This window comes from Brachycentrus maculatus, unplaced genomic scaffold (assembly GCF_059751285.1).
Source record: "Brachycentrus maculatus isolate JH-2025_06_01 unplaced genomic scaffold, ASM5975128v1 h1tg000316l, whole genome shotgun sequence".
In the NCBI taxonomy this organism is placed as follows: Eukaryota; Metazoa; Arthropoda; class Insecta; order Trichoptera; family Brachycentridae; genus Brachycentrus; species Brachycentrus maculatus.
In genome coordinates this window covers 438114-502717 of record NW_028281065.1, presented here as the reverse complement: position 1 = coordinate 502717, position 64604 = coordinate 438114, and the positions used below count along the sequence as shown (strand labels likewise).

Genomic DNA, 64604 nt, shown 5'->3' with positions numbered 1-64604 from the left:
ACAGCTTTATTTTTATTTTCGCGTATGTTTGATTTTCCTGATGTCTATATTAAAATCCTATTTTAATACAACTAATAACTGAAGAATATATTTTGCATTTTTAAATGCAGAGCTGGTACTAATGATATTTAGCGTTTTATTAAAAAAAAACTTGTATAATACCGCTTTTGAGTTGTAAACACAACTTGTTTCGAGAACTACAGATGTTAATAACTTGTACAACAAATTTATGTTTTATTTTTCCTTGTTGGTGTGAATATCTTTATTTTTCAAAACTAGTCGTGTTCACATTAAAAAAAAAAAGTTATAATATACTCGTTTAAGTGTTTTATTTTTATTTTTATACTTAAATCATCATGTTATTCCACAAAGTTAGAGACAAATCAATAAATAATAGTATTTCATTATTGTATGTAAGAAAATGATACTTAATCTATTATTCACTTTATTTCTCTTTTGTTTCTGTTAATCAGCAGATATCTACAAATTAAAATAAAGTTATAAGTAATAAATAAAAAATAAACTAAAATAAAACATCTTTATAGGTCCTTTAATTTAAGGAAATAAGATCACAGTATGTTATGAAATAATATAACGAATATTACAAATGAAAACATTTTTTCTGCTCTTTGAAAATGTCATGTTAAATTATTCGTAAGTGGTTACGTAGAGACCCATCCGACCGCAGTGCCTACCCTCCCGTCCCCGATATGACAGAAGTTGCCAAATTCAAAGTAAACGTACATATGTAATTCAAACGCGTGCATCACAAACCGGAAGAAGCCCGCCAAAAAGCTTTGCCACAGAAATTTGCATGCTTTTGAAATTCGAAATAGAAACATCACAGAGCGGACAGGAAGTCCTAATAGTATTATAATCCAAATTGACCATTCGTGACAGTCGCCAGATTTCGTTGTTGAAATATGGAAATAGTTTTTGGCGTATTCATTATAAGGGATGAAAAAATCGCATTGAAGTATTATGCACGTTCTGAATGGTCTAAATAGAGTTGTAACGGATACCATATGCCACCCAAAATACTTTAATTATCATTGCAAAAAATACCCATAGAAAAATATAATATTTTTACCAGTGATTTGTAACGATTCGTTCTATGACATGCTGCTATTTTATATTTATATATATATATATATACACACACACACACACACATATATATATATATATATATATATATATATATATATATATATATATATATATATATATATATATATATATATATATATATATACATATATATATGTATTTATCTTTCATTACTTTTCTTCTTCTTCTTTTTACGCTTATCCATAGGATGCATAGGGCACTGCATCATGTAGAAGTAGTGTTATCTTGATCGTGAAATACATAAAGGAAAGGTGATCAGCCTTAAGCTTCAGGTACCAGTCCAGGGTGATGGTCTTATACAATTGTTTTATTTTTAAATAGTAAATAGACCTCATTATACGAAACACTTTTGTCTAGGAGTACTAGGATTGTAGGAGTGGCTAGGAGTAGGTCGTACGTCTGTACATATATTTTAAAATTGCCTTTATGAAAAGAATTTCTTTTTTTTAAAACAAACGAATCGCCATCTTGAAGAAATGCATCTGCTTTAGCCTTTCTAGTACACGTGTCTTTACTCACAGCAATCTGATAAAAATATCTGATTTCATAATATTTGAGGATACGATGCTGGGGTTGAATATTGGTATTTTTTTCCATGGAAAACATTTTTTAAATTTTTTTTCTCTGGAAAACTAATATAAACTGGTAATACATATTTTTAAAGACATTCCGTGAGATACATAGGTACACCGTGTTCAATAATACCCATTTCATTTTTGAATTGTTCGTTTTAAATTGTGACACATAAAATTTTATACTGAAACCATAAAAACAAAAAGTTCCACGTAAACGCTAAAGCGAGGGAATTTCCTAATATTATATAATACAATGCATTTTAAAATATATTTTAATCCTCCCAGTTCAAAATAGGTGCCCATTAAGAAACCATCAAAAGTCAGGTAGCTAACGTTACAAGATAACAGAAATTGCCATTAAACTTTATTACATGTATTTATAATGTGTACAAGAAAGTTTTTCTGAAAACTTCGTTAAATTATGACAATGGTGTTAAAATATAAATCGTTACCTAGTCTTGATTACAAAGACCCCATTTCACAATGATTTAAAAATACCTATGCCTAAAATTTTAAATTCAACAATTTGAGGTTTTTATTTTTATAGTAAGCAGTAAGTATAAATTAATCAATTTTTTATTAAAGTATTACTAAGTAAATAAATACTGAAAATGTGAATGCATCGAAACACGTGTTAAAATAGATTTTAAGAAAAAGTAGTGTGTATAAAAATATTAATTTTAACTAACTAACTTACCATCACGCCGCTTCTCCGCAGGGGTAGTCAGAGAGAATAGATCGCCACACCACTCTGTCCTTGCAAACATTCTTCGCCTCTTCCACATTCATGCATCTCCTCATACATACCCGCAGATTGTTACGACTCCTAACCTGACCACTTTCAAGTATTTGGCATACCTGATCGTGCCACGTTTTTCTCGGTCTTACTCTGCTTCTTTTCCTCACTCATTCGTTCTACATGTCCAAACAATCTCAACACACCTTTCTTAATTTTATCGATAATGCTTATCTCAGCTTTGCATTCCTTCCTTATTTCACTATTTGCACATCTATCATACATCGTTTTGTCACACATTCTTCTGAGAGATCGCATTTCGACTGCTATATTAATTTTGAATTTATGTTTTACCTGGTAAATACCACTGTTTTTGAAAATCTACTGTGACATATGAATGTGAATGTGAATGCACCGAAAAACGTGTCAAAACAGATTTTAAGAACAAGTGGTAAAAGTAAGTAATCCAAGTAAAACTTAAATTAAAAATGGTCAGATATTACCACAAATGACTGTCGAATCAATCAATGAAAATATGAATTTTTGGTTTAATTACTTGTAAAAAACTTTACTGTATTCTCAATATTATTAATATTTAAAGCATTTACTTTGTGGTTAGTCATTTTTACTTATTTATTTTTTTACAAAAATGTTAATAAAATTAGTATGTAACCACTCACCGAGTGAGTGGTTTTATACTAATTTTATTAACATTTTTGTAAAAAAAATAAATAAGTAACTTTACTGTATTCATTATTAACTAACTCTACCCGACCACGCGTTGCTGGGGCTCAGTCGAGTTAAGTAAAAAAAAAGAAATTGAAAGCACATGTTTAATTTCACAGTGCTAGTGAAACAATGAGAGTAAAAATAAATGAAGAAATGGCAATGTAATAGAAAAAAATGATATCCAAAATGTAAATTGACAGCAACTATCAAGAAGCAAGCTGTCCGCTGTGACCAATGTATATTTTTGCGTGTATCGCTGTTACGTTTAACAGATGGCGCTACCATGGCGTTGAAAAAAATGCTTTTACCTGTCAGAGGTAATTACACCGGTCGTCGATATATAAAACGTACGTATTCGAATGCAAGGATGACGCTCGACTGCGAAACTGGCGTCGCGGCTTCGATTCCCACCAATTACAAACAAATATAAAAAGATTTATTTTTAAATGATTTATTTTTGGTGGTGTATTTTTCACATTTACCTTCCCTATCCTTACTATCCTATCTGCAGACAAGCCTATAAAAGTAGAGGCTTTTTTGTTTATTCCTTTTAAAAAAATGTAATTTTTAAAAGCACCATCTCGCTTAGCCTTATTTAAGGGGATATTCGCAAAGATAGAACTCATTCGTAGGCCAACCGCCAAAGAGGTAACACGTCTTTCCACGCCCGATTATTTTTAAATTATGCATATTGGATATTTCTTTCTTTTTTAGAATTTATATAACAAAATTGATATTTTTTTAAACTCCTTACCTTTTCTTTTCAAAACCATATAATTATTTCGAAGAAAAAAAAAATTCAACACTAAAACGCTGTTTGAAGAAAAAAATCAATTACCTACGTAAATTTCGATTTAGAAAATATACCTGGATTTAGAAAAAAATGAAGTTGTGACTTAACGAATACTGGACTTTAAATAAAGGTCCAAACTTAGAGGGATGGGTAAGAAGATATTGAAAGAAAAAAAGCTACAATTAGCCCTAAACGATCCGCGAGTCTCGGCGCTAAATTAAGAGATAAGCTAAGTTGTAATACTTACAATAGGCTCATTGCCACCAATTAAAAAATAATTATGAAAATTAGGGGTTGATTTACGGCGGTAATAATTTATGTCGTGTCTGTAGGCATCATTAATCATCCCTGCTCAATTCCTTAAGAATAATTTCCCTCGTAAAAAAAGCCGAAGAGAAAATGTCAAGTTTAAAATCATATCTATTTTTGTGATACATTTATTATATAGCAGGGATGGCGAACCTTTTTGAACCTGAGTGCCAATTTTTTTCCGATATACATGATAATGTGTCACGTGCCACATGCCTTGGAAATAAAAATGCAATTTTTTTTTGTGTAACTTCAGATTTTTATTATAAACAAAGTTTTAATACATCGAAAAATAATTAAATATGTACTTTTTAATGGCGAAATTAAAGAAAAAAAAATTAGAATAGTTTATTTTGACATCTCAACAAAGGTGAATAAGAATATGGAAGTCTAGGCATATACGGGGCTTACGACCGACACAGGCTGGTTTAAGTGATCACTTTACACACGTGTAGCATTCACCAATACTACCCATGAATTCCATTTTCTTCTTCATCTATGTTGCATGTCAAAAAAAATGATATAGAAAATAACTCCTCTAAATGGAGCTAATCCACATTTGTGAACAGGTATTTGGACACACTTAAAATGTTGTTAGTAAAAAAAATGTAGAACCCTTAAAACTTCATAATTATTGAGATTTTTGTAGATGGATGCTAGTTGCCAGTTTTTTTTAATATCGGGTTCATAGCTGGTATTTTATAATATACAAGCAGTAGTACTTTCGTCTGTAAGTCTATTTTTTTTTTTTAATAATATTTTTTTTATATTTATTCGCGTGCCACCTATGGCATGTGTGCCACAGATTTGCCATCTCTGTTTTAAAGGGTTGTAATGGAATGCTTCAAATCTCGAGACTCTGGTTTTTGATTGCATATAAAAAAAAATAGCTTTCTAGGTCTGGTAGTGTTTTAAGTGAAATTAATGATAACACATTCATACATTTATGTTGTTATTATTCTAAGGGTGACTTTTATTCAGTGGAGTTTTGCCTTTCACATGCTGACGACGCTGTGCTTCTTGCCAATAGTAGAGATGACGTGCAGGCGTTTTTGACAAAAGTGCGCAAGTGATTTGCTGATGAATGTTGACAAATCCAAAGTTTATGAATAAGATTAGTGTAGATCTGAGCGTAAAATAGCAGTGAATGGGAAAATTTTGTAACAGAGAGATAATTGAGAAACGTGTGATAAATGAATGCTGTTAATGAATGAGTTAATGGTAATTAAAAATCAGTTTTAACAATAATAAACCCATCAGCAAAGGCTTCGCTGATAGGTTTAGCCAGAACCAGGCTAAGGAATTAGCGAAGGCTTTAGCCAGTTTATTGGAAGTACACGACAGAGTTAGTTCTTCTTCTTTATTAGCATTCTGTCCTCCACTGCTGAATATAGGCCTCTTATATATCCTTCCTTTAATTTCAGTCGATTGCTGCTCGCATGATGCTGTCAGACCATATTTTTTGAGGTCTTCCGACGCCTGTCATATTCTCCCTAGGTCTGTATAGGTATTTCTTTAGTATATTGATAAATTCGAATTCTGCAATGAAAACCGGCGATAAATGACCTATATATTGCGATTGCTAAAATAAACTGCCTTGACGCTGAAATCGGTCAAGATATTCTAGATTCAACCTTAAATTCGTTTGAAGTGATGATTTAAAGTAATAATTTTACTATTTCGACAGTGCTACTATTTACATACATTTAAATTTAAACGGTTGTATATACGTATACAAAAAAAATATTTCCGGTGGTAGTGTCCGTACGCGCGTCAGGACTTCAGTTTCTATTTGTGCAAAAGCTTAAGTAGGTACTAAGAAAACAAAAAGGTCGCACTGTAATAACTGCAGCACACAGCTCATATTATTGTAGGTTGATTCAAGTATTATTTGTTCAGCACACACTGCCAGACGCCATCGAATAGACATTTAAGAAAAATCTTTACGAATAAACCGGTATTATTTTACAGAGAATACACAATACGGTAAAAATATTTGATTCAATCGATTAAATGTATTTTAAACACAGACTTATAGATTTTATTGACATTTTAACACAGATACGAGAGAAAAAAAAATACCGTAGAACGGGGCTAATTGAACTTTGATGTGTTACTTGAGCCCAGTACAAAAAAAAATTAAATCTGTATTTGGTGTACAATACTATACTTCGATCGATACCACGATCTAAATATTTTTTCGTCTCATATCCACACACACACACATATATATATATATATATATATATATATATATATATATATATATATATATATATATATATATATATATATATATATATATATATATATATATATATATATATATATATATATATATATTGAATTATCATCCTTAGGATGAAATATCCAGTGTCTGATGGTGTAGAAATGTCGGAAATTATGAATTTTTGGAAACGGATTCGCGGAGTATAAAAGAACGGTAAAGATCCACCATTCCTCCTTTTACATAATAAATTACGGCGCAGGCGCACTCTTGCGTCCACTTCAAAGGAAAAAAATATCCTCGACAATGACAGTTGTCATAACCCGTATTCCATAGAAAAACGACACAAAAAATGTGCACCTTCTATTAAGGAAAAGGGTAAACACTTTTGAGTGGCATTTAGGGACAATGTAGGTAGGCACTTTTTTTATTTGAACGAGAAAAATGCCACAACTGCCGATCGCACAAATAAATATTTTAAAGCGATTGTATTTGAAATTTAGGTATTTGAATCCCGTTTCGCAATGATCGATCGATGTACAAATTTGGAAATAATAGAGACGTGAAATCTAATTTTATCACTATAAGTGTGTTCATATCCGCTATAGGGTTGTCGACGTTGATGGATCGGGTTTGTTCAAAATAGACCTACTACTGTATTTATTATTTGATTTTAATGTAAAACTCATACGTAAATTAAATTCCCAAGGAAATTCAAATACCAACGTCAGTATAAAAAAATAGAATTTCAAGCAATTCACAGTAAATCGTCGGTATCCAAAAAATAAATACTATGTAGCGTTCAGTACATTTTGAATAAAGCGGAAAAATACTTATTTATTGTAACTGCAAACAGTTGGTAGAATTCCATTTTGAATTGGGTAATATATCCGAACACGTTCATTGGATTGAATTCTACTTTTATTTACATATTATATGAAAATATGTGACGCGTTTCGTCTTATTAAGACGCTAGGCGTTTGATAATGTCTTAATATGACGAAACGCGTCACATATTTTCATATATCGCTCACTCCTTTCAACAACGTCATATATAAAAAAACTTGATTTTTCAGAACGAAGGAGATCGTTTTTAAAGTTTAAAAATATAATAAAATGCATTAAAAATACATATCAAGCCACTTATTGAACTTTTTACAACAGATCTTAATAAGTAAAACCTGAAGGTTTTTTCTCCATATAAAAAATATTAAGTATATCTAAAAGAATAATTAAACAATACCTCTTCCTAAAAATTAAAAAACAACACTTTCTGCCCTGTAGAGGGTAAATATTAAGTTAAAAATATGCTGCTTTTGGTGGGAAAAAGTACATTTTCTAGGCATTCCGAAAATATGCACAACTGAAAATTGACAATTTTTGATTTATGATGTTATTGAAAGGAGTGAGCTATATATGTAAATACAAGTAGAATTCAATCCAATAACCGTGTTTTATTTTGGATATATTACCCAAAAATGGAAAAATACTTGTTCGGAGACGTAATGGTGTACTCTTAAATATACATAAGCAAGTACGCGACTGGCAGCGCGAGTAGCCACACGTATTGTCTGTACGCATTTTTTTAATACAAATATATATTAAAATTTTTGGAATAAATAATTCTTATTAATTCCTTAATCTCAGTTAGTCATTGTGATTTACTTTTCTCCTTTCTCTATTTTCTCTTATGTCTTTTTTTATTATTACAGTGTATTTCGTTTGTAATAGCCGAAATCACTCGTAAACGAGGGGAGGATTATAAAAAAATCTAAAACATTAAATAAACTATACAAAATAATAAAAACAATGCTATGTGGAAAAATCCTGAGATGAAGATCGGCAGCAAAATCAAGATTTACAAAACTTGTGTCCGACCCATCATGACGTATGGAATCGAAAGTAGAGCGGACACCGTTGCCTCAAAAAACGCGCTTAGAGTGTCAGAAATGAAGACTCTAAGAAGCATATCAGGCAAGAGTCTTCGAGAATAAGAAACGCCAGGATCAGGGAAATATCCGAGATCGAAGATGTCGTTAGGTGGGGAAGGCAACGAAGGAGATAATGGTATGCGCATGTGAGGAGAATGGAACCATCCAACCCCATGGTAGACTCCCGGGCAGACCACTAAAGAGATGGGTCGATAGCTAGGAATCGACATCTCAGGAGGTCTTAAAAGCAGGTCACAAGGCCTACAAAAAGACGAGGGAGAAGAAAAACTATCAAATCTTTATCAAAGGGTAAAAAAGGAAAATAAAACACTTTAATAATATACTTATTCATTTATTTAATACATTAAACTACATAAAAAGGCTATCATATTTAAAAAATAATACGTCGAAATAACTATTTAGGGGCAGGCTTGATAACGTGAGGGAGGTCGTATTTTCCCCGAACGCACTTTATCTTCACCCCTGGAGTGTCTCGAAGCCTGAAAATAAAATAAAAAAACACGATTTTACTAACGTAATTAACTAACCATCACCCCGCTTCACTGCAGGGGTAGGCAGAGAGAATAGAACGCGTCAAGAAGAGGTTTGATGGTTAGTTAGTTATTTTGTAATTTTTGACATCTCAACATGAAGATCTCAGATGAAAAAGGATATCGAAATCTGGGTATTTACAGGGTTTATGACCTGTCGTAGGCTGGTTAAGTGATCACTTTACACACATTAACCGTTCTACCCATGATTGACAACCAAACTACACAAAATTTTGGTACTCCTAAAAATATAATTTATCTCATGAGACTGTGCATGTGAGTTCACTAGAACCGGCTGTGCTTGGATTGGGAAAGCTTGTATTTAGCAGATGATACCCTTTTCTTTGGACGTATACAAGATCCTAATCGGATTATTTTACATACTTTGATCACGTTATCACTTAACCAACATTCGACAGGGCATAAGCCCTGCAAATACCCAGGTTTCAACATTCTTCTCATTCACGGTGGAGAAACCTAGATTTGTGAACAAGCATAATTTTTTATTATTTATTGATTCGGCATTAACTTGATTATTTTCTAAAAATTTAATAAACCACTTAATTTGAGTTTCATTTATACATACGAATAGTTTCGAAAACCTACAGATGTTTTCATCTTCTGTTAAAAATTAAAACTAATAAACAATTGAAATTACCAGAAGAATTTAATTATTTTTTTTTAGTTTTAGTTTAGTTTTAATTTTTACCAGAAGATGAAAACATCTGAAAGTTTTCGAAACTAGTCGTATATATAAATACAACTCATTAAGCGGTATATTCAAGCGTTTTATTAAAGAAATAAGCGTAATGTTAGTTAGTTTATAGATGTATATATATATATATATATATATATATATATATATATATATATATATATATATATATATATATATATATATATATATATATATATATATATATATATATATATATATATATATATATATATATATATATATATATATATATATATATATATAAATATATATACGCACAAATCGCCCACTCTTTAAAACGTAATTAAGAACGTCATAAATAAAAAAAACATGATTTTTCAGGAGAACGTGTTTAAAGTTTTAAAATATAACACAATGCGTTAAAAATAAATATCAAGCCAACTTTTTATTGAGCATCAGATCTTTTTGGGTAAAACCTGAAGGTTGTTTCTCCATTTAAAAAATATTATGAATATAAAAAAATATTAAACAATAACTTTTCTTCAAAATGCAAAAACAACATTTCCTGCCCTGTAGCGGGTCAATATTAAGTTAAAAATACGCCTCTTCTGCTGGGATATAGTAAATTTTCTGAGCATTCCGAAAACATGCACAACTGAAAATTGACGAATTTGGATTTATGACGTTCTTGAAAGGAGTGAGCGATATATGTGAATGTGTATGTATGTATGTACCTTCCACACCGCAGAAGGACAATGTTGTGCTCCTGCAGATTGTGCCCAATACCAGGAACATAGGCGACCATCTCCCTGCCATTGGATAATCGGACCAGGACGCATTTCCTGTTGGCAGAATTTGGCTTCTTTGGTTTCTTGATGAGGGTCTTCAGAACAACTCCCTTTAAGAGAAAAACAAATTAGAATGCGAGGAAGTAAAAATGGGTACCCGTGAGAGATTATATGGGGTGAATTATTATGTTTTTTTGTTAGTAAGTCATTTTTACACTTTTGACATCTCAACAACGATGTAGGAGAATATAAAAGTATAGGTATTTACAAGGCTTGAGACCTGTCGTAGGCAAGTTAATTTTTTTTAAATAATATAATAATAAAACCCTTATCCGCACCCCAATGGTGCATAGGGAACTGTGTCATATTAACGCAGTGTTATCTTGATCGTTTGTTTATACATGAAGGAAAGGTGATCAGCCCTCCGCTTCAGGTACCAGTCCATGGTAATATTGAATAAATATTACAGTGAAAAAATCACTTATATCTATTTTACCCCCCTTGGGAATCGAACCCGGGACCTCCAGAACGGTAGCCGAGCGTGCTGACCATTACACTACGGAGGCGGACAGTAATTTTTTTAATAAACTTTTTATTTAACACATTATTTCTAAATGTATGCAGGATCCTTCTCGTAATGTTAAAATATCTATAACAATTATAAAAATAACTTATATAGTTATTGAGTTATTTTTATAATTAAATATTACGACAGGGGCCGTGGCGTAGTTGGGTAGATTCTCGACTGCGAAACTTGCGTCGTGGGTTCGATTCCTGCCAATTGAAAAATGAATTCAAGAAATATGTATTTTCAATTGGTCTGAGTGTTTGTGATGTATTTCTCACATTTACCTTCCCTATTCTTACTATCCTACCTGCAGACAAGCCTCTGAAATAGACGCTTTGCGGGTTATTCCTTTAAAAAAAAGTGGAGAAGCCCAGATTTGTGAACGAGGATTTCGACACAGGCAAAATGTTATGATGGATAAATAAATATTTATTTATTCAAATCTTAACGAGTCTTTATTCTGTTTAATTTATATCCTTTCCTACCTTTAAAAATGGGTTTCCATCAAGGGGTTTCCTAGGAGGGCGGAATTTATGATGAGGTCCTTTCCTGTGAAGCTGGTACAAGGACAGCATCCTTTGGGCGATGGATGTCAGCGGTCCGACATTGGGTATAATTCCTCGCAATGCTGGTGAAGCTGAAAAATAATGATAAATTAGGTATATGAAAATACACGACGGTTAAAATTGTTACTATGTTCTTATTAAACTTGTTAAATCTGGCCTGGAACCACGGTCAAAAGATAACTCGTCGTTTATTTTTTCTTTATTTTAAATCGCATTTCACACTTTATATTAATATTACAAGCACAAAAAATGTTTTATATTATTAATACAAAAAAGATCCCACAAAGGCATGGCCTATGTGTGGGTATACATTATATTTTAGGTTATAGTAAAGGGCACTGGCAAGAATACAATAGATATTATCAGAAATAAAATTAGATAAACAGTGCTAATATAAACTACATATATTTGATTTTAACAGAAAAAAAACATAAAGATGAAAATGAAAAAAGTTAGCAAATATGTACTATATTGCGTTATACGTAAACTGACCATTTATTTTTGTCCTCAAAACGGGACATCTTCCAATTTTCACGTAATAGTATGTATATTCAAGAAAATGGTATGTATTTTTGCATAGCTTTATGTATTAATAAAAAGAAAAGAAACGTTGACAAAGAAAATTAAAAGAATAAATAATATATAAGTATATGAAAAAATTATGAAAGCAAATTTATATGAAACGGCGATACTACAAACTACCGCCGATTTTTTGCACTTTTTTTTTAAAATTGTTACTGTGTTGCTCTTTTTTTGAAAACGGGACATTTCGACGTCCCGAAACTTTACTTGGAGACAACGGGATAGGCTATCTAAAAACGGGACGGTCCCGTTCAAAACGGGACGTATGGTCACTTTAGTTATACGTAAAAGGTACTTCGATCTGTTTTTTGATAAATAATTTAAGCAAAACGTTCTTCCTTACAACGATAAGTATAACTTTTTACTTCTTAAAATCAACTAGCCATTGATAAAGAAGAACGAAGATTGACAACCTCACTACTCAAATTTTCGGAACTCGTAGATATATTGACAAATCTCATGACACAGTACATATGAGTTTAACAACAGCCATCTATGTTGGATTGAGAATGCTTTTATTTAGCAGGAACCCTTTTACAATATTTTGAGTGTATCCAAATACTTGTTCACAAAATCTGGATTATCTCCAATTACAGGAGTCATTTTCATATTATTTTTTGACATCTCATCAAAGATGAAGAAGAATATGGAAGTCTGGGCATTAACGGGGCTGACGACCGTCATAGGCTGGTTTAAGCTGGTTTATCACTTTACACACGTGTAACATTCACCAATTCTACCCATTATTGACAACCACACTACTCAAATTCTTGGAAGTTCTATATATATGAACCAATTTAGAAACCTTGTTCTTGAATCACTAGAACTTCACTAGAGACATCTATTACATGTTATTATTACATATTTTTATCTTCTTTACATCTCGCCAATAGTCTTTACATCTCATCAATAGATGTAAAGACTATTGTTGAGATATAAAAAAAAATGTAAAAATATGTGTGGACGAAACCCAGATTTTTGTATTTGGGCATACATAAAATGTTGTGTAAGAAGTTAGATTTGTGAAGTGTAGAGAGAAATAAAACGCGTCGAAAATAAGGTTAAATCCGTGAATAGCAAACTAAAATTGGAAAGAAAAATGCAATGGAACTTGATAATCTAGTTTTGCTTTATTCAGTAAAAGGAAAAAGGGTCTAGCGACAGACATGTCTATCAAAGTTAGGTACTGCGAAGGGTGGATAGATACTCGTGCAAAGGTACTAGGTAGACTATTCCAATAGGATCCCATCTTAAACGGAAAAGCGTCATCTAAAGGGTCCGTCCCCTGCCTAGGGGACGTTTTGCATTGAAAGGGTATTCTGTTAAACTCTACCGGCATATGAAATCAACGGGCCAATGGTGAATTATAATACAACATTTTGAGTGTGCCCAAGTAGTTATTCACAAATCTGGATTATCTCCAATTATAGGAGTTATTTTTCATATTATTTTTTGACATCTCATCAAAGATGATGAAGAATATGGATATCTGGGCATTTACGGGGCTGATGACCACCATAAGCTGGTTTAAGTGATCACTTTACACACGTGTAACATTCACCAATTCTACCCATTAAATTTTAAATTGGTTCGTATATATAGAACTTCCAAGAATTTGAGTAGTGTGGTTGTCAATAATCGGTATAAAGGTTGTGTAGATTAGTTTTTTTTTTTAAATTTATTTATTATTATAAAAAAATATACCAATAGTATTAAAGTTATGACACACCGTGTATATTGTAAGGACACACTGATGGGATGGGTGTCTAGTACTGACAACGATTTAGATCTTGTTCAAGTACATTAAGTCAGAGTCCTTGCTACGAAGGACGAACGTGTTACTCTTCAGATTTTGTAAGAGAAATCGTTATTCAATACAACAATAAACTACGTTTTACGTCAGTTTCCACTTTCATTTTAAAAAGGTCACATTTTAGGCTATTTTTAGAAATGCGAGTTGAAAAGAGTGTAAAATTGGCAAAAAGGAGATGATAAGAATTTGAAACAAAAAATCTTTATTCTGTAATCAACGCAATATATGTCAATATATGTAATTCATAAAGCGGAAGCTAAATTAGTAGTAAGCAACGGAGTCCTGGTACCAATTATAATGCGTCGGGTTGTGGTCCCGTGGTTAGTGTCGCGGACTCTCGAGTCAGTTTCTGGGTTCAAAGAAACTCTACATCTGTAGTTTAAAATATAATAAATAAATAAAGTTTATATTTAAACCCGTAGATGAAAGCATATGTAGCTTCCGAAAAAAAATCGTAACAATATAATGCTTAAAACGTAATAAAACAAGTATTTAATATTAATTTAATCATATCTTAACACAAAGTGAATGCCGAAACAATAAATAACATAACTACACATTAAAAATCGACCAAAGATAAAAAAACATGAATCATTATTTCATTTATTGATTCGGTAGTCAATTTCTGGTAATATCTATAAATTTTAATCAAATACTATAGAGTTTATATTTAATCATGTCTAACAAAGTGAATGCCGAAACAATCAATAACACACACTATTAATCGACCTGAGCATAAAAAATACTATACAGTTTTTACAATTTATTTATTAATAATATTATGTCACTTTGTGGTAATATATCGTAGTCATACAGGAGAAAGTGACCAAGTGCATTGTGTTACAAAAACGTGATCATTGACTATTTGATATCTTACTAGCTTAATATCGCCCTGAAAAAATCCCAAAGGATTTTAAACTAGGAAGTATAATACATTGACTTGTTAAAAATGACTAACTGCATTGGTGTTTATTTTCTTGCCAAGCAAAAGTGACCTAAATAGCCCGCCTGAGCATTTTACGTTTTGGTGGTTGGTTACTTTTTCCTGTACGACTACGATATGTATATTCGTTTGTACAAAACTTCACAAATATGTATTAAGAAAAAAAACGTTAATCATTTACTGAAATATATCGATAGTTCACGCACGTTTTTCTATCGTAAGTGCAAGTCACCGCTGATGAATACCTTCTGTACGAGCTTACCCACGACACGAGGAAAAGAACACGCCACTATATAAATGAATTTCCCCCGTCAATTAGGACGTCTTTATATAATACTCGAACGTCACATTTGTGAGGACACTAACATTACATTGAACGCCACGCGACCAATTTGTATGGCCGGGCAGAAGAAATAAATTCAATTTGCCACACAATAGATGTTTATACAAAAGGCGATCTTTTGGACGACCGGCATAGTTACCATTTTATCATAAATCAATATCTCTGGATTATAATACATACATGTATATCGTCTAAAAGTGAGAACCGACTTATCGGTAGTAATCGTAGGGAAAAGAGGTTGATTTTTTTGGAAGTGAACACTTTTTGTACTTTTTTCAGGATTTTTCAAGAGCTAAAGATCTGTTTTTCAGTCGAAATGTTCTAAAAATAAAACCGCTTACCTCTGAAAACCACGTAAACTTTGCAAATACCAATTTATTTATTTGAGATTTATTTCCGTTTTTTATTATCGTTTAATATGTCCAGATATGTAGTTATTCTAGTACATAAATATTGTAGCAAGCTAAGAAACTAACATATTTATTTTTGACACCGCGATAGTTTTGATCCAAATAACGAAATAACGATTGAATGAAAATGCAAGTTTATGTGAGCAAGTCTCCAGATTTAAACGATTTGACTACAATTTTTCGATATGTCTTATGGACTGTATATAGGACTCGTAATAATCGTCGGGTATGTATGAGGAGATACATGAATGTAGAAGAGGCGAATAATGTTTGCAAAGACAGAGTGGTGTGGCGTTCGATTCTTTCTGCCTAGCCCCCAAAATATTTTTGGTCACTAAATAGGCACTTTTTTAGTACATCATCTTAAAACAGTGTTGTTAAATAATTTGAACTGAAAATCTATCAAGATATCACAATTTATTTTTTATTTAAAATAAAACTGATATTTTCATAATTAAAATGTAACTTTGTTTTAAAATCACAATAAATATTTTATTATAACTTAATTATAATGTCTACCGGTTTTGAAGCTAACTGCTTCTTTATCAAGAATGATTAATACTAAAACACTATCTACTTAAACAAAATTCAAAATATTCTGACGGTTAGGGAAAGAAGCTTGGGTAGATCTTAAGTGGCTTTATTTTTTGCTGTTGATATTTTCAGTCTGGAAACATTTGACTGCTCGCTACTGTATATAGATTTGCACGTACATTCGTATTACGGAGCAAAGCGGACATTATTAATCAATTGCGATAAATCACAATCCATTAAGCATTGATTATACCGATATAATGCTAATTTCAGATAATCAAATTGTGGTAAATACATTCTCCATTATTGGTTTGATTATTACCTAGTACATGGGAGGCATTTGAGAATTAATGTGCGAGTACAAGCGCTGAATTCCAAAATTTAGTGATTAGCCAATTACCGTTCGCCAAGTATGCGTACAATGAAATTTTTTGATTTTGTTTGGTATAATTGTTCAAATAAAAATGAAATATTATTTAACTCAAAATAAAGTATTAAATATGTATTAAATTTCAAATTAAATTAAATTTTACTGTGTCCGTTGTAAAAAATAATATTTAATGGCTTACAAGATATTGCTACATTAGGGATATAAAAATAAATAGTAAATATTACGTACAAGAGATAGTTATAAATATCGATCAGTAACTGTCAAAAGAAGAAAATATATATATAAAATTTTGAGCGTGTCCAAATACTTGTTCACGAACCTGGGTTTCTGTACAAGTATTCGGACATACTCAAAATGTTGTAAATAAAATAATTGGTCAAAGTAAAAGCTCCATAAAAATTTAAAATATGGTTTTTATGCGTTTCACAGTATGTAAAATAATATTATTTGAAAAAAGAGAAATATTTGTGTTTTTATTATTCGCACAATTATTTCAATTTCATACTATTTCTGTGAGCCTAAGCGGCTCATTATTAGAAATTGGTATCAAATTGTGGTCGAGTGGGTTCGAACCTAGAAACTCTGACTTAAAGAGTCCGCGACACTAATCACGGGACCACAACCCGACATATACATACAAACAATAAAAGACTCTCTTCACTCATTCGATTTACATGCCCAAACCATCTCAACGCACCTTACTAAATTTTATAGATAATGCTAAGTTGTTTGCTTGTAGACCAATCACTGATCATTATGCAAATGCATTTAATCAACAGATTGACAAAGTTTTTTTCTCTTTGGTCATCTCGTTCCTTGCATAGAGAAATCTGTGTGGTCATCATCGGTCGCAATGGCTATTGTGGTGACCATCAGAAAGGGGCATTGTGGGTCTTTATCCGCGCTAACAATCTCAACAGAAGGTCGGCTCCTTTTATAATGCGTTTACGCTTCAAGAAAGGGTTTACTTCGTGCATTGTATGTGACAGAACCTGTGACGATTTTTTGCGCAGAGAAAATATTCATATCTTTGACCATTTGTTTGGAGTATGATACAACAATGCCCAAAATCATTAAGCCATCACAGATGCGGACAGATGTTTTTTTTTAAAGATAAGAAATAAGAATATGTCAAGCGACGCAGCTTAGAATGCACCATTGTTCCCCGAAATTATACATATTATAACCTTAAAAAAGTAACGTAAATGTATTTTAAAAATACATACATGGGCAGCGACAGATGAAATTGTGTTCGGTTGAAAAGTGGATATGATAAAATAGGTTTATATTTGAAAGTTTTCCATTTTAAATGAAATCATATTTTCATCAATTGATTTGGCAGTCACTTTCTGTTTACTAATTTTAATTTTACTTGGTATACACCACCAATTCTTAAAATCTATTGTAATACGTGTTTCGATGTATTTAATTATCAAACACAGTATGTGAAGTTGTTTATATTTAAAAAAATTGCCCTTGGGACGTTGAAGGATAAACAGGGGGTAGTAGCTATTTCTATAAGTTTTCCATTTACATATTTGCAATCAGAATTCAGTGTATTTCTGTTTATTATATAAACGCCGATTTTCGGACCTAAAATGAACTTAAATCTATTTGTTTTGACAAGTATTATTGTAACACGGCGGTTATTTTAACTTGTTAAGTAGTTTAAAAATGCCAAAGTAATTAGAAATAAAAGTTATCGACACAATGTAGTTAATGACTTTTTTATCCAACGGATTTTATCGAACGGATGATAGTAAAATACAAATATGTAATGTAAAGTTCAAAAATTGTACACATGTATAAGTATGTAATATAAATTTTATAAAAACATCTTTGGATGTCATATGACATATGCAAGTCTTCAGTCATTTCAGAAATACAGTTATGTAAAATATGACATATTACTAAGAATGAACCCTTTGAAAATGACATGTGTGCAAAAATATGGAAAGCTCGCCGTTATTTCATTTATAATTGATCCGGTCCGTATCAAGAGATCATAGGTTTGAGGTAGGCTGGTACGGGATCTGACAGGAGGAACAAATCTGCCCTTTCTTATTATCCACGGGCCCATTGTCCTTTGAGGGGCGCAAAAGGGGATTTCAATCGGACAAAACGTAAATGGAAGAACATACTTTGATACCCGCCCGGAACTTCTCTCCAAAGGTATTTGATTTGAATCCGTTCGTTCTGCCTACCCGAATAATGAAATCAAGCATACGGGAAATCCCCGGCTATAGGCATTGAAATCTTACGTTTAAAAAAAATAATTAAACTCTTGTATAACCACTTAAAATGAGTTTTATTTCATTACACACGACTAGTTTTACTTTTCATCTGTAGATGAAAACATATGTTAGTTTTAGAAACTAGTCGTGTGTAATGAAATAAAACAAATTAAGTGGTTATACAAGTGTTTAATTATAAAAAAATAATCAACATGTCATTCCACAAAGTAAATACCGAATCAATGAATAACGAAATGTTACATATTTATAACAGTCTTAATAATTGAGTAATTCTTTATAATACGAGTACATACATAGATAGATATTTTGACAAGCGCCGCGTCGTGGTTGGGTAGAAGCTCGACTGCGAAACTGGCGTCGCGGGTTCGATTCCCGCCAGTTGCAATATAAATAGAGAATCAAGAAATATTTAATTGCAATTGGTCTGGGTGTATGTGATGTATTTTCCACATTAATCTTCCCTATCATTACTATCGTACCTGAAGACAAGTCTCTAAAAGTAACGGCTTTGCGGGTTATTTCTTATGTATATATATATATATATATATATATATATATAATAATAATAATAAACCCTTATCCGCACCCCAATGGTGCATAGGGCACTGCTTCATATAAACGCAGTGTTATCTCGATCGTTTACACATGAAGGAAAGGTGATCAGCCTTCCGCTTCAGGTACCAGTCCAGGGTAATATTGAATAAATATTACAGTGAAAAATCACTTATATTTATTTGACCCCCCCTGGAAATTGAACCCGGGACCTCCAGAACGGTAGCCTAGCGTGCTGACCATTACACTACGGAGGCGGATATATATATATATATATATATATATATATATATATATATATATATATATATATATATATATATATATATATATATATATATATATATACATATATATATACAATGTAACATTTATGCACTGAATATTACATGTTAATGTCGTAATGACTCTTGTATGCACATGATTAGCTATCCTTATTAAGATTTAATTTTAAAGCCTTTATCGTGGGTGTACTGGCAAAAAACGTTAACTGGAAAATATTAAATTCTGACTTCAAGATGCATATTATAAAGTTTTCAACGCTCTACAAAGTGGCAAATACACCAAGTAGTTTAAAATGTCATAGGTTTTGAAAGTGAATTCAACTTTGAGTTCAATAGCGGCTATTTTATTCAGGTTAAAAGTTTTAAATAACAGGGATTATTAAAACAGGATTTTTTTGTCCGTATACCCACGATATATTATCTTATCTGACAAGGCACAAATGGATATGTGAGTACCTACTAGATGCTGTTAAAATTATGGAATACGCATTTACAATCTGACCATAATTATAAAGATGAAGAAAAAAATAATCTCTGGGGAAATGTAACCAGCTGCACGGGCCTGACATTTAAATTACCTCCAAACAGTGCACACACGGGCGACTGGACATATTCAATCTTCCACATACACTTTTCAATAATACTCGTATAAATAAATAAAAACTTTCTTTCCCAGCGTCCGACCCCATTGTGCCTAGTCGTGATGACTCTCATATGTGGCTCCAGCTCTGGCCATTCAGCGGCAGTGACCAAACCCTTTCATTATGTCCATCGGTCATAACTTTAGTGGCCATTTCTCATAACATGCGGTCATTGTCCGGCCGCTTTGTGAGGGACAGATATGATTTTTTGTACAACCATCCCTCTATTGTACGAATCTGCGCGTTTTGACTTTCGCCATATGCGTCGTATGAGAAAGAAAGCATATTTTTTTGGACTGAATACATTTAAATAATAAATCAAATAAAATAATACATGGTTCATTTATTCATCTATAGTGTACCTATAAAAATCAATTTTTGTTAGTATGTATGTCCTTTATCTAATACCAATCACCCGATGGCAGTGAAAATTTTGCTCACTCCTTTCAACAACGTCATACCTATTATTTTTTGACATCTCATCAAAGATGAAGAAGAATATGGAAGTCTGGGCATTTACGGGGCTTACGACCGTCATAGGCTGGTTTAAGTGATCACTTTACACACGTGTAACATTCACCAATTCTACCCATTATTGACAACCACACTACTCAAATTCTTGGAAGTTCTATATATATGAACCAATTTAGAAACCTTGTTCATGAATCACTAAAACTTCACTAGAGACATCTATTGGTGAGATGTAAAGAAGCTTTTTATTAAGCAGAAACTCTTATATTAGTATGTGAGATCCGAATCCCGGATTATAATCACACACATGAGAAACGCCAGAAAATACCATTTTCATTTTTATTATTAAGCTTATAATTTGACCAGATAATTTATTTACAACATTTTGAGTGTGTCCAAATACTTGTTCACAAAATCTGGATTATCTCCAATTACAGGAGTTATTTTCATATTATTTTTTGACATCTCATCAAAGATAATCCAGATTTTGTGAACAAGTATTTGGACACACTCAAAATGTTGTAAACGTCATACCTATATCAAAATACTTGATTTTTCAAGAGATCGTTTTTAAAGTTTAAAAATATAATACAATGTATTAAAAATAAATATCAAGCCACTTTTTACTGTGCAACGGATCTTTTTAGGTTAAACCTGAATGTTTTTTCTCCATTTGAAAAATATTTAGTACAATTAAAAAAATTATTAAACAATACCTTTTCTTCAAAATGCAAAAACAACACTTTCTGCCTTGCGGGTATATATTATGTTAAAAATATGCGGCTTTTTTTGGGATATAGTAAATTTTCTGGGCATTCCGAAAACATAAACAACTGAAAATTGACGATTTTTGATATATGACGTTTTTGAAAAGAGTGAGCGATTTGCGAACTTGATCTTTGAAACTCGAGGAAGACAACTGTGTACTTGATTAAAAAAAACCTTTTCTTCGTATGTGTTTGTCAATGTGAGGCATTGAGAAATACATACGAATTCATTACATACGGTAATTTTTAATATTATTTATTAACATAATCATAAAAATATTACAATCTCACATTATACTCCCTCGGATACGAATAAGACTCGAACGATACGAGACATTTCTGAAATTCCTCAAAAATAAATACCTTAAAAATATAACATTTTGCTTCTGTGTCTTATCTATATATAAATAATAATTACTTTGGGTACTTTATATGGTGCCATTTTCGTAAAACTCAAGGGCGCTTGTACAGACGTGGATTATGATATAAAAATATAATAATAAATTTAAAAAAATGAAAGAAAAACGTCGTCAATCGGTTATATACCGTATACTACACTAGACATTTACAACATTTTGAGTGTGTCGAAATACTTGTTCACAAATCTGGATAAACTCTAATTAGGAGTTATTTCTCACATTATTTTTTGACATCTCAGCATAGATGAGGAAGAATATAAAAAAAAATATGAGCATTGACAGGGCTTATGACCGTCATAGCCTTGGCTAAGCGATCACTTTACACAGTTTTAACATTCACCGATTCTACCCATGATTGACAACCACACTGCTTAAATTTTTGAAACTTCTACATTTTTCTATTCTAACTTTTCATCTATCAAAAAATAATACACTACAGACATAATGACTTTATTTTTTAAATGTATGAGATTGTAAAAGTGTTAAATAATATTTTGCGGGGAAAGTTACGCGTTGGCGACAAGGTTGTGACAATATTTCAATTCATTATTGATCTGTGTTCATTTCAACGTCTCACCTGTCCGGATTATCGCACAGGCGCTGGTGAATGCCGCCAAATTGCCGTAAGTCCTGAGGGAAGGAATTGTTAAGGACTATTTCCTTGTTCGCTTCGTATAATAGTTCGCGCTAGCTTCCGTGCCGCGACGGTTCCCAAAAATCATCCCCAATTCCCGAGGGAGATGAAGCATAATTACATCAATTAATATTAACGGATTTTGACCAGATGATTGTGTGGTATTAGATATTTTCCAATAAGCCGAGCTGAATATTTCTATTCATCTCATTAAAAATAAACTGTATTATTGATATGTTAACATAGTTAAAGAAGAATATGGAATTTCATTAATGATTCGGCAGTCACTTTGTGGTAATATTTATCCGTTTTTGATTTAAGTTTTACTTGGCCAATACCATTAATATTAAGAATATAAAAAAGACTTTTATACCATTAATTATGAAAAAAACATTAAACCCTGAGTGTAAGTCCCTCTCCAAGCACAAGAGCTCAGTCTCTTTTTTGGAGAGGGACAGCGAATCTAAAACTATAAGTTTTCTATGTGTACAAAAGTTTAGAAATTGTATAATGTTGTACTTAAAAATGTAACTATATTAAATAAATTTTAAAAATAATAAAAAATATTGTAACACGTTAATTGATGCTTTCTGCATCATTTTCAAACACCGTATGAGGTATTTACCAAGACACCAAGAAACACTTAAACTGAAAAAAATATATATGCAGGTCTGGGCTTTCACAGACCTTAAAATCTGTCATCTACTTTCGTTTATAAACTATAGATGCTTCATCTCAAGAAGAATATGGCATATATCTAATATATCCTGTAATTGACAACTTCTTTCACATGTGAGTTCTCGGCACCATCTATGGTCGAGTCGAGTAAGTTTTTTTTTAACGTATACCCTGTAAATACCCAGACTTCAATCTTCTTCTTCATCTATGTTGAGATGTCAATACAAATGACTCCTAAGTGGAAAACCTCAGATTTGTAAACAATAAATTTAGCAAACTCAAAATATTTACAATAAATAATAATAATAAAAAATTATCATAACTTTAAATGATTTTTAAAATAGCATTCTTTAAAATAATTATCACCTCTGTACTTCAAAATTGAATCTTATTCTAACACTTCGATATAAATCAGACTAGATGTGGTACAATCTGATACAGGTACACTTTGAGACTAGATGCCTTCTGATACTTCTAATACACTTGATACAGTCTGACCTGGTAATAAAATGCATTTCCGATATCAAATGACATTTTAAACGACCAAAACGGAGTTTGAATTACTTCAATACGGTTCCGAATGCGATTGTACATACAGATTACGAAATTCAGTTAATCTTTATTATTCCGAATGCAAAAATAATAAGAAAACTTAGACGCTAAGGCTAAATGGGCGATCACAAGTGTAGCAGGAACCTAAGCCATTGTATGAATCGTAACGGCTTGCATTTCCATTAAATGCAAGGGAAACTACAGAAAACTTTAACAGGTACAACGTATAAACGGGTACACGGGTGAGGTGCATTATTGGAGTTCGGTAATGGTACGAGTGTAGCTAGGGGGTGGTGCGGTACATACGGATAATGTGGACCATTAATACCTACCCTCGGTTACGAGCTTAAAAAATCGAGGTCACAAAAGCACAGTGCAGCGATTCTGAAACGTATTCAAACGGTTCTTCTGCCTGTATTATTGTATTTATTGGTTGCAAGACGCTTATAGCATGTCCCATTTTGATATTATTGTAATTGATTTTACACGTGTGTAAAGTGATCACTTAAGCCAGCCTATGACGGTCGTCAGCCCCGTAAATGCCCAGACTTCCATATTCTTCTTCATCTTTGATGAGATGTCAAAAAGTAATATGAAAATAATTCCTGCAATTGGAGATAATCCAGATTTTGTGAACAAGTATTTGGAAAATTAACTATCTGGTCAAATTATAACCTTAAATAATAAAAATGAAAATGATATTTTCTGGCGTTTCTCATGTGTGTGATTAAAATCCAGGATTCGGACCTCACATACTAATAAAAGAGTTTCTGCTCAGTAAAAAGCTTCTTTTCATCTCACCAATAAATGTCTTTGGTGAAGTTCTAGTGATTCAAGAATAATGTTTCAAAATTGGTTCATATATATATAGAACTTCCAAGAATTTGAGTAGTGTGGTTGTCAATAATGGGTAGAATTGGTGAATGTTGCACGTGTGTAAAGTGATCACTTATACCAGCCTATGACGGTCGTCAGATCCGTAAATGCCCAGACTTTAATATTCATCTTCATCTTTGATGAGATGTTAAAAAATAATAAGCCAATTATAGTTAACCACAGAAACATAAAGATTAGTATAAAATATTTAGTGTAGATCTAGCAAATGAACACGTATTTATGAGAGAAAATGTGCATGTGTGAAGTGTGTAAGAGGATGTGTGTATATGTGTGTGTGTGTGATGTTGATTCTAGTAGGGACATACATACAATGCAGAGAATAGTTTTTAAAGATCCTGAGAGGACATTATGCGCACCATTCGACTTTTCAACACAGATTTTCCGCAATTGAAAATATCAACTTGGCTACATACCAATAACAAATTCACAATATTTCTTTAAAATACGCTAGGAGTTGTCAGAAATGACGACTCTAAGGAGCATATCTGGCGAGATTCTACGAGATATAATAAGGAATACCAGGATAAGAGAAATATGCGGGATAAAATATGTAGGTACCTAGTATTAAAAATGACATCAACATTAAGCCGCCAACATTAAGAAAACCGGATAAGAGAATGAGGATATATGTAAAAGTTCAAGTTATAGTATAAAAAATATTATGACGAATGTCGTTCGTTTGATAATGCCATAACTAGGCGAAACAATTGTCACAATATTATTTTTTTATGTGTTTTTGTTAATAAAATACAACTTAGTAGATTCAAAAAATCTGTGTTTGATTTAAAAATTAATACATAAATTAAAATGGTGAATGTTAGCCTAGCCATCTGAATCGTCTTTATTGAAGACAAATAATGATCAAGATAACACAGCTTATAAACCATACAGTGTCCTATGCATCATTGTTTAAATATTATTATTTAGTGATAATTTAGATTTGGTAATCATTATTTTATTATGAATGGGGACAAACATTCACACAATTAAAAATTAATAAAATGTAAGCGCCACGTGGAATCACAATATTACTCAGTGATTCAGTAATTGAATAAATGTAATTCAGTGTAATTCTGAACTTGTCTAATTGATTGCTTCAATTTACGTATTACGGAAATCATTATTAAAATAGTTTGAAGCTAAATTATGTACAAATATAAGTAAAACCTTGATATTTGTGCAACGATGTTCAATAATTGGGTAATTAAATTCAATAATGACCGACATACGTAGGTCATTATTGAAATACATATTTTTGTCAAATGATGATGAAATAGTTCGAAAAGTGAAGAAGGCATGATTAAATTAATTCAAACATCAGTGGTCATCAATTTTTTGATAAAAGGGCCGGATTGATTTTATTTTTAAAAGGTTTCAGATAAAAATTAAAAACACATTCCAATGAGAATCCAACTGCGTTTTGACATCTCAAGAGAGATGAATGAGAATACGGAAGTCTGGGTATTTACAGGGCTTACGACCCCCATAGGCTGGTTTAAGTGCATACACTTAAATGCAAGACTACCCGGACTTTTAAATTCTATTTCATCTACAAATGTTGAGATGTCAGAATGTAAAAATGGAAAAACCCAGATTTGTGAACAAGGATTTGGATACACCTGAAATGTTGTGGGGAATCCAATAAAAAATATAAAAATTTATATTTTCTTAAACTTCATAAAAAGACATTACTTTGTTTTTAACAACTTCCAATAAAAACTGGTTAAAAATAAAGTTGTTTTATTTTATAAAGTTTATAAAATGTGAAACAAAGTATTTGCGAAAAACATTCGAGAAAATATATTTGCTTATTTTATTCTTCTTTTCTTTCTAACCCTTGTCCGCCCTCAATGGTGCATGGGCCACTACATCATACAGAAGTAGTGTTATCTTGATTGTCAAATACTCGAAGGAAAGGTGATCGGCCTTCCGCTTCAAGTACCAGTCCAGGGTCATATTAAATAAACATTGTACTGAAAAATCACTAATATTTATTTTGACCCTATTGGGATTCGAACCCGGGACTTTCAGCACGGTAGCCTAGCCAGCTAACCATTACACTATGGAGGCGGACAGCTATATTATAGTATCAACATATTATGTTGAAATGCACATTTCATTCAAACCCTTATCCGCACCCCAATGGTGCATACGGCGCTGCATCATATAAACGCAGTGTTATCTTGATCGTTAACACACTTAGGAAAGGTGATCAGCCCTTCGCTTCCGGTACCAGTCCAAGGTAATATTGATTAAATATAAGAGTGAAAAAATCACTTATATTTATTTGACCCCCCCTGGGAATCGAACCCGGGACCTCCAGTGCGGTAGCCGAGCGTGTTGACCATTACACTACGGAGGAGGAAAGAGTAGTATTTTATTTCACCCTGTTCTCCTTCAGCTAGGTCATCTGTATGACAATTTGACTTCGGTGCGTTCGCCCCTTTAATTTGTGATGAAATAGAGTCCGAACGAAGATTTATCTCGTTTATTATCTTACGGGATTCGGCAAAAACTGGGGCGAGCACTTAATCTAAAATCTTGAGCGTTAAATTCATAATTTCAATCTGGAAGTGGCGGGAAATTAATAGAAGGGTAGGTCGGCTAGGGTGGGTGTACCGCCTTTTGTATGCACGAAAATTAAATGGCACATATTTATTATTTTAATCCTTTGTCCAGATAAACTTGGAAAGTTCGGAAATGAGGGTTGTGTAATTAATAGTTCGCAGGCGAAAGTCCCGGCTTTAGGAAATTACAAAATATTATACGATAAATAAACGTATAGTTTGAATTATAGATGAATAAAATATTTTTAATTAAGTACGACGGTGGAATGTCGTTGAAAATGCGCACTAAAATTAGGATTTTTGATGGTTGCTATATTTTTCCGACATCCAATCCGACTTCTCCACTAAAATATCACAAAAATGATGTACAAGGTTACAACATTTTGAGTGTGTCCAAATACTTGTTCACAGATCTGGATTATCTCCAATTACAGGAGTTATTTTTCATATGATTTTTTTTTCAAAAAATAATATGAACCAGGTTTATAAAAATAACAATTTATAGAAGAATCCTTATCATTCATCGTTCACTTTGAGTGATAATACTTAGAGACTATATTTCACGACCGACAGTTTCAGAATAACCAAACTTTCACCAGGTCAACTATAGCTGACATGGTGACCAACTAGTCTATAGTTAACCGATGAAAATTTGGTTATTCTGAAACCAATAGCCGTGAAATATAGTCTCTAAGCGGTATTACACTAAGTGAACGATGAATGATAAGGAGAGTGTTATATTACCATACCAAAAGTAAATAATGTTAAAGTCTAGGATTGTAGGCCTACGCGTAGCTAAGATGCAAATAAATAAACGCACCAAAAACATTTGAAATAAAAAATAATAGGAATTAATTAATTTTGTCCCAAAAAAATAAGACAGACATTGTTTTTTTAATTTAAGTTTTTCTTGGTAAATATGTACCACTATTTGTTAAAATCTATTGTGACACGTGTTTCGATGCATTCCGCGTCATTTTCAGACACCGTACAAAGTATAATATTAATAAAATACAAAGCTTCTAGAATACTAACGAAGCTGCGCAGGAACTGGATATCTATGATTATCTGCATATAAGAGTCTGCATTTGAAATAATAACGTATTGAATGCGAAATTTTCAACCCTATACAGAAAGTGGAATCTTTTATTTGAATTATTTGAACAAAACGCTCAAATTATACAGGTGCTTAAAAATAACACGATTTTATTCTGTCAAAGGAGATTTAACGGGCACTTATTTTTTTTTGGTAAAGATTGTGATAAAACTGTGGTTAGGTTTTACACTCTCTTTGATTACTATAAACGCAACATCTTTTAAAAATAAAACAAGATAATAATTTTCATGAAATAACGATGTCTTAAAAGCAAAAATTGTAATTTTTCTTTTTAGTTTCGCACTTATTTTCTTTCCAATTCTACGTATATATTTCGTTCATATTGTTTATACATCTATACATATTCTTTGAAAATGATAAAATAACATCATTTTTAACAATGAAATACCATAATTTATAAATTATAATACCGTAGGACGGAGCTACTTGAATTTTGATGTGTTACTTGAGCCCAGTACAAAAAAAAAATTAGATCTGTATTTGGTCTACATATCGACATGATTCATTGTTTCCCTGACAGGTGACACTTATACGTTAATTATTGTAGACCAAATACAGATTTAAATCTTTTTTTGTACTGGGCTCAAGTAACACATCAAAGTTCAAGTAGCCCCGTTCGACGGTACTTATTATAGAAATTAAATATATTGTAATTAATATTTTTACATTGTTAAAGAGAACACGAATGGTAAAAAACAAGTGTTCTCATTTACAATAGAATTATTTGTTACCACAAAATGAATGCTGAAACAACAAACAAAATATTTTTACAGCTAAAGATTTAATCGACCCCAACAATTTTTTCCACTACTAATTAAAAAATATGATGTTTTGAGTGTGTTTAAATCTTGGTTCACTAATGTTTGACTTGCAACTTGGGTTGAAGAAAACATAGTTTATTTTAAAGAGCTAATAAAACAAAACTACAAAGTCACAAAGTATCTGAACAAAAACATTTGACATATTAAATATTTAGTATGTAACTGTAAAGTTTTATAAAGTTAATACTAAAACCATGAATTAATCATTTAAAAAAAAGTTACATAAAATAAACAATGATAAATTAATAATGATTAAATAATCAATTGATTTGGCAGTCACTTTGTGATGAAATCACCGTAAGTAAAATATTTTTAATTTATGTTTTACTTACGGTGTTTGAAAATGATGCGAATTGCATCGTAACACATGATTTTAAGAAATAGTGGCATTTATTAAGTAAAACATACATTAAAAATTAATTTACAAAATTTTGAGTGTGTCCAAATACTTGTTCACAAATCTGGATTATCTCCAATTATAGGAGTATTTTACATATTATTTTTCGACATCTCATCAAAGATGAAGAAGAATATGGAAGTCTGGGCATTTACGGGGCTGACTTTTATATTTGATGATGTCAAAAAATCATATTAAAAATTAATATTAAATATTAGTTTCCTTTTCATATTCGGGTTCAGTGTTCGATACGTCTCTCTTCAATTTAAAATTTGTGATAGCTTCATGCAGGAACGCAATAATATTACATAACTGTCTGGTAGACGTAAGCCCCCTCGAGATTCATGGCAATAGAACGGTACGATAAAATACTGTCAGATTCATTTCACATAATGCCTACAGTATACAATATTGTGTGGCACAATTCAACGTACCAACCGATGCGGTACTATTTTAGATTCACGGTAAGTCCGTTCGCAATAAAATGTTTCTGATTCTTTTTCCGATTGCTTGAGGAAAATTGCAACGATTCTGCTGCACGTGGATATTGTAAGAAATACTTGCACGTGTACGTTTGAGATTGTGGGTATTTAAATACTTATAATTTGTATTGTTATAATAATAATACTACAGAACTTTTTGGACATATCAACATACATGAAGGAGACATATCACTCCTTTCAAGAACGTCATAAATAAAAAAACTTGATTTTTCAGGTGAACGTTTTTAAAGTTAAAAAATATAATACAACGTATTAAAAATAAATATCAAGCCAATCATTGAACTTTTTACTGTGCAACAGATCTTTTTAGGTAAAACCTGAAGGTTTTTTCTCCATTTGAAAAATATTTAGTTTATTTAAAAAAAGTAACTAAGCAACACCTTTTCTTCAAAATGCAAAAACTACCCTTTCTGCCCTGTTGCGGGTAAATATTAAGTTAAAAATATGCCTCTTTTGCTGGGATTTAGTACATTTTCTGGGCATTCCCAAAAAAATGCACAACTGAAAATTGTCGATTTTTGATATATGACGTTCTTGAAAGGAGTGAGCGATAACAACACATGAAAGTCTGAGTATTTACAGGGTTTGATAATAATAATAATTTGGATAATTTGTATAGCGCCATTTTCGTAAAATACTACCTCAAGGGAGCTTATAAAGGCATGGATAATAATGATATATGATAAATCTCCTGACATAGTATATAGGAGTTATACATGTATAGGAGTTCACAACAGCCATCTATGTTGGATTGAGAAAGCCTTTATTTAGCAGAGACCTTTTTATTTGGATTTATGCAAGATCTGAACCCCGAATCATTTTTACATTGGAAAACGCCTGAAAACACGGTTTTAGTTTTTTTTTATGCAACTTATAGTTTGATCAGTTATTTTTATTCGCAGCATTTTGAACGCGTCTAAATACTTGTTCACAACTCTGAGTTTTCTCCACTTAGGAGTTATTTTTACATCTCAACATAGATGAAAAAGAATATAGAAGTCGGGTCATTTACAGGGCTTATGACCTGTCATAGGCTGGGTTAAAAAAAGAGTAGTGTGGGTATCAATCATGGGTAGAATGGTGAATGTTGCACGTGTGAGTGATCACTTAACAAGCGTTGCATATTGTCACTGTAAAATTATTTTGGAATCTTAAAGATGATTTTTTTTTATTCAAATATTTATCACCCTATTCGGCTGTCCAAACTCAAAACACAGTAAGGGACAATTTTTTGTAGTACGTTTTTTTGCATTTTTGGACTAAGTAGAATCTAGTAGATTCAAAACACAAGGGACATTTTTTTTGTAGTACTTTTTTTTTGCATTTTTGGACTAAGTAGAATCTACTAGATTCTACTTAGTCCAAAAATGCAAAAAAAAACGTACAACAAAAAAATGTCCCTTACTGTGTTTTGAGTTTGGACAGCCGTATTGTAGTTGAAGAAAAGTTTTTTAATGGTTTCTACATTAGGGACTTTAAATTTCGAAAATAATAATTATGTTGGATATGTTTTCGTTTTTATACTAAAATAAAAAAACCGTTCAGCTCGTTTCAGCCCAAAGAGCTGAGTGAGGAAAGAACGGTTAAACAAATTTATGAGGCGAATGTAGTTGGAAAAAGAAGCAGAGGAAGACCGAGGAAAAGCTGGCACATCAGGTATGTCAAATACTTGAAAGCGGCCAGGTCAGGAGTAGTAATAATCGTCGGGTATGTATGAGGAGATGCATGAATGTAGAAGAGGCGAAGAATGTTTGCAAAGACAGAGTGGTGTGGCGTTCGATTCTCTCTGCCTACCCCTGCGGGGAACCGGCGTGATGGTTAGTTAGTTTCTTTTAACTAAAATAAAACAGAAGTAAGGAAAAACGGTAGATAAGAATCAAAGAAGAGGAGAATACGCGGAGAAGGAAAGAGCAGGTAAGGAAATGAATATTTTGTTTTGTTTTCCGCCTCATTACCGCTGTCTGCGTCCAAAACGTTTCCCGAGATGAGGAGTGGAAGCATTCTTCATTTCTGGTCTATTGTGCCTCGCTTCGGACACAAAACCCGGCACTGCCGGCTCGTTTTCCATTCCCTATTGTCACCTGGATAAATATTGGGAACTTCGTCTGGATTTTTCTGCGGGAGTAACCTCATTGCGACGGCGAAAATCTCGAATCATAATATTAATTTAAATATATGTGGTAACTGACTCAATGTAAACCCGGTCTTAAGGAAAATGAAAAAAATCATGAACATTTATCTCGTAATCAATATAAATAAAATAAATAAAATTTTACCTTCAATGCCACGTTAAAACATAATTTTCATATGTAATCGATTATTATTATTTCGTCTATTTGAGACATCCAAGGTTCTTAATGAGTTCTTTAAGGTGGTATGGACATGTAGAGCGAATGGATAACGAGGGAATAACTATAATGTGACGAATGTGAGCGGGAGAACAGAACGAGGACGGCCGAAAGAGACAAAGCGCGATCAGATCAATCATAACCTAAAAATCTAGTAGACAAAAGTCTGCGTAATCGGAGGGCTGTATGACTAGAAGGGTGAATGTGAAGGAAGCGAGGAGTGAATGCGAGGACAGAAGAGTATGGCATTCCATCCTCTCTGCCTACCCTGCGTCGTAGTAGTAGTTAAAATAAAAACGAAGGTTTCAGGTTGTTGTCTCGTGGTTAGTGTCACGGACTCTTGAGTCAGAGTTTCATGGTTCGATTTGATACCTATTGCTAATAATGAGCATAAATAATAGCTAATAGCTCACATAAATTGTATGAAATTGAAGTATTTTTGTAAATAATAAAAACACAAATATTTCTCTTTTTAAATTAAACAATATATTTTTTATTAAAAACCAAATGTTCCCTGTACTCTGCAAAGTGTATAACACATTCACAATCAGGTATATATTTTTACCTGACATCTATGAACAAAAGGAAAAAATATTTACAGCATTTTGAATGTGTCCAAATATTTGTTCACAAATTTCGATTATCACCATTAAATTATTAAATTATTATCATTAAATTATTATTAATATATTTTTTTAACTTCTTACCTAGAAAAAAAAAATCCTGTAACCACCCTTTATTAATTCCTCTCCTTTCCTTCTCCTTCCTGCTAAATCTATTATTTTATAAAATACCCTTTTTTTTTGTTTTTTGTTTAATCTCTGAATGTTTTTTAATAGTTTTATAACATAATTGTGGAATTGTTTAATTGGCTTTTTTTTAACGTAACTATTTTTTGTCAATGTAATGTAATGTTTATTATTGTTAATGTAACTATTGTTTTATATCATTTTTTTTATATGTAAGCTGTACAATTCCCGAATAAATAAAAATAAAATAAATAAAATAAAATAAATCACCACTTTTCCTTAATGTAACATTTAACTAAAATCAGATAAAAAAATGTAAACAAAACCAAAAATGTACTCTAAACTTAAAAAATGTGATTTTGTATATCATTGTTTATTTTTAATTAATAATAAAACAATTAATTATTATAAAAAAGGTAAAAAGTTCATTTTTAAAAATTCAGCTTTTGCCGGTCAGATATGGGGAATACGTAAATATAGGGTTAAGATTTCTTATGCCGCTTCCGTTTCCGCATTCTTCCGCAGAGATCCGCCAAGAAAATAATATCTCTCGAATCCAGCAGATGGCAGTCGCTACGGTTTGCGTCTCCGCTAATTGCTCCGAAACTCCAAACTGGTTTTATTAGTTTCACGTTCCCCGGCGTCGGTTTTCAGGCGACGCCGACGCTGAAACTGTGCGGCCGCATACAGTGTAATGAATTTAGTACCGAGGCACGAGTACAAATCGCATTATGAATTTGCAACCCCATCGGAGCGGTCAATTTTGGCGTCCGAAATTTCAATATGAATACGTACAATTTCGAGGGCGAGATCGTGCTTTTAAATTAAATCAGTTTTGTAAGCAAATAAGGTAAACCAAAGATGCAGAAATAAAAAATAAAAACCTTTAGTTCAGTATGTAAATAAACCGCTCACCCCTTTCAACAACGTCATATATAAAAAAAACTTGATTTTCCAGGAGATTGTTTTTAAAGATTAAAAATATAATACAGTAAGTATATTAAAAATAAATAACAAGCCACGAATTGAACTTTTTACTGCGCGACAGATCTTTTTAGGTAAAATCTGAATGTTTTTTCTTCATTTGAAAAATATTGAGTAAGTATATTTATAAAAATAATTAAACAATACCTATTCTTCAAAATGCTAAAACAACACTTTCTGCTCTGTAGCGGGTAAATATTAAGTTAAAAATATGCCGCTTTTGGTGGGATACAGTACATTTTCTGGGCATTCCGAAAACATGCACAACTGAAAATTGAGCGAAACGCATAAAATATAGCGGATAAATCTATGTAATTCTTGGGGAGTGGATCTTGGAAATGGAGAAAAATTTATCTCAAAAGTTGTATTAAAAAAGATAATAGTAATTACATTACACTTTCCTTATCATTTTGTGTAATATCGCTTAAAATGGTATTACATAAAGTGAACGATGCATGATAAGGAGAGTGTTATATTGCCATACTACAAAGTTAACGATGCTTTTATTGTACAAAATATAATTATTTACATAAGATAATTTACCATATGTATACTACTACTACTAATACCATCACGCCACTTCACTGCAGAGGTGGGCAGAGAGGATGGAACGCCACACTCTCCTATCCTGACATACATTCCTAACTTCCTTCACGTCCATACATCTAGTCATGGGTACTTAGCTTCCGATTGCGTAGACTTTTGACACCACCAGATTCTAGGTTAGGTTAGATTGTGGAAGCCAAGCTGGCAGTTCAAAACGGAGTGCTAGTACCGACATTGATATATGGAAGCGAAACGTGGAATTGGCAAAAGAAGGGCGAAAACAGATTGAACGCTGTTAAAATGCGTTCCCTTAGACGAATGTGTGGAACTCATTTACACCGTAGATACGTTACGTACGAGTAAATCCACGTAATAAAATAAAAATGTAAAAAAGTATACTGAACAAAAAATATGCCGGAGAAATAATAGGTAGGAAAATGAGAAAAGCACTTATGGCCATGGCTCTCGAGGTTGCACATCCGTATTCATTTAAAAATATTTTTTTAATCCTATATTCCCACCCAATGGTGCATAAGAAACTGCATCGTATAGAAATAATGTAATATTGATCATTGACATGAAAGAAAGGCGATGAGCTTGCGTTTCAGATACCAGTCTAGGGTAATATCAAATAAATATTGGAGTGAAAAATCAAACATATTTATTTTGACTCTCCTGGGAATCGAACCCAGAACGGTAGCCACACGTACTGCCATTTACACTATAGAAGCGGATTGAATCTTTGTAACTTGGATATTAATAATTCGTAAATCCTCCGAGGATTTAGTTAAGCATTAGTTTAGTTTAGTTAAGTTTAGTTGAGCATAAGTTTAGTTAAGCTTACGAGAGAAAATTTCTAAATTAATAATGAATTTGACAAATAAAGTAAGATTTTAAAAATCATCACAGTTTGGAAAAGAAACTGCGGAAATTAAAGAACCATACGATAAATTTTGGCTTGGTGCAAACGTCATTAGGAATTCAACATGGCATAGTGCAGAGCTGGGTTATTATGGAAGATTCCTGTATACACTGACACGACTTGCATTTAAAACCGCATCTACAAAATTGCCACTTCAAAGGAAAAGCGCAATAATGTTTTTAGTTCATACTCATTTACTCTGTTTCTCTCATACACATTCATGGTTGTCTTAGACAATGTAATAAACAAAAATGATCAGATGTTATCCATATAATCAATCGGAAATTCCAGTTATCAATCCAAGTACATGTAAAAAATATAGTGGAACTTATTAAGGGAGTATTCGCAAACATCAAATTCACCAAGCGATCGGTCGCATTGGGGGCTGGACGTTTATCCACGCACTTTTTTTTTACAATATATATTGGAATTAGATTTTTTTTAAATATACATATATTTTTTTTTACTCTTTACCTTTCAATAAATCTTTTCATTTAAAAAACATAAATTTATTTTGTAAAAAAAACTTTTTTCAATACAAAAACGGTGTTTTATGCAAAAAATTCAATAACGTTAAATTTTACCTGGGTTTAAAGATAATAAAGTTGCGATTTATCGTACATCGTACCTTCCCCATTATGATCCATGACGATTTATAGTTTAAACTAAACCGGTAATAAAATAGAAGATTCTATTGTTTTTTATTCATTTTATCAGATTATTCACCCTACGGATGAAATAATGGTGAACAGGAGGCAGAATGTTGAGTTGTGATCACTAAAGCCAGCCAAATTCTCAGACTGCCATCTTCTTTCATATTTTTATTTATTTATTTTATTGATTTATTTGGGTTAACAGCAGCAACATTTGTAAAACAAAACATTAAAAGATATACATTAAACAAGCCAATTATAGTTAACCACATAAACATAAAGATAAGTATAAAATATTTAGTGTAGATCTAGCAAATGAACATGTATTTATGAGAGAAAATGTGCATGTGTGAAGTGTGTAAGAGGGTGTGTGTGTGTGTGTGTGTGATGTTGATTCTAGTAGGAACATACATACAATACAGAGAAGCATAGTTTTTAAAGATCTTGAGAGGACAATATGCTCACCATTCGACTTTTCAACACAGATTTTCCGCAATTGAAAAAGTCAACTTGGCTAAAACATGAGTGGTACTCACTAGCCATTCGAAACATAGGTGAACTCCGCGCATGATAAGTTCAAAGGACAGGTACTTTGAATAAAGATTGTGACGTGTGACGGGTACGGTAGCCAGGTATATTATACGTTATTTCGGATTAAAACGATACATGCTTCGTCTGAAGAAAAATCTTGAGTAGCGATGAGTATGTTTGATTACCGTATTGCAAGTAAACAAATATGATTTATTTTTCAATAAAAAATCGCTGTATTATCGCTCAGGACTAACATATCCGAGTACTTAAATATTATCGCCCTTTTTGTAGATTTGACATCATACGCAGGGCGCAGCTACCGCTACGAGCCTGGGGTAAGGTTACAGCACGTACAATAGGTTTTGGCGGGATATAATAATACGCTTACTTTTGTCAAAGGCTTTACTTTTGCGCAGCGAGCGAGTAGCTAGTAATATATTAAACAAAAGGCGCTACGGGAACGCTAAGACGGCTCCAGAACTTTGAAGCATCCAAATAACTTCGTAAAATAAGGTTTATTGATTACTTTTCTAGGTATTAAATATATAGTAAAATCCTAGTTGCATCTGTATAGCGAATTGTGGTACGCAAGGTTAAATGATGAATGCTTAGATGGTACGCTGGAGTGTCCCTGAGAGATAAAGATCTTTATAAAATTATTTTAAACTTTGTTTTCACCACTTTTTTATTAATACAATTCAACCTACCGGTTTCAACAACACATTGCCATCATCAGGGTTTATTTTAAATCAAAAACATTAAAATACTCTCACCAAAAGTTGGAGTGTGTCCAACTTTTGGTGAGAGTATTTTAATGTTTTTAATTTAAAATAAACCCTGATGATGACAATGTATTGTTGAAACCGGTAGGTTGAATTGTATTAATAAAAAAGTGGTGAAAACAAAGTTAATTAATTTTATTAAAATATTATAAAATGTGCCACAAAGTATCTGCGGAAAACATTCAAAAAACAAAATAAAGAGTTCACGCATTCGTGGAAGCCTGGGTGTAACTGACATTAATAGTAAGTTAGAGAAAAGGCCATTGAGATGGTATGGGCACATATGACGTAGAAAACCTGAACATATTGTAAACCAGGCGATCGCCATGGATCTTCCTCGAAAGATACCTAGAGGACCAGAAAATTTACGAATACTACAGAAAGATAACATGATTCGAAGGCATGTCCTAGGTGACGTTGTAAATGATAGCAAGGATCTACAACCTGAGGAGATTTAAACTTGTGATCATCTGTTTAAAAAAAAAATATATTGCTTGAATTCACTACATTTTGAGTGTGCCCAAATCTTTGTTCACAAATCTAGATTTTGACACCTCAACATATGGGAGTCTGGGTATTTAAAGGACTTATGACCTGTCATAGGCTGGATCTTGCCTTCAAATAAAGGGTATCTGCTAAATAAAAGCTTTTTCAATCTAACATAGATGGTTGTTGTAAACTCACATGCACTATGTCATGAGAATGATTAATATATCAACGAGTTCCGAAAATATGAGTAATGCGGTTGTCAATCATGGGTAGAATGGTGAATGTTGCACGTGTGTAAAGTGATCACTTTACCAGCCTATGATACCCAGACATTCATATTCTTCTATGATAAGTAAAGCATATAAATATTTGATCATCTTGTGATGTGCGTAAGTCAAGTAAAAAAATACAAATATTTTTTTTCAAGGAAAATAAAATGTCTTGAAATACGGTCTCAATAATGGACTTGTATAAATATCTGAAACTACATTTTCAGTTTGAAGAAATGAAGATATGTATGTAACTTCGAAAATCCTCACAACAAATGATATAAAATTGCAGGGAATTGAATTCAAATCCAAGAACACTCTCAGGATACTTGTCTTTGATGACGTCGTAAAGGAAATTTTCTAGAACGCTGAGTGATGCAAACTGGACCGCGTTTTGCAATTTAGCACCAAACTGAATTGTTTTTAAAATAATTACGATTAAAGTATTTATAAGAAAAGCGTATCAGCGAAAGCTAAGCTGGCAGTGCACAACGGAGTCCTGGTTGTAAACCAAATGTATGGAAGTGAAGCATGGAGTTGGCAAAAGGATGAAAGTAGACTGAATGCAGTCAAATGCCATCCCTCAGATGGATGTGCGGCAAATCGACGTATCATAGATATTCGAATGGTAAAATAAGGGAAGAATGCAAGGCTGAGATGAGCATCATCGTTAAAATGAAGGTGTCAAAAAGAAAGGTGTGCTGAGATGGTTTGGACAGGTGGAACGAATAACATAGGAAGGAACGTAAAAACAAATATACGAGTTGAATGTACTTGGAAGACCATATGAGCAGAGGAAGACCAAGGAAAACTTGACATGATCTTGATTTCAGTGACAAGTATTTAAAATAATTCAAAGTGGTCATGTCAGGAGTCGGAACAATTGGGGGATACGTATAAGGAGATGCATGCATATGGAAGAGGCGAGGATTGTCAGCAAAGATCGGTGTGGCATTTAATTCTCTCTGCCTACCCCTGCGGAAAAGAGGCGAGTTGGTTAAGTTAGTAAGTTTTTTTTTATAAGTAAGTAAAATGAATTCTAATTATAGTAAAAATTAAATCACAAATTTATATGAATTTGAAAGGAAACGAGTTAAACATGAGGAGTTAAAAAGGATTATGAAAATATTTTTCATGTATATTCTAAAAAAACCAAAAAATCCTTACAGTTATTCATTCTTCTCCCTTTATACATAAGACTAACCATCAGACATTCTTTGAAAAAATGTCTAAGACCTACTTTAATAATAATAATAAATCTTTATTCTAGCTTGACTAAGTGGTGGGTGCAATACTTAGTCAGCCATATAAGTTTTACAACATTTTTTTTATAAAATGAAATTACAAAATAAACAAATAAAAATAAAGAAAAGAAACGGCGAAAGAAAAATAAGAAAAAAAGTATATGAATAAATACGTAATCCCTGTCTCCGCCAAGACTTCTATAACTAAACATACTTCTCCATCTGTCTTCGGATATCAATTTAAAAGAATGAGATGTTGGTCGGTTATTGATAATCCAGTCCTGTCAAAGATGGCTTCGGGTGGACGCGATGATGAGGTCGTATTATTTTTATTACCAGATTCGCCATTTTACGACTGCAGATTGATATTAACTGTCTCCGGATCAGGGGCGACACTTCGCACACTTTGAGTGGACGGTTCATGCTGTGCTCAAATACACAACGATGGCTTACCGGACACTGTTTGTATGTCAAAAATTGAAAAAAAAGGTGAAAACATTTAAATCCACTTTTTTTTTTAAAATCTATAAAAATTAAATTCTCGTCATTGTTATCTTAAATTAAATGAAGAAGAATTTGGAAGTCTGGACCTACGAGCATCTTTACTGGGCTTACCACCGCCAGGCTGGTTTAAGTGATCACTTTATACACGTGTAAGGTCCCCCATTCTACCCATGACTAACAACCACACCACTCAAATTTCGGAAGATGCATATATTGCATTATCCTTTAATTGACACCTTCTCTTTTATGTTAATTCACTATAAAACGTGAGTTCTCGGCACCATGTATGCTTGTGTTGAGAAGTCTTTTACATAAGCCCTGTAAATATCTATACCTTCATATTCTTCTTCAATTATGTTGAGATTTTAATAAAAACAACTCCAAGTGGACGAACCCAGATTGTAAATAAAGTTCTGGACAATTTCAAAGTAGAATGAATAATAATAATAAAAAAGTTAAACAGAACAGAAACAAAAATTTATTTAAAATCCCTCAAATGCACAACAAGTCCTACCAAAATTCATTTTTAGATGGAGCCTGCGATATGTGCAATGTAATGCTTAATGAAATAGACATCAATAATGTTTCTTTTAATACGTTTAAGAGAAATATTGTTGATCTCTGTTTAACTAGTTGATAAAGAAAATTTCTATTATTTGATCAAAAACATGTAATGTAAGTTTATTATATAGTTACGCTTTTATGTACATGACAGTTCATTTATATTTTTAGATTACTTAAGTGACAACCTCTAATTGAAATGTTTTTATTTTTATTTTATTATAATATGTTATTTTTGTTAAATATTCTGTCGGTTTTCCAATAACGAAATAAAATAAAATGAAATGATTATAATCATTTCATTAATTTTGCAGGAGATCGTTTTTAAAGTTTAAGAATATAATAAATTGAACTTTTTACTGTGCAACAGATCTTTTTAGGTAAACCCTGAAGGTTTTTTCTACATTTGAAAAATATTTAATATATTAAAAAAAATAAATAATAGATTTTCTTCAAAATGCAAAAACAACACTTTCTGCCCTGTAGCGGGTAAATATTAAGTTAAAAATATGCCGCTTTTGCTAGGATATAGTAAATTTTCTGGGCATTCAGAAAACATGAACTACTGAAAATTTACGATTTTTGATATATGACGTTGTTGAAAGGAGTGAGCGATATGTCATAATATTTTACTGGTATATGGTATATCCTTAAACAAGATTGATCACAGAAGTGAATACTCTCGCCCACGCAGGATATCCAGAAAGACATAAATATCAGAATATTGCCTTCGGCGGATGGACAATTAATCACGTAACATTTTCATTGATAAAGCGATCCGAAAATAACCACGAAAATGACCAACGATCGCGTAGAATTTTTTTTGGGTATCTCCTTCTTCTTCTTCAAGCACTTATCTGCACCCGATGGTCCGTAGGGCACTTCATCATATAAACGCAGTGTTATCTTGATCGTTACCATGTGAAGGAAAGGCGATCAGAATCTCCACTTCGGGTACCAGTCCAGGTTAGTATTGAATAAATACTAGAGTGAAAAAATCACTTATGTTTATTTGTCTGCTTCCGTAGTGTAATGGTCAGGACGCTGGGCTACCGTTCTGGAGGTCCCGGGTTCGATTCCTAGGGGGGGTCAGATAAATAAAAGTGATTTTTTTCACTTTTATATTAATTCAATATTACCACGGACTGGTACCTGAAACGGAGGGCTGATCATCTTTCCTTCATATGTTAACGATCAATATTAAACTGTGTTTATATGATGCAGTGCCCTATGCACAATTGGGGTGCGGATAAGGGTTTGAATATTTTTATTTGAACCCCCTGGGAATCGATCCAGGGACCTCCAGTACGGTAGCCGAGCATGCTGACCATTACACTACGGAGGCAGAAAAAAAAATAGTATTTAGGTATAAACATTGTATAATTAATTGCAGCGAAAAACGTGACGCGTGTCACATGAAAAATATAAGGAAATGTATACCCACATGCCAAAATAAAATAATAATAAAAACATCGGACTCTGCAGCTGCAGTACCGGGTACGAGACCGGAAGGGTAGAAAATCAATACGAAAATAAATAGGAGTATCATCCCTTATTCAACTCTTTAGAACATTAATATCTCAACATAAATTAACAAGAATAAGGAAGTCTGTGTATTTACAGGGCTTGTGAACCATTCTACCCATAATTGACAACAGCACTACTCAAATTTTCAAACTTGTATATGTATAAGTACCTATATTATAATTGACACGTTCTTTCACATGTGAGTTCTCGGCAGCATCTATGTTTGAGTTGTGTAAGCTTTTATTTAACATAGACCCTTATTAAATATACCGTAGTCGTATAGGAGAAAGTGACTAACTAAACGTAAAATGTTCAGGAGTGCCATTTAAGTCACTTTTGCTTGGCAAGAAAATAAACATCAATCCTGTTAGTCATTTTTAACAATTCAGTATGTTATACTTCCAACTTTTTAATCCTTTGGGATTTTTTTCACGGCAATATTAAGCTAATAAGATATCGAATAGTCAATGATCACGTTTTTGTAAAAAATGCACTTGGTCACTTTCTCCTGTATGACTACGATATGCAAGATTCTTCCCGAATTCTTTCACATACTAGGAGACGCCAGGGGGGTGAAATAAATATAAGTGATTTTTTCACTCTAATATTCATTCAATATCACCCTGGACTGGTACCTGAAGCGGAGGGCTGATCACGTTTCCTTCATGTGTTAACGATCAATATAACACTGCGTTTATATGATGCAGTGCCCTATGCACCATCGGGTGCGGATGAAGGCTAAAAAAATCTTAACAAAAACCTGCATTTACTGATAAGCGTCGCATACATACTTTTAGAAGCCAATAGTCTTCGATTTGTCAGTGCACAGTCATAAATTTGTCTATTTTTTTAATAAAAAAAACCTGTGTAACTGGGGTTTTCAAACTCTCTCAAATTCTGTGCCTCAAAGAGTTGAACGTATGATTTCTGAGTTAGAGCAAATAATTGAATTGTCGTTATGGTTTTGTTGTTCTATCGCACGATGGTACTTTTCAGTAATACGATTGAATATCTGGGACGTGGAAGAATTCTACGGAGGCGGGGTTTTGTCGTGTGCCAATGACATTTTCAGCAGATGAAATGATCATGTGGTGATAATACTCACCACGTATTATCACCACATGATCACGTGTTAAATTTCAAGATACCCCATGGGATTTTCAGGGAAAAAATGTGAGGGCATGATCCTAACTAACTAACCATCACGCCGCTTCCCCGCAGGGGTGGGCAAAGAGAATAGATTGCCACGCCAATCCGTCTTTGCACACAGTATTCGCCTCGTCTTAAACCGATTATTAAAACTCATGACCTGACCACTTTCAAGTATGTATATTATTAATAAGTAACATATTGTGTAATATCTGCAACTTGAACATATTTATAATTATTTTAGTAAATATTAAATAATTTATTCATGAAGGAAGAATGTAAAATCTGTAAATCAAATTACACAATCTATTTGAACGATAATAAAGATAGACAACTAAATAAAGATGTATTTTTTCACTATATGGTATAAATATACCGAAGATAACCTATAATATTACACACAGCTATTTGACGCAAACGATGTACTTATGGAATAAAAAAAATCTCATGAAGCTATCTATGTACACGAATAATTCATGCCTGTTAAAAATATACCTAAAAAACCTTATAAATATGTATAGTTTGTAAATTAACCATTATAAAACTTACCGAAAGTATTAGGTATGAGTAGATTCGTTGCTGAAGATGTAAACAAAGATATTCCTCTCCGGAGGAAATTCATCTAAAGAGATAAAAAGTAAACAGCATTATGCATATTCTAATAAGTCACAAATAGATATAAAGTTAAATTATAATAATGTAATCACCTTAGAATAACACGGGCTTCAGTTTTTTTAGGTTAGAAATTAGAAAAATATTTGACAGCCAAAAGGCGGTCGGTAAAGCAGGAAACATTATCGACCGGCTGTGCATATTTGGTTACGACTTATTATGAACATAGTACGGTGCGTTTTCGATAGATGGCCGATATTTGTAAAAGTCTAGAGTAAGAAATATAATATTGTGTTACAGTTCTATCTAAAGATACAACCGTATATCTACAATAAATTACTTCATTTTTACTGATTCAGTTGTTTTTACACATAAACTTTCCTTAATTAATTCTACAATAAATTACTTCATTTTTACTGATTCAGTTGTTTTTACACATAAACTTTCCTTAAAGAACTCGTACACCTTCACATAACAACGGTATGGTTATAGCGTGTACAATATATTTTGACAAATAAACTTGTTTTTTTTTTCTTTTGTCCGCCTCCGTAGTATAATGGTCAGCACGCTCGGCTACGGTTGTGGAGGTCCCGGGTTCTATTCCCAGGGGGGGGGTCAAATAAATATAAGTGATTATTTCACTCTAATATTCAATCAATATTACCCTGGACTGGTACCTGAAGCGGAGGGATGATCACCTTTCCTTCGTGTTAATGATCAAGATAACACTGTGTTTATATAATGCAGTGCCCTATGCACCATTGGGGTGCGGATAAGGGTTTGAATCTATTTTTTTTCTTAAAAAATAATAGTTTCAGATAAAATAAATGATTTCTTATTTATTTTAGTTTTTTTTTATGCGCGATATATTCTTAACAATGAATATTTAAAAAAAGTGGACAGTTGTTTAGTTTATCGTTTGAATTATTTTGTGTCCACTAGTTCCGGTCACCGAGTCCACATAAACGGAAATAAAGATTGCCAAGAAATGTGCAATTATTTATAAATGTAGTTGACAATAACAACAAACAATAATATGTCTTGAAGAAAATAATATACTGGACTTGGTGTTACTTTAAAAAGAAACACGCAAAGCGCAATAATATATTTTATGTACTTACAAACCTTTCAAAAACAAGAAAACAGAATACAGCTAAGTATATAAATTACTCCTTGACGCAAGTAGAGATGTTCGGAAAAAATCAATTGTGTAAAATGTTACCTGGATTAAGAGAAAATTATGTTGCGACTTGACGAATACTGGTCTCTAATAAATATTACATGATTCCGGGAACAAGTATATCGCTCACTCCTTTCAAGAACGTCATAAATAAAAAAAACTTGATTTTTCAAGAGAGCGTTTTTAAAGTTTAAAAATATTATGCAATGTATTAAAATTAAATATCAAGCCAGTTACTGAACTTTTTACTGTGCAATAGATCTTTTTAGGTAAAACCTGAATGTTTTTTCTCCATTTGAAAAATATTTAGTACATTAAAAAAATGAAACAATACCTTTTCTTGGCATTCCGAAAGCATGAACAACTGAAAATTGACGATTTTTGATTTATGACGTTCTTGAAAGGAGTGAGTGATATGTTACATAATTCAACCCATGTATGCATATCGATATATCCAATTTGACAGTATATTCGAATTTCCATGTATAAAGGGAATTTATGGCCTCCGCTTTTGATATTTCAATGTGAAAAAAGCTTAATTGTTGTTAATTAGAGGCAGGCCACGAAGTCTGTGTTTTTTATTATTCTTTTTAATAACGAATCCCTTAACGTGGTCGTTAATTCCGTACGGCGGACGGCGCTAAACAATTTTTCTTTTCACTTGTCGTTATCTCTACACAGTTGTAGAGTGAAGGGGTAACGAAAAGCTAACGAACGTACTTCCGTATCACTAGTCGTTACGTCGCTTTAACGGCCTCGATAATTGGACACAACGAAATAACGGCCGTTACGTTGGACACACAGATGAAAGTTATGAAATCTTATACAGTTTTGAAATTTAACAACATTTTGCAATGTGGTCTAGTACAGTGTTCCGCAAAGTGTGTGCCGCGGCACACTGGTGTACCGTGGTGATTAATTGGTGTGCCACGGAAAAACGTCTAGTTTTGTGAAGATAACACACCTAGAAATAGCTGAAAGCTATATCGCTCACTCCTTTCAAGAACGTCATAAATAAAAAAAACTTGATTTTTCAGGAGAACGTTTTTAAAGTTTAAAAATATAATACAATAGATTAAAAATAAATATCAAGTCACTTATTGAACTTTTTACTGTGCAACAGATCTTTTAGGTAAAATCTGAAGGTTTTTCTCCATTTGAAATTTTTTTAGTGTATTTAAAAAAAAATAATTAAACAATACCTTTTCTTCAAAATGCAAAAACAACAATTTCTGCCCTGTAGCGGGTAAATATTAAGTTAAAAATATTCCGCTTTTGCTGGGATATATACAGTACATTTTCTGGGCATTCCGAAAACACGCACGACGTTCTTGAAAGGAGTGAGCGATATGTGCGAGGCGCTTTGTTGCGCAAAGAGCGTGCGAATTGGGATTTTTGACTCTGACTGCTATTAAATAGTAAAAAAAGAGAACGCCTGATGACAATCAACGTAGAGGTGAGAGCAGCCTTATCAACAATTGCTCAAAATTTTTATCACCTTTTACCTCAGGTAAGTAGGCTCACAATTCGCATTTAACATCATATGTTAAATATGTTTTCAGATTATTGTAATTTTAATAATAAATCAATTTTAAATAAACTTAATTTTTTTTCTTTGGTGTACATCTAAAAATTCTGTATTTGGCAGGTGTACCTTAAAATTTGCGGAAAAGAAAATAAAAAAGTTTGCGGAACACTAGCCTAGTATAAGATCTATAAGTCTATCAAACAGGAAATATATATGGTAAAGTATATAAAATTGGACATGAAAAATTAAACCCCATTGGACTATTGAATTTTGACACCAAACATTAGTATTATTGCTCTTCTCCGTCTTATTCCTCATTACTGAGGGTTGTGACCCTTGTGGAAGCAATGACTCTTCTCCAGTTATCCCTTGACTGCGCTGCACGTAGCGCTCCAACCACCGAGGTGCCTGCTGCTGCCTTAACTTGATCGGTCTATCGTGTAGCGGATCTTCTTCTCCCTCTCTTCCCCTCCAGGCTACCGATCACAAGCAGTCGTTACCGGCTATCCTTATTGTCACGCGAAACGTGTCCAAAGAACTGCGGAAGTTCTAGATAAGAACATGTTTTAATTTAGTCTGTTAGAAGATCAGCTTGCTGGAAATCGCAACTCTAAACTTTAGTACTGCCACATTTCCAACCCCTATCTGTGCTCCACAAGCAGTTTTATGATGAGGTTGGAGCTCTTCCTCAGCCTCTACCGGAAGTCTGCCACTCTACGCCTTATTAACCCATCCCAGCGTGGTTTGTATGCTGAAGCAAACATACCACTCACGCTGTCTCTATTATTGTAACATAACATGTTTTTACGTATATCTCTTGCGCATCGCTGTGTAAACTTACACCACAATTCACTGTCATACTGCTGCGTACATAGGACTTGAAATATTCTATTCTTTACAAGCGTGGAGCAGAGTAAATATATGTAGTTTAGCTAACATACTATAAAATTTTCTTCAAATAATCTTACTATAAACCTCGTATGATATTTTTTGATACTTTCTGGATAATATTATGTTGTTATTGGAGATTGTTGATATAACCTCGATATTAGATATTCTTGAAATATATTTTTTTAACCTATGGAAACAGTAAATGTGACCATCAAATGTCATGCATTGTTAGCTGTTACTCTTCGTATCGTTCCATTATCCCATATTATATTTGATAGGAATCCATAAAAGGTATACAACTCATAATAAATGTAAAATCAAACTATATACTATCCATACAACGATTAAAGCGAATTATAATAATTTCTTGAATGGTTTTCGCAAATACTTTGTGGCACATTTTATGAACTTTATAACATTAAACGACTTTTTAATTGATATTAGTAATGTTAGTAAATAACCACTTACCGACTACTTCTGTCTACCGGTTTCGAGACGTACCCGTCTCTTCGTCAGGACATACACTACAATTTAACAATCATGCGAACAACACTACACCACACCCACTTAGTACTATTCACATACACTATCACTACACATGCAAAACATGCAGAGCGAGTTGTTAGTCCCACCATGCTTTTGGTAAATTGTAGTGTATATCCTGACGAAGAGACGGGTACGTCTCGAAACCGGTAGACAGAAGTAGTCGGTGAGTGGTTATTTACTAACATTACTAATATCAATTAAAATGTTTGACCACAAAGTAAATGCTTTGAATATAAATAATATTAAACGACTTTGTTTAAACCACTTTTTAATTATTAGTACACTTTAACCTACCGGATTCGACAAGAACCTTGTTAAGGTTTATTAAATTCTAAAACATTAAAATACTCACAATTAATTACATGCTCTTACCAAAAACTAAATCCTAAATGTTATTGTGCATTGCATCGACTTATAATATTTTAATAAACATAAATTTTCTTTTGATGTAGGTAACTCATTTTCGATATACCTATGTCTTAACGAAACGTTTAACAGTTAATTAAATAACGATTTACAAAATGTACCATGTTAAAACATTGAGTTATTTTATGAATTGTCTGATTTTTCTTCTGTGCGTGTCATGTCAGGTCCCCCTAACGAGTAATTGCCCTTGTCTTGGGCAGCTCTAAACAGCGCCTCGACGGTTCTGATCTCTCTGTTTTTTTTTTTTAATAAACATACCTTTGATTTAGTTTTTTAATACTTAGGGGTTTATTGTGCAATGGTAATTTCTTCTTCTTCTTATTGGTGTAGACCTTGTGGCCTGTTTTCAAAAGGGATTAGCGTCCTGCGATGTTGATTTCCAGCTATCGATTCATCTCTTTGGTGATCCCATTTAAATAATTATATTTTCTGGTAATTTACCAGAGAATATAATGGTTTAAATGGATTAGGTTAAGATACAAAATAACCATTTAAAAATAAATATATTGTGTTCATGAAGTATATTTAGCCTTTTGTCTGATGCTGGCAAGTAGACAAAAAACACTGAATTTTTAATCTTCTGGTTACGATATGTATCCGTGTTTTCGTCAGGATAATCACTGTATTTACATATAAACAACATTATACAGTACTGCCGCGGAACTACTCACATGCACTTTTTGCGATTTGCATATGAAGCCATCTTTTAAAAAAATGCATTACAACTTTTTTTCACTCGCAAATAATATATCTTCTTCTTCTTATTCAATGTTCGCTCCCTAAGTGGAGCATATGGCCAACACGAGACGTCTCCAAGTCACTATGTCACGCGCCATCTCCTTGGCTTCCTCCCAGTTCAGTTCGGCATCTCGAAGTTCCGCTAAGTATAGTCGGTGAATGGTCGTCAGCGGCCTTCTGGGGCGCCGGAATCCTCGTTGATGGAAGAAGAGACATGAGGGGTTAATGCTCTCATGTGGCATTTAAAGGACATGTCCCAACAATGTCCACCTTCTCCACTTCAGGACTTTCAGTAAATATAATATACCTTCCCCGAAACGGTTAAGGGCGCTCCCAATATGCGGGGGTAGTGTTATTTCCTTATTATATCGTTAATCGTCCCCTTGACCTAGCGAATCTCCTAGTCAGCGTTTCTGCTCTCCAAACCACGAACGGCAATATTAACAAATTGGTCCGAAACAAGGCATGAAGTGTTCGTAATTTATTACAGGATAAAAGTCTTACAAGCCCCCGGAACTTGCCAAGTCAAACAAATATTTACCCTTAAATAAGGAAAGGTGAAAATTACCACGGCACCCTGAAATCGGCGCTTTACGCGTTAGTCGTAAATTTATACCCCTTCTCAATAAAAAGATGAAAAGTCGGATGATTAAATTTGAACTTTGAAAGTACGACTGGCGGAAAAGTTAATTGATATTTTCAGACGGGGGGACGGTTATATTTAACTTTGGATTAATTTCTTATTACGGATTTTAACTAGAGAATTTCGGGCAATTTACCAGCTTTAATTAAAAAAGCGCCTTTGTGAAGTTTGTTTGGTGGTTTATTTTTAGTTGGATTATTTGAGAAGAATTTATATCACTAGGTTGGATCCAGACAGCATTTAATATTCCCTTCCTCAATGAACCAATAATTAAAATCCACAATGTTTTGACTGTGTCCAAATATTTGTTCATAATTCATGATTTTTCACTTTGAGCTATTTATAGTGGACAAAGAAGGTTACGAAAGTCCGAGTATTTAGAAGGCTGTCGTTAACTGGTTTAAATTATCACTTTAAATTATCAAATATACACATATACATAATATTCACAGTTTACCCATAAAAAAAGTAAATCATAAGAAATGCACTTAATATTGACATTACGATAAATAAAAACATATTATTGAATAATAAAAGAAAAACTCACTTCAAACCATTATTTAAATATTACAATGAAACACTTCTAAAACACGTTTTTTGAGTTCATCAATTTTAACACTAGTTTCGAGGACAATAGATATTTTCATCTACGGGTGAAAATACAAACTACTAGTTCATTAAACTAGTTTGTATTTTCACCTGTTGGTGAGAACAACTGTGGTTCTCGAAACTAGTCGTGTTTACATTAATAAACTCAAAACTTTTGCTATACACGTGTTTTATTTTCATATTTAAATCAATTTGAATCTTAATTATTTATATTCAGTCAGTAAATCTTATCTATCATTATCTATCACTATCTATCAATAGAATCCTAACTGTCCATCAAACCTCATTCCTTAGTCTTTCCCTCTACCCCCTTCCCTAAACTCCCTTTTTCTTTTGCATTCCTTTTAATCATCAAATTGTAACTTTTGCTTGTATTTTATAATGTTCAAGTACTATTTACCCCCTGATTGCAATCAGCTATATAAGGTATCAAACGTTTTCACCAATATCAGAAGTCTGTTTTTATATTCTCAATATTATTGATATTTAAAGCATTTACTTTGTGATTAGTCATTTTTACTTATTTTTTTTACAAAAATGTTAATAATATTAGTATATAACCACTCACCGAGATTTTTATGTCTACCCTTCTCTTCGTCAGGACAATCACTACCACTAGTCAGTTTTTAATTGGTTAGAATATATTGCTTTTTGGTAATAAGCCCGCCACTGTACTTATTTCTATTCCGTACATGAAGTTTTTAAAAAATAAAAATAAATAAAAATTTAACATCACGTATTTATTATTTATAACTTATTTATTATTACCTAGAAAAAAAACTTACTTCTTACGTAGAAAAAAATACTTCTTACCTAGAAAAAAAAATCCTTAATACTTCTTAATACTTCTTACCTAGAAAAAAAAATCCTTTAATCACCCTTATTAATTCCTCTCCTTTCCTTCTCCTTCCTGCTAAATCTATTATTTTATATAATACTCTTTTTTTGTTTAATCTCTGAATGTTTTTTAATAGTTTTATAACATAAACGTGGAATTGTTTAATTGGCTTTTTTTAACGTAACTATTTTTTGTTAATGTAATTATATATTGTTTATTATCTATTGTTTATTATATAATTTTTCATATGTAAGCTGTACAATTCCCGAATAAATAAAATAAATAAATACATATTTAAATTTAACACCTATGCTACGTATGAAATTTTAAGATACGTATGGTATTTTCCCTTTTCTCAAATTATAACTCTGATATGTATGAAATGAATATATTGATTAGGCCCTGAGTTGCTTATCATTAAGCCCTTAAGGCACAGATCCAAATGAATTTGTAACACACCCTTATCTTAACTCTATAACTTACTTAGAGCACAACCCTGTTTAATAATGCAAGTAAATATAATGGCTCCTCTATTCGTATCCAATGAGTTATTCCATGTGTAATCGATTAACATTTTCGAAATTTGTTTATAATCCTTGGCGTCAAGTTAAATAACCTTTTAAATAATTAAACTCTTAAGAACTCAAATCTGTTGAGGAAAATCAGTTACAAAATTATATTCTGGGATACAGAATTAATCTGAGTTGAGTGATCTTGAATTGAATTGACACTTAGCCCACTTCCTAAATAAATCTAAAATGAAAATTAGCATAGCAAGTGCTTTTAATATTTTAATGATATTATTTATATTTAATGATATTGTCCGCCTCCGTGGTGTAATAATCAGCGTGTTCAGCTACCGTGCTGGAGGTCCCGGGCTCGATTCCCAGGGGGGTGAAAATAAATATTAGTGATTTTGCACTTTATTATTTATTTAATTTTACCCTGGACGGGTTCCTGAAGCGCAAGAGTGATCACCTTGCCTTCATGTAAGTAATGATCAAAAAAACACTGCGTCAATTCGATGCAGTGCCCTATGCACCATTGGGTGCGGATAAGGGTTATAAATAAGTAATTATAATGTTTTCACGCAATGAAATTTATTTCGTATTAAATAAAAATATGTATTTAAATGGTGCCAGATTTTATTAACCTGCAATTTGTCAGCAGGTTGATAACTCATACGATTATTTGCATTTTGGGTGAGTTCAAATCCTTGTTCACAAATAAGGGTTTCCCCACTTAGTTATTTTTAAATTTCAACATTTAAGTAAAATAATCATAATGCATTTTAATGGGTCTCTGCCAAATAAAAGCTTTACCAAATTAATCATAGATGCTGCCGCGAACTAAAACATGAAACGACACGAGATTTATGGTATATGTAAAAGTTACAAAATAATGATTGTGTTGTTGTCACTCATGAAGAATGTATAGTTAAGTATGTGAATATATGTACAAAAATTATGAAATCATAAAAAAACAATAAAAAAAAGAAATACAAACAATTAAAAAAATATATTTGGATAACTCCTAAGTAAAGCGAATCCAGCTTTTGTTTTTTTTGATACCTCAACATAGATGAAGAAGAATACAGAAAATTGGTATTTACATAGCTTACGACCTGTCATTGGCTGGTTAAGCGATATCACTTAACACAAGTGAAAAATTCATCTTTCTACCTACATTTCTCAAATTTTGGAATTCATATATTTATGTATGACGTACCATGATTGATTTATGTATTGATTTTAAATCAAACATAGATTTTTTGAGTCTACTAAGTTGTATTTTATTAATAAAAAAACATAAAAAATTATATTGTGACAATTGTTTCGCCTAGTTGTGGCATTATCAAACGAATGACATTCGTTTGATAATGCCATAACTAGTCGAAACAATTGTCGCAATATTAATTTTTATGAATTTTTCATTAATAAAATACAACTTAGTAGACTCAAAAAATCTGTGTTTGATTTTAAATAAATACAAAAATTAAAACGGAGTTCTACAAATTAAACGCCAAATCAATAAATAAATACCATGATTGAGTTCACAACGGTCCTGTATGATTGGATTTAGAAAGTAAATTGACAATTTGGATACAACATTTTGAGTGTGTCCAAATACTTTTTCACAAAATCTGGATTATCTCCAATTACAGGAGTTGTCAAAAATAGTATGACAATTTGGATACTCAGAATAGTTCATGCCTATTATAAAAGACTTGTAAAGATGGTCCAAATGTTTATTCAGGAATTGATGTTCACTCTCGAATCACCAGACGTGAGGTAGACTGTCCCAAAGGTTATATGAAGATAAGGTCAGGTAATAATTAAATGTATGTAATGCCCTAATATCTTTGGTCATCTCCTTAAGTATATTGTACTTAAGGATTTTCATGGAACGTGCTCTCTCGATCCGAGGGTTTCGGAATAAACTACAGCTTAGGTGATATTACTGACAATTAGTGGGATTTTCTCGGGCAAGGAATATTTAAGGCTTTGCAGAAATTAAGCACTATTTGGACTGAAATAATTCTAAAATACGCACGTGGTGCCATGAATTTTCTCGTATCTAGGGTTGGAACACGCTTACAGTTTTGACAGGGGGTTGTTTGTAGTAGGTAATTGTTCCCAAGTATACTTATGTACTTGTCCGCCCCCGTAGTGCGGTGGATAGGACGTTTGTTTACCGTACAATCTATTACCCTTATTCGTAACAAATGATACATAGGGCACATCACCACTGTAATATTGTAATACACCACTGCACATTTTTTCACTGTAATATTTATTCAATATTACCATGGACTGGTACCTGAAGCGGAGGGCTGATCACCTTTCCTTCATGTGTAAACGATCAAGATAACACTGCGTTTTTATGACACAGTGCCCTATGCACCATTGGGGTGCGGATAAGGGTTTTATTATTCATTATTATATCTTTATAAACATAAAAATGATATAAACATATTTTAAAAAATTACATCTCAACATAGATGAAGAAGAAGTCTGGGTATTTATAGGGCTTATTATATATCATAGGCTGGTTAAGTGATCACTTTACACACGTGCAACATTCATCATTCTATCCATGATTGACAACCACACTATTCAACATTTTCAAATTTCTATGTATATAATTTATCTCGTGACACAGTACATATGAGTTAACAGACACATCTATGTTGGATTGAGAAAGATTTCATTTAGCAGAGACCCTTCTTGGATCACTTAACCAGCCTATGACATGCCATAAGCCTTGTAAATACACAGACTTCCATATTCTTCATCGTGTACGTTGAGATGTCAAAAAAAATTGTTAAAATAATTAATTTTATTTATAAAACAAATTTGAAAAACACGGATTTGTGAATAAGTATTTGAACACACAAAACAGTCGTGGTATTTGTATATAAAACAGTAGTGTTTCAGTATTCCTTGGCCGTCCATTTAAATCGTGACCTTGCTTTAGTATTTATAAATTATACTGAATTATTGTATTTACACAAATTGAAATTGATTTGATACTTTGTTAAGTTTCCCAAGTTATTATTTTAATATCTCAAAATTACCGTTCTCTCGGCAATAAATTTCCCGCAATAACAACCCCCCTCCCTCCCGCTAATATATTTTGCCGGGAATGTGTCAAAGAGTAATTTCCGGATTTACTGCCAATTTGGGGGAAAATTTATTAGCAGTAGACAATTCCTGCTTATCGCTAGCGTATCGAAATCAAAACGAATTACAACAAGCGCAAAAGATTTCTAATTACACATTAAAATATGTATGCAAAATCATCCACTTACCTTAGTTAAATGTTATGTATGATCATTTGTTTCATTTAATAAATACAGTATGCATATTTATACATACGACCGACTTTCTCCAGGGTACGCTTGGCTACAATAGTTTAGAGACTAGAAGGAATGTGTATTTGATTACGCATTTTTATCGATTGTTGCGCGGTATGATCGATAATCCTAAAATTATCCGGAACATTGGTCTGTATGTTCCCGATAGTTACCTAAGACAGCGTCCACATAGATTATTTCACATTCCTATGCACAGGACCAACCTGCCGATGATTATACCTGTAGGAAGAGCTACCGCTATGTTGAACAATATCTCAATGGATATTGATCTGTTCCATATGTCTGAAGGAGTTTTCCGAAGTTGGATTCTTCTACACCTTCAGCAATAGTATTTTTGCTTATTTTTTTATTTTTGTTAATGTATACGATTTTAATTTAAGTTTGTAATGTGTATATTATCTATAAATAAAATGAATTGAAAATTGAAATTGAAAAATTGAAAATTGAAAATATGGCCCGAGAGAGAGCGGGTGGAAAAGGTGACTTCAGCACATCAGTATTTACCCGATAACGATATATTGAAAAAGGAATGAACTGCAAAGTTTCTATTCTTGAGGCTTATCTTCAGATAGAATAAAAATGATAGAAATAGTAGATGTATTTTATTTATTGTTTCGGCATTAACTTTGTGGTAAGACATATTACAATAATTAAAGAAAACACTTCGTTTTTTACCACTCAAGTGGTAAAAAACGAAGTGTTTTCTTTAATTATAGTAGATGTAAATGATACATTACATACTCCCTGACTTATTGAAGATAAATATTTCTCGAATTCATTCTGCCAAATAGTGAGAATCGAACCCACTATCCTTGTTTCTGAGGTAAGTGTCTACCCAACAACGTCATTAGAAAATCAAAAACATGTTTAAAATTGTTTATCATTGAATAATGTTTGATAGATACTTTTATTATTGTGATGAGTATAATGTTGTTCCAGATTAATCAAATTTATAAAATTTACATTGTTATTTCAATAATTTAGTAAAAAAAAGGAAAAAAAGAAATAATACAATACGAAGGCCATACTGTGTAGTTTATCGGCATTTACACATAATTTGCGTCTATAAATATCCGTTTGAAATATAAATAAATATTTATATATTTATATTTATATATATATATATATATATATATATATATATATATATATATATATATATATATATATATATATATATATATATATATATATATATATATATATATATATATATATATATATATATATATATATATATATATATATATATATATATATATATATATATATATATATATATATATATATATATATATATATATATATATATATATATATATATATATATATATATATATATATATATATATATATATATATATATATATATATATTATATATATATATATATATATATATATATATATATATATATATATATATATATATATATATATATATATATATAATTTTTTTTTAATATATACCGTAAAGTGGGTATACATTGCACCAAAATACTGCATTTTTTTAAAAAATTGTCTATTCAGATCAGGTTTTTTACTTTTTCTGAGGTTTCAACTATTGCAATGTAATAACACATATACCTGTAACATGTCTAATACGTTTTTAAATTTTTATCTATTTTGCCTGTATTTTTTTTTTACATTTATATTTTGGTGCAAAGTATCCCGGGGTAAAGTACAACTTTGCACCATGATATTTTCTGTACACTTTTCGTACTAGAATCCAAATTAATGCTAAGTAAAGGCTATCCTACAAGTTTTGTTGCACCTTATGAAGGGTTTTGGCTCACAGTTCACTAAATGCAGATTATAATATTGTATAATTATGGAAAAATAAGACACATGATAGAATTTTTTTTTTAAAAATAATGAAAAATCTAAGAAAAATGTTTTTTTTCAATACTGAAGGTTTAAAATTATATAAAATAAAAGGTGGATATTAAAACATATCGTACTACATGGGTAATAGGAATTAAAATTAAATTAGGTCTAAATATGGTCAAGTTCCGGGACGGTAAAGAAACCTCTTTTGGATTGTATTTTCGGTTCTTTTATGGAACCCGCTACATCCTTCCAAGAATTTTGAAGAAAGTCATCCTTCATCGGCCACTTCCACAATTTGAGACTCTCCTGCATGGATTTAACAGCTCTGTCTTTCTTTATTTCCAAAATCTGTCCCGGAAAATTTTCTCCTTCATAATGAAATACGACATATTCTCCCACCTTCTTTTTTACTGGTCCTAATGAAATGGAAGAACAAATACGATAACTGGTTTCAGTCATCGTTTTTGTTCTTCTCCCTCTTCCTCAAAGCTTCCGTGTGAACTATAATCAGTTTATGCTAGATATGCTGGAAGTTTCGATGCGGAAGGTGGGATCATTGATGTAGTTGGTTCAGGTAGCATTTGTGTCTCGTCAACGTTCATTTCGACATTCGGATCTTGAGCAATGCTCTAACCTGGTTCTATCGGTATCGTTTTCCTGCGTTTTAAGACTGAATTCTTTGGGTTGAATCTGTTTTCTTCCAAAAACTGTTGAAAACTCTGGCGCACGTCATCGTCATACGCTTTTAATGGCAACCGATTAAGCAACTGACTAGTTTTAGCAACAGTCAAGGTTTTATGTCTTTGCAAAAATGATCTTATCCATTCAGAGCCTGGTACGTTGTTCTATAATATTCGTACTCTTCTGCCAAATCTATCCAAATAGGCTATTAGAATGTAGCGAATGTTAAAAACACTCACTGGGAAACCGTACTCACTCATGTCTACTATGCAGTTTACGAAGGATTGGTCTTCGCCCTTGTCACATATCGGAGGTTTTCCCACAGGTTTTGTGTGCTGACCTTTGAGTTTATAGTTAATCGTCCTTCTGGGGATTTTGAAAATTTCTTCAGCCTTTCATTGACTGATTGTACCATTTCGAATGGCCTCCAAACACTGCTCCACTCTTTTCGGTGTAAAATCGCAGTATCGTCTGGCATAAGGCCGCTGTTTGTGTGTTCTTGACATTTTTGAAAAAAATATACCATCAGGAATTAAGTAAGTACACAAAACCTATAGATGTTTAGCAAACATGTCAAGTTGTATTAGCCGTTTTAAGACTTTTCATCAAATTAATTAACTATGGCCTTTTGTGGATACTTTGCACTTGGTGCAATGTTACCCCAAATGTGGTCAATACAAGTCAGTTCTTAAAAAAATATTATTTTTACATAAACTTGACAACGTAACTAAAAAATACAGCATTTGAGAAAAGCAGGGCCTACCTACCTACGATTTAGAGACCACTCACTTGTTGTAACTAGTTTCAGTATACTGATTCCACTGGATTTTTTCGGACACAATTTTCAGACAGAAAACTTTCTTTACGTTCGGACAGGAAAAACGCATTGAAGCAATAGCGACCGACTGTTACTTCTGTAAACAAAAAAGTAGATTGAAGTGCCATCTATCAGAAACAATAGAAAGTAGAATGAAAAATGACATGTATCAGAGATGACCAGCTCTACAATTTCTTTACAGAAGGTGGTGCAAAGTATCACCCATGGTGCAAAGTATACCCACTTTACGGTATATATATATATATATATATATATATATATATATATATATATATATATATATATATATATATATATATATATATATATATGTATATGTATATATATATATATATATATATATATATATATATATATATATATATATATATATATATATATATATATATATATATATATATATAGGTATATATATATATATATATATATATATATATATATATATATATATATATATATATATATATATATATATATATATATATATATATATATATATATATATATATATATATATATATATATATATATATAAATATACATGCAGGCATGGTGATAAGTCGTCAGCTTCAGGATAATATTAAATAAATTTATTTTGCATATGAAAAACATTATTTTTCGTAATCTAACACTATACTTATCATTCATCACTCACTTTGTGTAATGTCACTAAAAAACACTACTTCATAAATACCGGTTTTGGTATAACCATTCTATTATCAGGTCTAACGTAGACTGATGAATACATTTCATAATGATAACATGAGGGTGTATTTATATATAACCCCCTGAAATACTTGATTCAGTGTTTTAAAATAACAGAGTTTGTTTGCAATTGAAATAAACAATAAGGTAAAATACTATATTCGACGTTAATAGGTTAAAATCATTGATCGTTTTCGATGTCGAAGCGACTCTTTGATATGAAGATTTATGAAGCGTGTAATGTAATAAGTACATATATATAACTATGCATATTCTATTCACAGTACGTAGTTTTCTCAAGGTTTTCAACAATGATCTGTCAAACGCATTACCAGGCTGATTTGTAGATACCCCTGAATAATTAGTAACTAAATAATTAATTATCAAGTACTTTCTAGCATTGATTGATAAATATAGAAATGATGCAAATCATTTCAGTAAGATATGAAACAATATTTTATATGCTACCATATTTCAATTATGAATTATCGTATCTATTGATATTGGGATCTCAATATATTTTAAAAAGTTATGAAAGTCTGGGTAATTATGGGGCTCACGATCTGTATTGGGTTGGTTTAAATGATCACTTTATACATGCGTTACACTCACCATTGTACCCATGAGTGACGACAACTCTATTCAAATTTTGGAATTTCTATATGTCTTTTGATTGACACCTTCTTTCACATGTCAGCTCTCGGCACCATCTTTGGTCGAATTGATCAAGTTTTAATTTTTTTTATTTATTGGAGACCTTCATGAAATGTATGCCAGATTACTTCTGAATTATTTTACATACTACAAAAAAGTCACCAAAAAAACTTTTTCAATCTTAAATTTTGACCAGTTATTTTATTCATAATATTTTGAGTCTGTTTAAAGGTTCGTTCACAAATTTGGGGTTTTACACTCAAGAGATAATTAAATAAATCATAAATACCCTTTTACTTTAATATTGACATCACATCATTGATGAAGAAGAATATAAAAGTGTAGGTATTAACATGGCTTACGACCTATCATAGGCTGGTTGGAGTGATCACCTTATTTACGTGTAACATTCACGTGTGTGTGTGTGTATATGTATAATTTATACGTCAGTATCTGTGACTAATTTGAGTACACTTTGAGTCAGTCGTATTGCTCCAATTAAAATTAAAAAAAAAATCATTAATTTTACATATTATGAGCAATTTTCCATGTGCTCTCGTCAGTACTCTGTATTCTAAGGCTGTTAAGTGTGTATAATTGTTATTATCTCATTTTCTCCTTTACAAATGGTGTTTAAATGAATGAGAAAACAGTATTTAAACAATTGGATGTAGTATAATAATGTTAGGTACAAACGCACAGTTTTTCAAGCTTAAGTTGAAATGTTTTTAAATAAAATTTTGTTTAAAAAAATGATAAAGTGTGATTTTGGTTTTAAATGAAGAGGCAGAAACTAAATTGATCTCTAGTGACAAATAGTTCACAAAAATATCTAATTATGATCTCTTGGTAAAACTAAGTTAACTTTCATAATAATTACAAATATTCATTAGAAAATTTATCAAAATTAAAAATTTAAATACAATGATTTCATTCAATCTAAAATCTTTGATCGTATAAAAAGCATTATACAGAAAAAAATCACTAAATAATTATAGATATATTTTAGAAAAAAAGTAGCATGTTTTCAAACTAAAACTAAAATTAAAATTGTTCTCAGTTTGGTGGATAAATTTGAGTTCACTGGTTTAGTAAGCAATCAACCAATACCTGTACGTCAACGAAACGCAAGATCTGCTGAAAACATGGTCGCTGTCCGTGAGAGTGTGCAGAAGAACCCGAGGCAGTCGATTTCGCGTCGCTCACAAGAACTCGGCCTTTCGCAGACCACAGCTTGGCGAATTTTGCGATGATTACCAACTTCTTTTTGTTTGCGTTGGATGATATGGACACCAACGATATATGGTTTCAACAGGATGGCTCTGCGTGGTACACAGCTGCCCCGTGGGACATTCTGGACGAGCGTTTCGAGGGCACTGCTATCTTATGTGGAGGTGATGTGAACTGGCTGAGATTGTGCAATTTGACCGCATTAGATTTTTTTCTTTTGGGGTTTTCTTAAGTCGCAGGTCTATGCGAATAAGCCACAAACCACAGTGACTCTCAAAGCCAACATAACCCATACCATCGGTCAAATTCAGCCTGATTTACCCGCCAGAGTCATGGAAAATTGGACATTTCAGATGCGCGCCACCCATAGAAGCAGTGGCCAAAATAAGCTCTATATGTCCTTTAGTAATGAATATAATTGTTGGATTTATTTTGTTATTATCTTAAATTCTTCTGCTTTACTCGTTGTTTGGACGCAAGCATTATACAGTTGGATAAATTATTTTATAGGCTGGTTTCGCGAAAAAAAAATTGAGAATATTTTCCTAGGATCGTGGTGAAAAACGTGGCCTTTATAATCATTGAATATTGTTCTCATGAGGAATAAAGCAACCAACCGAACATTAACATGGTAGACACATTATCATACATGGTTATTCGCAGGTGTGAATTGTGTTAATCATCTAACTAACTACATAATGCTTAGGAGAGAGTCTAGTTGATTATCTGATAGGACATTAGAATTTCGCTTTATTCAAAAACTTAAATTATAATTAATATGGCAGGATTATATCGAGCGTGTTTGCCTCGGTAAAATTATATTTGTAAATCGCAAAGATCTGCTTTTATTTCATCAATTGATTCTACAGTCTATTTGTGGTATTTTCTATCCATTTTTAAATTTAATCGTACTTGGGAAATACTATTGTTTCTTGAAATCTATTGTGACATATCGCTCACTCCTTTCAAGAACGTTATAAATAAAAAAGCTTGATTTTTCAGGAGAACGTTTTTAAAGTTTAAAAATATAAAACAATGTATTAAAAAAATTTAAAGCCTCTTACTGAACTTTTTTACTTTTAAACTGAAATTTCGTGTGGAGATTGTGATAAAAAATATATAGGCTAAACCGCGAGAAATTTAAATATTAGAATTAAAGAACATCGTAGCGGTCTTGTTCGTAATTATTTTTCGGAATTTGCCAATCACAAAATTGATACAAATCACTCATTCCATTCTCATGAATTGAAATTATTACACCTTGTACCACATAAAGGTCAAATTATGAATTATTCAGAAAATTTAGAAATCCAGGAAAAAACTAAATTGTAATAATAATTTATAAAATAATTTATTGTCTCAAAATTCTTCATATGTGCTTTCCATTTTTCCTTTATTTTCAGACTCCGCCCCCTTGACTAACCCTCTCCCCCTAACTTACCCTTACCTCTCTTTATTTAAAGAACAGTTTTTTTTTATTTTATATTTTAGTTATTATTCAGACCTGTCGATGTTTAGCTTCCGAAACCAGCAGTCATTAATAAACTCCTAAAGTTATATAGAAACAAGTGTTTCCTTAATCATTTTAAAGTTAAGATAAGTATGTAAATAAAATATGTAAATAAAAGTGTTTAATTTTGGATTTATTACCCAACAATTCATAATGCATTGCAGTGGCTCTGAAATCTAGCTACGGCTTATGCAACACCGCGTATCATGACCCTACTCAGGCTTCAACTTTTTAAGTTTCATGGCCTATGCCTACTCGTGAGTGGGTTTACTCTTTATGTTTAAAGTGACTATAGTTTCATATAATTCATGAGTGAACATTCTAGGCAAAAACACTCGCTAATATTTAAATGTGTTTATCCTATTTATACATTTCTGGACTTATATATCAATGCACCCCTAACCACCCTATTTTGTAAAATAGGGCGATTGATTGGGATTATGTCATTTTATGACCGCGGATATAATTTGACGAAATATTCAATGTTTGATTAAAACGCTTTCGAGAGTTATTACGTTTTAATGCAAATGACAGAAAATAACAAGTGTGCGTATGGGTTTTAGATATGGCTATAATTTTGTATTTTTGATCAATTTACAATCCACAACATTCATAAAGCATATTTGATTGGCAAGAAATTAAATGTGATGACTTTGTAATATATATATATATATATATATATATATATATATATATATATATATATATATATATATATTACAAAATTGTATATATATATATATATATATATATATATATATATATATATATATATATATATATATATATATGATTTTGATTATGATTATGATAATGATTTTAATATAATTTAATGATTTTGTCCGCCTCCGTAGTGTAATGGTCAGCACGCTCGGGTACCGTTCTGGAGGTCCCGGGTTCGATTCCCAAGGGGGGTAAAATAAATATAAGTGATTTTTTTCACTGTCATATTTATTCAATATTACCCTGGACTGGTACCTGAAGCGGAGGGCTGATCACCTTTCCTTCATGTGTAAACGATCAAAATAACACTGCGTTTATATGACGTAGTGCCCTATGCACCATTGGGGTGCGGATAAGGGTTTTATTATTATTATTACTAAAAATGTTCGTTTGATCGAAATATAAAATCCCCTTAATTTATTCACCGAAAGCTTAAAATTATTGACGCATTTCATTAAAATGTGCGCATCTTTTACAAATACAAAAATAAATATTTATAAAAAATATAAATAGTTTAAAAAGTAATTGTACTAGACTTTTTTGACATCTCAAAATAGACCAAGAAAATAGAAGTCTGAGTATTTACAGGTCTAATTACCTGTCATAGGCTGATAAGTGATCATTTTACATACGTGCAACTTTCATTATTCTACCCATGATTGAAAACCACACTACTCAATTTTTTGGAACTCCTAGGAGTTATATGATCAACTTCATGACACAGTACATTTGAGTTCACAACAGCCATCTATCATGGATTGAGAAAGCTTTAATTAAGCAAAAACATTTTTATTCGTATGCATTTTAATGGTTTGAGCCCTGGATTATTTTTATTTACCTACTGGAAAACGCTTGAAAATGTGATATTATTATTATTTTTTTTAAATATAATATGGTTTATAATTTGATCAGTTCTGTTATTCACAACATTAAGGGAGTGTCCAAATACTTGTTAACAAATCAATATTGAGATTAAAAAAAATTAAAAATAATTCATTTTTAATTAATGTTTTACTTAGTAAATACCACTATTTCTTAAAATAGTGGTATTTACTAAGTAAAACATTAATTAAAAATGGATAGATTTTACCACAAAGTGACTGCCGAATCAATTAATGAAATTAAAAATAATTC

The 64604-nt window shown here is 32.0% G+C and overlaps 1 protein-coding gene across 1 annotated transcript; it reads right to left on the bottom strand.

Moving 5' to 3' along the window:
• Positions 1-8767: 8767 nt before the first annotated feature.
• Positions 8768-44200, bottom strand: tko (30S ribosomal protein S12 technical knockout). Its single transcript, XM_088268290.1, has 5 exons — positions 44120-44200; positions 43962-44034; positions 11503-11654; positions 10396-10559; positions 8768-8931 (listed from the first exon to the last, which is right to left on the bottom strand). The coding sequence occupies exons 2-5, from the start codon at positions 44032-44034 to the stop codon at positions 8847-8849; spliced, it is 474 nt and encodes a 157-aa protein (XP_088124416.1). The 5' UTR covers positions 44120-44200; the 3' UTR covers positions 8768-8846.
• Positions 44201-64604: the final 20404 nt, after the last annotated feature.

What these genes read in the sequence shown, in the direction of transcription:
- tko (XM_088268290.1), bottom strand. Translation starts at nt 44,034, where the DNA reads ATGAATTTCCTCCGGAGAGGAATATCTTTGTTTACATCTTCAGCAACG. An exon ending in ATGGAAACCCATTTTTAAAG is followed by an intron (nt 10,560 to 11,502) that starts GTAGGAAAGGAT and finishes TTTCTCTTAAAG; the next exon opens with GGAGTTGTTCTGAAGACCCT. An exon ending in GTCCTTCTGCGGTGTGGAAG is followed by an intron (nt 8,932 to 10,395) that starts GTACATACATAC and finishes TTTTATTTTCAG; the next exon opens with GCTTCGAGACACTCCAGGGG.